This window comes from Nicotiana tabacum, chromosome 6, assembly GCF_000715075.1.
Source record: "Nicotiana tabacum cultivar K326 chromosome 6, ASM71507v2, whole genome shotgun sequence".
NCBI lineage: Eukaryota > Viridiplantae > Streptophyta > Magnoliopsida > Solanales > Solanaceae > Nicotiana > Nicotiana tabacum.
The window spans coordinates 110,091,790-110,163,878 of NC_134085.1; the positions used below are offsets into that span (position 1 = coordinate 110,091,790).

At 40.3% G+C, this 72,089-nt stretch overlaps 3 protein-coding genes and 1 long non-coding RNA gene across 6 annotated transcripts in view; 3 read left to right on the top strand and 1 right to left on the bottom strand.

Annotated features, from left to right (window-relative positions):
* LOC107781340 (cell division cycle 20.5, cofactor of APC complex-like) overlaps positions 1-1,264 on the top strand; it is a 2,577-nt gene extending 1,313 nt beyond the window's left edge. Inside the window, exons 5-8 of the mRNA XM_016602029.2 lie at positions 28-130; positions 233-549; positions 808-975; positions 1,063-1,264. Coding sequence (XP_016457515.1) covers positions 28-130; positions 233-549; positions 808-975; positions 1,063-1,206 — 732 coding nt within the window. The 3' untranslated portion in view covers positions 1,207-1,264. The remainder of the gene's footprint in view (positions 1-27; positions 131-232; positions 550-807; positions 976-1,062) is intronic.
* A 115-nt stretch (positions 1,265-1,379) lies between these two features.
* On the bottom strand, positions 1,380-4,410 carry LOC107781339 (pentatricopeptide repeat-containing protein At1g02060, chloroplastic-like). The gene has a single exon (XM_016602028.2). The coding sequence runs from the start codon at positions 4,367-4,369 to the stop codon at positions 2,075-2,077; it is 2,295 nt and encodes a 764-aa protein (XP_016457514.1). The 5' UTR covers positions 4,370-4,410; the 3' UTR covers positions 1,380-2,074.
* Positions 4,411-12,474: 8,064 nt separating this feature from the next.
* Positions 12,475-15,935, top strand: LOC142181985 (uncharacterized). The gene is made up of 2 exons (XM_075255735.1): positions 12,475-13,582; positions 15,364-15,935. The coding sequence occupies exons 1-2, from the start codon at positions 12,475-12,477 to the stop codon at positions 15,933-15,935; spliced, it is 1,680 nt and encodes a 559-aa protein (XP_075111836.1).
* A 17,895-nt stretch (positions 15,936-33,830) lies between these two features.
* Positions 33,831-48,993, top strand: LOC107786406 (uncharacterized). Of its 3 annotated transcripts, XR_012710625.1 has the most exons (8): positions 33,831-34,012; positions 35,689-35,936; positions 36,023-36,114; positions 38,541-38,606; positions 39,132-40,611; positions 46,451-46,516; positions 47,327-47,411; positions 48,836-48,993. It is a non-coding gene; the product is annotated as an uncharacterized LOC107786406 (long non-coding RNA). The 3 variants fall into 3 exon arrangements; XR_012710623.1 differs by lacking the exon at positions 35,689-35,936; XR_012710624.1 differs by lacking the exons at positions 35,689-35,936; positions 39,132-40,611 and having other exon boundaries at positions 33,835-34,012.
* Positions 48,994-72,089: the final 23,096 nt, after the last annotated feature.

Here is a 72,089-nt window from a genome sequence, read left to right on the forward strand (position 1 = left end):
AATCGACTCCTTTGATCGCATTATAAGGTGAGAGATCTGCAAGGCCATAAGAGTAGAGTGGGTTGTGTTGCATGGAATGGTCATATTTTAACCTCAGGGAGTAAAGACAAAGCTATTGTTAATCATGATGGTAACTAAGTATATAGCTGCAGAATTTTCTTTTATACTGATTTAGTTAATAAATCTCTCTTATAAAATAGGAGCTAATCTTACTTGCGCGTCTAATTGGCAGTGAGAGCGAGAAATAGTGTGGTCTCTCTAACGAGAGTACATAGAGGGGAAGTGTGTGGCGTGAAATGGTCTAGCACGGGGAATGTACTAGCTAGTGGTGGCAATGACAATCTTGTGTACATATGGGATTTTCGCAAGATGAGCTCAAGACACCATATGCACAAGTTCAATGAACATAATGCTGCAGTAAAGGCCATAGCTTGGTGTCCATATAAGAGCGATGTATTAGCCTCTGGAGGGGGGATAAATGATGGATGTCTTAAGATCTGGAACACTAAGAAAGGGACATGCATCAGTACCACTGAAACTGGATCTCAGGCAAGTTTGAACATCAAATTTGCCATCTTATAGCATTATATGCATATACTCTGAGACTGCATGGATATAGACAATATCTTTTCTGATATTTTGCCAAAAAATATATTGTGCTGTAGTTTCATCTTCTAAACATGTCCAGCCACAGTGGCAATGATATTTCAGTTGATTCAGTATAGATGTGTCACAAATTTCCATCATTAGTTTGATTAATACAAAGTTTCCTCATATACATGGTGTTACTGTGAATGAAATTGGCAGATTTGTGGGATTCAATGGAACAGGCATCACAAAGAGATATTAAGTGGCCATGGATTTGGAACGACTGAACGTGGTTGTAAGTTGTGCTTATGGAGTTATCCTTCCATGGCTAGAATAGGAGAGCCATTGCATCATGCTAATTCATCAAGAGTTCTGCATCTCACCCAGGTGAGACTTTACACATCAAACAAAATAGGAACAATAGTTTTTTTTCTCCAAAATTTGAGACAGTAACATTCCTTCCCTTTCATGCAGAGCCCTGATGGTTTGACTGTGGTATCGGGTGGAGCAGATGAGACTATTAGGTTCTGGGAGATATTTGCCCCCCCGCAGAATGACAGTGGAAACAATACAGATTTGGATAATCTCTTGTCTCTAAAGGCATCTGCAGTGAGATAATTAGTTGCTTAAACTTTGAGATGATAATGTAGCGAGAAATAGAGCTTTAGTGGTGAATATTGTCTGTATGCCTGGATAGAATTTTATCCTATCGTAGAAAAGAGCTATAGTACATTTTCTTCAATTCCAGAAATGACAACCACTCGCCATAAGAAGCATACTTGGAGAATATTATGGTCAAACAAATATTGAAACTTCATATTTGGGAGACTGTTTTACAAAGGACATAAATAAATGCATAAATTATAAGGTAAAAATCTATCAGGCCCTTCGTTGAAATCATGTCCTTGTACAAAAGCCAGGGTATCAGGCAAAATCTTTTCACATTTTTTTTTCTTCCCGTTTTTTGAATTGTATCCAAATCAACGATATTGCTTGGTTGGAAGAAGATCAGATGACTCAATGACAACGAAAGATTGAAGAAACAAACCAAAAGAAAGTTGTCAAGGTGGCGTCAAATTGTTCATCCGAGGAATCTGGAGATTTTGATTGCTTAAGATGTACAATGCTTGTTATGGTGCTTAAGTTGGCTAAATTTCAAAGAACAGTACTCCACTTGAGCAGCATTGAACCTATCCCCTCCGCTTGGGCTTGTGTCATTTCTCTTAGTAACCGCCTGAAAGGCCAAATTTATCAAGCAACAACTTTCCTCCAAATTCCTCGAGTCTTTCATGTTTTCCAAGGCTGTACAGATCAGATTTCTCCATTGCCAAGAGAAACAGAAAGCATGAACCTCATGGCACTCTTAATCAGATTCCAGAGGCATCTAGCGCCAGCTAGCGTTGTCATGTACCATATGCAAACCATTATTCTTCACAACAGAATGTGGTTAAGATAATAATTGAAGAATTGGTAGAACTCTTATGTACTACAGATTACTAGGATCTCTTTCAGATGCACAAGTTTGAACCAATCCATCTGACTGTGATTGGCCTAAGATTCTCTTCTTAACAAATTCAGCTTCCTTAGTCCTTCCTTCAGTTTCAAGAACAAGTCCTAACTCTTCTAAGCATTTTAAAGGTTGTTGGACTCCTTTCTCGAGCAACTCATAGTACATCTCAAATGCTTCTGAAGCTCTACACGCTTTGCAGAGAGCAGACAAAACAGTACTGCATGTATCTACGTTCAGAATATGATCCTTGCTTAAGCTGAATAACAATAGGTCACGTGCCTCCAATAACTTTCTACACTGGCAAAGGGAAACAACCAAGCCTTCCATATTTACCATGTATCCATTTTCGTAAAGACACCTAACAATCTCAAAACCTCTCTCCCTTAATCCTGTTTGGAAGAGTATCCTCACAGTATCAGTTGAAAGGCTAATGCTTTGTCTAACTTTGTTATCTAACATTAGTTTCACCAAGGAAGCACATTCAATTGCACAATTCTTCTTGATGAGTTCCGTAAGAATTTGATGGAAAGTTGAAGCTCTCGGAAGATGGGAGCTCTTCAACATCCTCTCCAGCGTATCATAAGCAACCTTGGGATCATTCTTTTGCAGCAGACCTTCAATTAGGGACTCATAAATTTCAATATCAGGTACATAATCTCTCCTCAACATCAAAACTAAGAGTTCATGTGCATCATTAAATGTGCTTTCTCTACAGTGCCCCATAATCAAGATTCGATAAGCCAAAGGATCCTGAGTTCCTCTTCTCATTAGCTGCCTGAACACTTTCTCGGCCTTCTTTGTCTTGCCAATCTTACACAAATGCTCAAACAAGGGGTTGTATGCTGCAACAAGTGGTTTACAGCCGTCATCACAAAGCAGAACCTCCGTTTTCATTAGTTTATCAAATAATTTCTCTGCCCTATCAAAGTACCCCTTTTGACAAAAGCTCCGTATTAAGATGCTATAGGTTGCTGAATCAGGTTTAACCTTTAAGTCCGACATACTCTCAAAAACTTTCATTGATTCATCCAAATTTCCCACGTTGCAATGATAGGTAATCAATGTGTTAAAAGTACATGTATCTGGAATAAATCTTCCACCCCCTAGAGTCCTCTCCAAGATCTCTTTTATTCTGTCAAACTTTTGAGCCTCACAAAGACCTTGTACAAGAGTATTATAAGTAATACTTGTCGGTTTTAGACCAAGATCAATCATTTCCTTAAAAACATCAAGAGCATGTTCAACCTCTTGCTTCTCACAATACCCTCTAACCAAAGTGGTGTAGCTTACAACATTAGGACTCAATTGATGACCCCTCTTGACCATACCCTTTAACACATTATGTGCAATCTTCACTTTCCCCGCCCTACACAAACCGTCAATAATCGTGTTGTATGTAATCACATCCGGTTCACATTCATGCCTCTCCATTTCCTTAAAAAACCTAAACCCTTGATCAACCATGGAATTCATACAAAACCCTCTGATCAAAATGTTAAATGTATATGAATCAGGCTTTGCGCCATACGTCTTAAGCATTTCATCGAACAAGTCGTAGACCATTCCAGTTCGACCCCTCTTCAGCAAAATCGTAAACAAACTGTTAAACGTGACCACAGAGGGTGAAATTCCAAGTGATTTCATCGTTTTAAACACCTTCAATGATTCTTGAAAAAGCCCAGCTTTACCATAACTTCGAATCAAGGTGTTAAAGTACTTATCTTGAAGCGGTACAGTACCATTAGACCTTGTGGGTATAGAGAAAAGGAAGTTTCTTGCTGAATTTAGGTTACGGGCATTGCCAAGGAGTTGCAACATGAGGAAATAGGATTGATGGGTGTGTGAAAAACCCAATTTTTGGGTCCAGTTGAAAAAGTTAAGGGCTTTAGAAGGTTTCTTGATGAAGCGGAGTGTGTGGAGGACAGTGGTGTGTGAGAGAGAAGGTTGAGTGAGGGAGGAAAGTGAAGATTCAAGATTAGATGACCATATGTTTGTGTTGATGAGATTGGCCATGTTTGCAGCTGTTTTGGATTTGGAAGAAGATGATGACGGTTTGGGCTTGGGAGGATTATTGAGTTGTTTACCATTTTTGGGTTTGTTGGTCTTTGTGGGATTGGCGGTTTGTTTGGAGAAAAGCTGCGAAAGAGTTGAAAGAGGGTGAGATGAAAGGTAGGGTAGTAATGTGGAAGAAGTACAAATGTGTTGGAAATGAGGAGCTGTGGAGATGGCGGACTTTGCTGGTGGTAGTGACGAAAAAGGAGCAATCGCCATGAAATGAAATCCCGCTCAGGCCATTTGACACTTGGAGTTTGCAGGTTAATTGAACAAAGTGAGTTCATGGGTTTTCAAACAAATAATTACAAGAAAATACATATGACTCCACATCGTAACAAAAAATTATTCATATTTTTTTAAGTTTTACCCAATTTAACTTATATTATATATATTTTGAAAGTATTGGCAAATTAAAAACTAGTGTTGTTACAATCATTGCTTCTAAAAACTATGGACTTAAATATGTATTCTCACAACCATTCTTTTTACATCTTCTACATATACTTCAAAGGGTTGTCCGCCATTGCTGCTTCTTACCCTGTATCACCTAGTTGCAATGTAAGAAAGTTGAAGAGTAGAAGTCCACCAATGAAGGCCATTCAAAGCTTTGCTTTCGAAAATAGAATTTTTTGAATTTGTTAGTTGTTTGGATTGAGTGTTGTTCCAATTTATTGAAAATATCAAAAGGAGTTCAAAATTTAAATTTGAAGTGATTTGGAGTAGATTTGAGTTAAATTTTAGAAAAGACGCAAGGAAAAAGACGAAGTCAGTTTTTGTATAATTATGTATAATCTTGTATAATAGTATATAAACACATCTTATACACAATTATACACTTTTATACACCTTTATACGCGTTTGTAGATGAACTTCTTCCACAGTTTTCAGTTGCAATTCTTGTTCAAAACCAGTCCAAATCTCCATTTAAATGACTTCAAATTTTATATACAACCTCGTTATACTATTTCTAACTAGTCTAAATAACACATACTCCAAATTTCTCCCAAAATCAAATTAGAAATTTAAACCCACATGTTTAAGCTTGTTAAAAATTTAATTTTCACCATCCAAATGGATTTGGTTTGTTGAACTAATATTTGAGTCATAGTTACTGATTCGAAAATTAACTTAAAATCTTGAGCAATCTTTTTTAAAAATTAAATAGTAATTTTTAGAACCTATTGGAGCCATGTTGAATCTTAGCCTATTATTTTTGGGCTAGTTGATTGTAAATTGAAATATGGGCTATAAAATTGAGGGATTTTTTCATTCCTACACATTATTGGAAACTTTATTATCCTAAATGTTCTATTTAGTAAATTACCATACCTACACAAGTTTTGTTTACAAAATATATACATTCCACCTTAAAAGGCTCCCAATCCATTATTAGTGCCTTCAATTAAGGGATTTAGTTCCACCTTAAATTACTTCCAGAATTATTCCGCATGTCCACTGTTATCCACGAAAAGTTTCTTGAGTTTTGATTAGTATGTTTTTTGGAATTAATTTTTTTTGATCAGTGTGAGTTCTGGTTGAGTTCAGTTGCATTTCTGGGTCATGTTGTATCAGCAAAGGGTATTCAGGTTGATCCGAAGAAGATTAAGGCAGTCAAGAACTGGCCTAGACCAGTATCATCTATAGAGATTCGGAGTTTCTTGGGATTGGCAGGCTACTCCGTCGGTTCGTGGAGGGGTTCTCATCTATCGCAGCCCCGATGATCAGGTTGACCCAGAAGGGTGCCCAGTTCAGATGGTCGGATGAGTGTGAGGTGAGCTTTCAGAAGCTCAAGACAGCTCTGACTACGGCACCGGTGTTGGTTTTGCCCATAGGTCCAGGGCCTTATATAGTCTATTGTTATGCATCTCGTATTGGGCTTGGTGCAGTGTTGATGCAGGATGACAAGGTCATTGCCTATGCTTCACGACAGTTGAAGATTCATGAGAAGAACTATCCGATTCATGACTTGGAGTTGGCAGCCATTGTTCACGCATGAAAATTTGGAGGCATTATCTGTATGGCGTGGCATGTGAGGTGTTCACGGATCACAAGAGTCTTCAGTATTTGTTCAAGCAAAAGGAGTTGAATTTGCGACAGAGGAGGTGGTTGGAGTTGTTGAAAGATTATGATATCACTATCTTGTATCATCCGGGCAAGGCCAATATGGTGGCCGATGCGTTGAGTAGGAAGTCAGCCAGTATGGGCAGTCTTGCTTATATTTCGGTCGGTGAGAGACCGCTTGCTTTGGACGTTCAGGATTTGGCCAATCAGTTTGTGAGGTTAGATATTTCTGAGCCTAGTCGTGTATTGGCCTGCACAGTTGCTCGTTCTTCTTTATTGGAGCGTATCCGTGGTCGACAGTATGATGATCCCCATTTGTGTGTCCTTAGAGACACGGTGCAGCGTGGAGGTGACAAGCAGGTTACCTTAGATGATGATGGAGTTTTGAGATTGCAGGGTCGAGTTTGTGTGCCTAATGTGGATGGGCTCCGAGAGTTGATTTTAGAGGAGGCCCATAGCTCCCGGTACTCTATTCATCCGGTGCCGTGAAGATGTATCAGGATTTGCGGCAGCATTATTGGTGGGCGAGAATGAAGAAGGATATCATTGCATATGTAGCTCGGTGTTTGAATTGTCAGCAAGTTAAGTACGAGCATTAGAGGCCTGGTGGTTTATTTTAGAGGATTGAGCTTCCCGAGTGGAAGTGGTAGCAGATCACTATGGATTTCGTTGTTGGACTCCCACAGACTCGGAGGAAGTTCGACGTAGTATGGGTCATTGTTGATAGGCTGACCAAGTTAGCGCATTTCATTCCTGTGGCAGTCTCCTATTCATCCGAGAGGTTAGCTGAGATCTATATCCGGGAGATTGTTCGTCTTTATGGTGTGCCTATATCTATCATTTTGGACCGAGGTACGCAGTTTACCTCGCATTTCTGGAGAGCAGTTCAACGAGAGTTGGGCACCCAGGTTGAGTTGAGTACAACATTTCATCCTCAGACGGACGGGCAGTCCGAGCGGACTATTCAGATTTCGGAGGATATGCTCCGAGCTTGTGTCATTGACTTTGGAGGCTCATGGGATCAGTTTTTACCTTTAGCAGAGTTTGCCTACAACAACAGTTACCAGTCGAGTATCCAGATGGCTCCTTATGAGGCTTTATATGGTAGGCGGTGTCGATCTTCGGTTGGATGGTTTGAGTTGGGAAAGGTTCGATTGTTGGGTACGGATCTAGTTCAGGAGGCTTTGGACAAGGTCAAGATTATTCAGGATAGGCTTCGTACAACTCAGTCCAGGCAAAAGAGTTATGCAGACCGCAAGGTTCGAGATGTGGCTTTTATGGTTAGAGATCGGGTATTGCTCCGAGTGTCGCCTATAAAGGGCGTGATGAGATTTGGGAAGAAGGGCAAGCTTAGCCCTAGGTTCATTGGTCCGTTTGAGATTCTTGATCGAGTGGGAGAGGTGTCTTATAGACTTGCATTGCCACCGAGCTTATCAGCCGTGCATCCAGTGTTTCATGTGTCCATGCTTCGGAAATATCACGGTGATCCATCCCATGTGTTAGATTTCAGCACTGTCCAGTTGGACAAGGACTTGTCTTATAAGGAGGAACCTGTATCTATTCTAGACTAGCAGGTTCGTCAGTTGAGGTCAAAGAGTTTTTCTCTTGTTTGTGTTCAGTGGAGAGGTCAGCCTCCTAAGGCATCGACCTGGTAGTCTGAGTCCGATATGCAGAACCGTTATACCCATCTTTTCCCCGACTCAGGTACTTCCTTCTTCTGTCCGTTCGAGGACGAACGATTGTTTTAGAGGTGGAGAATGTGATGACCCTACTTGTTTTAAAATGAAATTTCCGTGTTCTGAGGCCTTGAAAACCTCATTTAGAATCACCTCGATTTGCATGCGCAGTCCAGGCGCGTAGCCGGAAAGCTTAAATATGCTATTCTGTGAAAACAATAAGTTTTGATTATAAAATGAGCTAATTTGACTTTGGTCAACATTTTGGGTAAACGGACCCGAACCCGTGATTTGATGGTCCTGAAAGGTCCGTAGGAAAATATGGGACTTGGGCATATGCCCGGTCTCGAATTCCGAGGTCCCAAGCCCGAGGAATGAATTTTCAAAGGAAATTGTTTAAAGTAATTTGAAATGAAATTTGATTAGAACATGATGGTATAGGGCCCGTATTTTGGTTCCGGTACCCGGTCCAGGTCTTATATATGATTTAAGATATTTATGTGGAATTTGGTAAAAAACGGATGTCATATGACGTGATTCAGACTTAAATTGCAAAATTTATGTTTAAAGAAGTTTTGAGAAAATTTCATTGATCTCGAGACTTAATTTGATGTTCATGATGTCATTTTGATGATTTGATTACACGAGTAGGTCTATATGATATTTTTGATTTAGTATGTACACTTGGTTTGGAGTTCCGAGGGCTCGGGTGAGTTTCGAGTAGGTTCGGGATGTTTTAGACTTAAAACCAGAAGTTACAGGTCTCTGAACCCGCCAGTGCGGTCCGCACAAAAACGTGTGCGATCGTGGAAGGGGGCCAGTGTGGTCCGCGGTCGGTTTCGTGCAGTGTGCAGTGGAGGCCTGTGCGGCCGCAGTCCATTTTGTGCGGTCCGCACAGGGGGTCTGAGAGGGGTATAAATAGACGAGATTTTCAGTTATTTTGCATTTTTCAAAAACCACAAGAATATAAGAGGCGATTTTTCAAACAACCTTTCTTCTCCAAATCAATTGTAAGTCGTTTGTAACTAGTTTTCTTCAATCATTAACACCTTTCAACATGGATTCAACTTAAAATCAAAGATTTTCATGGGGGAAATTGGGAGTTTTGGGTAGAACCTAGGTTTTTCAAAAATTAGGGATTTGGATCTTGATTTGAGGTCCGATTTCAAAATAAATTACATATTTGAGCTCGTGGGGGAGTGGGTAATCGGGTTTTGGTTCAAACCTCGGGTTTTGACCACGTGGGACCGGGGGCGATTTTGACTTTTTGGATAAAACTTTGAAAAACTCATTTTCATGCATTCAAATTGATTCATTTAGCATTTATTGATGTAATTAAGTAAATTGTGACTAGATACGAGCGAATTGGCGTTGGAATCAAGGGGTAAAGCTATAATTGAACCTTGAGTTGTGTTCGTGGCATCGAAGTAAGTGTTTGGTCTAACCTTAGCTTGAGGGATTAGGAGTTGAGTCTTATTTGCTACGTGATAATTGTTGAGTACGACGTATAGGCATGGTGACGAATATCTATATGTTGGAGTCTAGCATGACCATGAGTCTTTAAATTTTGAAGATCTTGATTTCGTTGTATCTTTCATGCCTTGGTGATGATTTCTAATTGTTGTGGAAAGTTTGTGGAAGGAATTGTAACCTTTGAACATCGAGGAGCATTGACTCAAGTTGTATTATGAATTGTGAAAGTATATGAGATGATTGAACCCTTTGGAGCATTGACTCAAGTTATATTATGGATTGTGAAAGTATATGAGATGATTGAACCCCTTGGGGCATTGGCTCAAGTGGTAAAGTGAGTTATGAAATAAAAGTGAAAGAAAGAGAAAGAGTTATTAAATTTTTCCCTTGCCGGGATATTGTTGCTTTGTTGATTATCTCCCTTGTCGGGATGTTGAAATATTGATGTTGTTCCCTTGCCGGAATTTAGTTGTTTAACTGTTGTTCCCTTGCCGGAATTTAATTTTTTAACTGTTGTTCCCTTGCTGGGATCTCTATTACTATTTGTTTATTCCCTTGCCCCTTTGCTTGTGATTGTTTTTTGGGTGAGGAAGAGTGTTAAAGCACGAAGGGTGATGTCGTGCATTGTTTGCTATTGTGAGGAAAAAGTGTAAAGCACGAAGGGTGATGCTGTACCATACGATGTACCATTCCGTACCGATTTTCATTGATTATATGGTGAGGAAAGAGAGTAAAAGCACGAAGGGTGGTGCCATGCACATCTTTATTATATGATTGATTTGGTGAGGACGAAAGTAAAAGCACGAAGGGTGATTCCGTGCACACTTTTATTATAAAATTGCTTGGAGAGGACGAGAGTAAAAGCACGAAGGGTGATGCCGTGCAAATTGTTGATTTCTGATTCTTTGCTGATATTCGAGTTATGTGGTTTCTTTCCTTACTTGATGCTTTTTATTTGGAACTGCTATATCCCCACAACATGTTTTCCCCTCCCACATTGACTGGTTATTTTCTGTATTTCTTTTCCGCTGTATATACATTTGAACTGCACAGGTTTATTTGGTAGTCTGGTCCTAGTCTCATCACTACTTCCCCGAGGTTAGGCTAGACACTTACCAGCACATGGGGTCGGTTGTGTTGATACTACACTCTATACTGTGTGCAGATCTAGGAGCAACTTTTGGACAGTAGTTGGAGTGCTTCCTTCAGTCCACCCGGAGACCCAAGGTAGACTGCAGGTGTCCGCAGGCCCTGGCGTCTCCCTCTATCTCTACTTCCTGTTTCATTCTCTCTTATTCAGAAACAACGTACTATTATTTCTTCAGACCTTGTATGTAGAAATCTTAGATAGTCTGTGACACTGTGACACCAGGTTTTGGGTATTTGAGGTTTTAAAAGTTTTAATAGACGTAGACTTAAGATATTTAATTGTTGACTTCCGTTAAATTATTTAAAGTTCCGCTGTTATCATTTTATCGCCTTGTGTTTGTTAAAACGAAGCAATATGGAAGCGTAGCAAGTAGTTAAGGTTTGACTTGCCTACTCCCATTAGTAGGCACCATCACGACCCTCAAGGTTGGGAAATCCGGGTCATGACAATTAGTGGATACTTGTAGACATGTAAAAAAATTATTTAGTCCGTACAAAATCTGGATTAAATTCTAAATTACTTTGGGTCGAATAATTAATTTGGACTTTACAAATTAAATAAGTCCATTTTAATATTTTTAAGCCCAAGGTCCATTTCATCTTAAGGTCCAGACTATACCATGTGTCAAGTGACATGGCATATCCTGTCAAACTCCAGGACAATAGGGTGACACCATGTGTTAAATGATATGGCAATCCAAGTCAAAAATCAAGAACCAACCACAAGTCGCCAAGTGGCTAAAATGACATGGGCCAATCAGAATCAAGCAAGAGAGTTCTTATGTAGCTTGACTGTCCATCCTATACAACTATAAATAGAGGGGCTACATAACTCTCAAGGGACATTCAGAGTTGGAGAAGAACACTCCGCAATTGGTGAAGGCATCCACAAATAGAAAGATCAATCATCAAGTGCTTAATTCTTCGACAAAGGAGTGATCAACAGAGTTCTTCCCGGAGATTAACCCGTAACAACAAAGTGTTGCTCGATGTTCTTGGCAATTAAATACATCACAAGGAGGTCCGTATCATCCTACAATTGAGAAAGACACTTCTCAAGCCCTCGAATACGGAGAATTTTAGAGATGAGAATCAAGAGATACATAGAATTGTACTCACAAATATTTATCAATAAAATCTCTTTTTCTTTATATTATTTTTGTTGCAGTTTATTTTTTGTCTTACGAAAATTTGTTGCAAACAAATTTTGGCATGCCCAGTGGGACCAATTCTGCCTTCATCTCTCCTTCTTGCAAGTTGAAAACTACAAACTTCAGATCTACTACTACAATGGCTTTCCGTAAGTGTGATGTTTCATGCAAAAATGCTACTGTTGCCGCATCCGCTGAGCTCAGTCATGTTGGCCCAATCACTCGAAGCAAGTTCAAGGCTAGTGGCTTGGATGGATCTGAATACTTCGCCTCCTTGAAGATGGCAAAGAAAAGCAGATCTCATATGATGTTCGCAATCGCAATCTCTGGGGGCAACACCCCATTCTCGATGTTTGACGAACTTTCTCAAACAGCCTCAAACCTTGGCGGATTTGAGGATTTGGTGGATTCTTCAGTTTCAACGAAAGTCAATGCCTTGATGACTGACGCAACTAACGTGGATGAAAAGTTTGCCATGATGGAACAGATTATAGAGGTCGTGAAGAAATCTGTTGAAGACAAAGACCTTCAAATCGCTCAACTCATGAACAAATTGGAGGCCTATGCACCTGGAGAGTCGAGCCATGTCCCTCCTCGTTCACCTGTCTTCACCTCTTAGAAAACAGCTGTTGAGGAATCATTTGCAAAGTTAATCATTCAAAAGGAAAAGCAATCTACTTCAGTTGTGCCGTTATCTGTTCAACAATTGCAAGGCATAATAACAAACACCATCAAAGCTCAATATGGTGGACCATCACAAAGTTCGTTGTACTGCTCTAAGCCTTATACTAAGAGGATTGATTTTTTAACCATGCCAACCAATTATCAACCACCAAAGCTCCATCAATTTGATGGCAAAGGGAACCCAAGGCAACATATTGCCCACTTTGTCGAGACTTGTAGCAATGCTGGAAGGCATGGTGAACTTTGGGTAAAACAATTTGCTCGTTCTCTGAGAGGGAACGCATTTGACTGGTATATTGACTTGGAGCCCGAGTCCATTGATAGCTGGGAGAAACTTGAGAAGGAATTCCTCAATCGTTTTTACAGTACCCGAAGAACTGTAAGCATGATAGAGTTGACAGGCACCAAGCAAAGGAAGGACGAGCATGTGGTGGATTACATTAATCGTTGGAGGGAGTTAAGTTTGGACTACAAATATCGCCTTTCAGAAATATCTGCTATGGAGATATGCATTCAATTAATGCACTGGGGCCTTTCGTACATCCTACGAGGGATCAAACCGCGAACTTTTGAAGAACTTGCAACACGAGCGCACGACATGGAGTTAAGCATCGCAAGTCATGGAAAGGCATCTCCATTTGATGATCAAAAGGAGTTCAAGAAAAATGTTCCATTAAAGAACCAAACCAAAGAATCAATGGAGGTGAAAGTAACTTCTGTGAAGGTCACTACTAAGCAAAAAGTGAAGGAGGATAAGACCCCGAGTCAATATCCCAAAGAGGAGAAGCGTCGTCCCACCTTGAAGGAATTAGAGGCGAAGATTTATCCATTTCCAAATTCAGACGTACCCACAATTCTTGATGAACTGCTTGACAAGAAAGTCATCGATCTCCTTGAATCAAAAAGGCCAGAGGAAATTGGCAAAGTTGGCGATCCGAAATACTGCAAGTTTCATCGCGTCATTAGCCACCCTACAGAGAAATGCTTCGTCTTGAAGGAGAAAATTATGGTTCTTGTAAGTGAAGGAAAAATCATCATAGACATGGATAAAATAGCAAAAGCAAATCATGCAACTATCGCGCTCAATGAAAAGAAGTGTTCAAAGTTGCATAACGTGTCAAGCACTACCTTCTTACAATTTGGAAGTTTCGATCCCATTGAAGTTGATCTTCCAAGGAAAACTCTTGAGGGTTCACTAGAGCTAGACAATCACTCCAAAGACAAAGACGATGAGGGTTGGATTCTAGTCACTCACAAGAAGCGAAAACATCAGACAGTTTTGATACTACGAATTCCTAATTCAAGAGCGATGATGAGCAATGTGATCACGCCCAACTCTAGTCCTAAAAAGGATAAGCAGTCGCTACAAATATAATCCGGTCTAAAAGTCCGAAGTTGAATCCCACAGAGACCTAAGGCTTAGCTATATCTATTTAATATCACTAAAAAGACAAGTTTGAACAATTTTCTAAATTATAAAGATTGAGATTTATAGTTCTAACTAATTAACTAGCAAATACTAGAAAGCGGTAAAATTATCAACTAACGAGACAAAGGTTTGGTGACTAAATTAAGGAGGTCTAGAGTTATGATTTCCCCAATTGTCGAAATCTTTCTAGCTATGTTCGCTACAATTTTGCCTATATATTATCTACTGATCGTGAGCACTTTAGGTGCCGTAATTCTCTCTCGAGCAACTATAACAATTTACTAGACATATTCTCTCGAACTACGCTAGTTGGCTTTATCTAACCGCTCACTATGACCACGTCAAGGCTTTGTTATTTCTAAACCTGCCTTTAAACCCGCTGTATTGATTTCTCACATACGTTAGGAGTGACATTATTTAACAACTACCTAAATATGTATCCTTTCTTAAGCAACACATAATAAATAGGCATAGTCAATCGATGGCCATTCAATCAACAACAATAAATACGTAGTTGAACAAGTAAAGAAATCCAACGGCTCAATTATATAAAACATAACAAGAATTTATCCTACAAAAAGTTCCATCAAAACCCTAGATAACAAATTAGCTATTCATAATAATATGTAAAACTAAAAGTCATAACCAACAATGAAAAAATAGGAAGAGGAAGGAAAAACTCGTAGAAGAATTCTCCGCCTTGCTCCTATTGTGTCTCTGCCTCCTTAGGTCGAATCTGTGTTAAAAATCTGTCCAACCTTCTCAAAATACCGTTTTTCCATGTATATATACCAAGTAGGGTCGGGCCCAAACAATTATACCTTCTCCTATGAAAAAAAGGACAAATTTTCAGGTTTGGACGCTCGCGGTCGCGGTCCAGGCGCGGTATTTTACCAGTGCACTGCCTCGGTCCGCGTCCAGGTCCACGGTTGCAGTTTTGACCGTGTTTTTCACCTTGTTCCGTTTGGAATGTGGAAAAACGTAAAACATGAACGTTGTATCTCCTTGAGTTAGCTTTCCAACCATATATTATATAGACCAAATTGAGTTCAGAGCAAAGAGTTATGTCTATTTTACTAGACAGTGTGCAATATACCTACTCGAGTCTTCGTTTGTTCTTAACTATCAAATTTGACCCCCGAACACGATACCGGCTTAATTCCTTAGGATTTTACTCATACGGCAAAGCTACAAATCACTTGTTCATTCTATAACATCTATATAGCTCGAAATCACCCCTACAAGGCATAAAAACACACAGTTAGTGCAAAACATTAGCGATTAAAGCTCAAACTCAATTAAAGTGCAGTAAATTAGAATGTAATAAGCGACTAAAATATGCAATTATAGCCTATCATCACAATGCATATAGGCTGCAATCACCAAGAAATATCAAATCTTCTACTAGAAAGAAGATTAACAGTGCCTTATCGCCGAAGTTCTGCAACAATTTCATTCACAGATGATGACTTGCTGCTGGGGTCTAAGCCACATAACATACCTTTGTTTGTTGTAGGGTCCATTCAGGAACAACATCTCAATCGCATACTTGTTGATGATGGTTTGGCTGTCAACATCATGCCAAAGATGGTGCTAAAAAGCTTGGGATCTATATCGATGAGCTATCCAAAAGTAACCTAACAATCCAAGGTTTCAACCAAGGAGGACAACGAACCATAGGTATGATCCGCATAGGATTATCCATTGGTGAGATGAATTCAAACACCCTGATTCACGTCATAGATGCTAAAACATCATACAACTTGTTGCTTGGATGTCCTTGGATTCATGAGAATGGGGTGGTATCATCTACTTTGCATCAATGTTTGAAGTACAGAAGAGATGGTGAGATAGTCAAAATTGATGCAGACATCAAGCCTTTTACTGAGACGGAGTCATACTTTGCAGACGCAAAATTCTACCTAGATTCTTGTGAACCGAAAGTGGAGAAACCATCATCAGATGACGAAGCTAATGTTAAGTCAGAAGAGGAAAATGAGGCTCAATGGACTTCCACCAAGCTACCTAAGAAGGGAGCGGAAGAAGTCTCCATTAAGATATCATCATCCGAAGGTGACATACAGACAAAGACTGAGGAGTATCTGGTTTTTCGCTATGTTCCACGTGAGTGTCGAAAGAAAGGGCAACCTTTTCTATAGGAATGTACTACAAAAAAGCAAATGAGTCACAAATATATCCAACATTTGAAGGAGCATATGACTGTCCCAGTTGCATAAATCCCATCCGTGACTGGTGAGTCTGCTAAAGGAAATCTCCAAGATGATAAAATAAAAGGGCACTATGATCCTAAGGCCTTCATACTGCTTGAAAAATCTAGTTATGACTTCTCCAATCCATCACAACTAGGAGAACTCAAAGACGAAGTCACTGGTGAAAAGATACATGGGCTCAATGAGTCCAAAATGAAGTTGAGAAAGCAAGGGCACTACGTCACCATTCCAAAGTTTGGGTTGGGGTTCAGTTTAGCAGAGCCTCTTCAAATTTCATCAAAGAGAAGCAAAGAGATAGCTTCATCACAATACACCTCAGTAGAGGAGATGAAGGAAGTTAAGGGCAAGAAAATAAAATAATGGGCTTCAGTATTTGATCGCATTGGAGGCTCAACCCATCCGGTCTCGGTGTTTGAAAGGCTAAGTCACAAAGGTAAACGTGTATCTTCCAAACATCTAAAAGAAGTTTCCACTACCTCAAAGACCTCTGTCTTTTGTCGCCTAGGGACCACAAGGAAGTCTCTATCTATAAAGATTCTGTCAAAATACAAGGAGCAAGTCCATGAGGAGCGGGATCATTTTGAAGTTGTTGCTGACAAAGAAATCTGTAGTGCTTTCCCATCACGTATGAAGAGGAAGTCTATTTTGTCAATATCTGCAGATGGTCCGCTAAAGGTGAAAAGGAGAACCATTGTTTACACTTGCCAGCCTCATGAAAAAGCAAATAAAGAGAAAAAAGCCATGCCGACCATCCAAGGAAGTCAAAGAGAAAAGTCAGACTTTGTGGAAACATCCTATCACATAACTGTGGAAGATATCCCATGCCTTAACGTCGATGATGAAGTACATGAGGCTCCCCCTCAACTAGAAGATGACGGGCTATCAACTGTGGATTAGCTTAAGGAACTCAATTTAGGTACTCCGAAAGATCCACGCCTCACCTTCATTAGTGTGCTGCTTACGCCTCAAGAGGAGGAGGAATACTCCAAGTTGTTGACCGAGCAAAGATGTCTTCTCTTGGTCGTATAAAGAAATGCCTGGTCTTAGTCCTAAGGTAGCTGTTCATCATTTAGGGATCAAAAGTGGAGCACGCCCTGTGAAGCAGTCACAACGCATGTTTTGACTCGAGCTTGTATCCCAAATTAAAGTCGAAGTCAACAAGCTCATTGAGGCGGGATTTGTTCGAGAGGTGAAGTACCCATCATGGATACCGAATATTGTGCCTGTCAAGAAGAAGAATGGTCAAATACGTGTTTGTGTTGACTTTCAAGACCTAAACAAGGCATGTCCAAAAGATGACTTCCCGCTACCAATTATTGAACTTATGGTTGATGCTACAACAGGGCATGAAGCTATGTCATTCATGGATGGGTCCTCCGGATACAATCAAAATCAGAATGTCTCCGAAAGATGAAGGGTGTATTGCTTTTCGAACTCCAAAAGGGATATATTGCTACAAAGTGATGCTCTTCGGTCTGAAGAATGCTAGTGCCACCTACCAAAGCGCGATGCAAAACATCTTTGACGACATGCTTCATAAGAGGGTTGAATGCTACATCGATGACTTAGTGGTGAAGATGAAGAGTAGGCGTTACCACCTTGAAGACCTTCGAATTGTTTTTGAAAGGTTAAGAAAATTCGACCTGAAGATGAATCCACTCAAGTGTGCATTTGGAGTTACCTCAGGAAAGTTTCTTGGCTTCATTGTGTGTCATCGTGAAATTGAAGTTGATCCTGCAAAGATTGACGCCATTCAGAAAATGCCCATGCCAAAGTACTTGAGGGAGCTTCGAAGTCTCCAAGGAAACTTAGCATTCATCCGGAGGTTCATCTCTAATCTAGCCGGACGGTGTCAACCCTTCAATCATCTATTGAGAAAGGATATCCCTTTTCATTGGGATCAGTCATGTCAAAATGCTTTTGAAAGCATAAAAAAATACTTGTTGAATCCACCTGTGTTAGGGGCACCAATGCTTGGGAAGCCATTGATACTCTACATCGCGGCACAGAAATGTTCACTTGGAGCACTACTTGCTCAAGAGAACGAGGAAGGAAAGGAACAAGCCTTGTACTACCTTAGCCAAACTCTGATAAGAGCTGAGATGAACTATACGCCTGTTGAGAAAATATGCTTAGCGTTACTTTATGCGATAAAGAAGCTAAGGCATTATTTTGAAGCATACACCATCAAACTCATCTCTCGAGCAGATACCGTGAAGTTCATGATGACTCGACCTGTTCTTTCTAGACTCCTAGCAAGATGGTCCATATTGTTTAACCAATATGAGATCACATACACACCTCAAAAAGTTGTGAAAGGACAAGCACTAGCCAATTTTCTGGCCGATCACCCTCTTCCGGCGGAATGGGAGCTTTCGGATGAGTTTCCAAATGAAGATGTTTGGTTCATCGAAGAGTTTTCACCGTGGACAATGTTCTTTGATGGATCTGCACATCGTAACGGTATGAGGGTAGGTGTGGTATTGATCTCTCTAGAAAGATAAGTCTTTCCATTCTCATTTGTTTTAGGTGAAACATGCTCCAACAATGACACAGAGTACCAAGCTTTGATCGTCGGTCTCAAAATGGCATTAGAAATGAAGATTCTATAGTTGGAGATCTACAACAACTCTAAGCTGATCATCAACCAACTTTTGGGGAGTTACGAGGTAAAGAAGGAAGATCTATTGCCACACCATGTATACGCTTCTGGTTTACTTGAAAAATTTGACCAAGTGTTCTTAAACCATGTCCCAAGAGAAGAAAATCGCAAGGCTGATGCTTTGGCTAACTTGGCCATGACGATAGCACTTGGAGAGAATGAGTCAACAAAGGTATACGTATGTCATCAAAGGGTTATTCCTAGACTTCTAGATCTTCAAATCAATGAAAGCCATCACACGTCTGTTCGAGTGATTGAAGAAGAAGATTGGAGGCAACCACTGATAGAGTACCTTGAACATGGAAAGTTACCTGAAGATCCGCAACAAAGAACAGACATCAAATGAAGAGCACCATGATTCATCTTTTATAAGGGGACATTGTTTCGCCGCTCTTTTGAAGGACTATTCTTGCGATATCTTGATAAAGAAGAAGCCCGCCAAGCGATGGAGGAAGCACATTCTAGCTCATGTAGAGCACACCAATCTGGTCCCAAGCTCTATTTTCGCATCAAGAGAATGGGCTACTACTGGGCGACAATGGTGAAGAATTGCATGGATCATGCCAAAAGATATCAAACGTGTCAATTTCATGCCAACTACATCCACCAACCTCCAGAGCCTCTTCACCCAACTGTAGCTTCAAGGCCTTTTGATGCATGGGGACTTGATGTTGTTGGACCACTTCCAAAGTCATCAAAGGGACAGATGTACATATTGGCCGCTACGGACTACTTCTCTAAATGGGTTGAAGTTGTTCCACTCAAGGAGGTGAAAAAGGAAACTATTGTCGATTTTATCAAGTCATATATAATTTTTAGGTAAGGCATACCAAGATACATAATCACTAATAATGAAATGCCATTTGATAACAAGCTCATGAAGAGTCTATGCGAGAAGTTCAATTTCAAACAATTTATAATGCACTCGCCAACGGCCTTGCTGAAGCTTTTAACAAGACGCTTGGTAACCTTTAGATGAAAGTTGTTGCAAAGAACAAGAGAGATTGGCATGAGAAAATTGGTGAAGCTTTGTGGGCATACCGGACAACCTTCAGAACTGCTACACAAGCAACTCCTTACTCTTTGGTATATGGCGGGGAAGCAGTCCTTCTGTTGGAGTAACAAATTCCATCATTGCGGATTGAAATCCAAAGAGGACTCACATCTGAAGAGAATACTCAACTTCTCCTAGCAGAGTTAGAGGCATTGGATGAGAAAAGATTGGAAGCGCAACAAAAATTGGAGTGCTATCAAGCTCGACTACTTAGAGATTTCAACAAGAAAGTGCGGCCACGATCATTCCAAGTGGGAGACTTAGTCCTAGCTGTTCGACGACCCATAATCCTCAACAAACGCATAGGCGACAAGTTTACCTCAAAATGGGATGGGCCATATGTTGTGAAGGAAGCCTATTCAAGTGGCACATACAAAATTATCGGTAAGGATGGTCTTAGTGTTGGTCCGATCAACAAAAAATTTCTAAAGCAGTACTTGTCACGCCCCTTTTTTCCCTCCGTGGAGAGAAGTCCGTGTTCCGACGTTCAGGGGGGGGGGTAATAACTCATTTCAATTTTGGGAATTGGGCATTTGAAGAGTCGCCACCTAACGGATTATGGTACGTTAGGGCACCCAGAGTAGTTAACTCTTGGATTGGTTTGCATTACTAGAGATTTAGGGTAAGGGCTCGAAATAACCTTGAGGGGAAGGTGTTAGGCACCCCTCGCGGTCCACAACGGTGGGTCCTGGCCGAACTTAACTTATGTGAACTAGTCCATTAACAAATAAATAGTTTTAAACACATAATTACAAATAAGAGCAGGTTTTGGACATTACATGACTCAAATAATGAGACAAAGGAAAGGCTTAAACAAATTGTATACATATGGAAAGTAAAGGGAATTTGGGAAGGAGGGGTCCTAGGTTGGTTAGCCTACAGGATCACCCCATGCAACACGTGACATTAGCGCGTAGTCATCATCACGTAGTCATCATATCCATATCTACCCTTCCCACCCCTTAACGGTTATTAAAAAGAGTGTTGGTTAGCGATCTCTATTGCGTGCTGTTACTCGTCCCTTCTTAATGGCCCTGGAGGAGGTTAGGACCCCTACCTACGGGCAGTTCTAGACAGACCCCTAAGGTTTAAAGGAGAAAATACTAAGGCAACAAGCAAGAACATGTAGGACTTCAACAAATAAAAGAATGAAATAGCAGATAAGAGGCTCTGGCTCACCTCCACAGATAATGCATGTAAACAACACGATTCAAACACAAACAAGGGCAGTATTATTAAACAGGATCCTAAGACATGATGTCTAGGTGAGTATCAGAACATAATAGATATGCAGATTGGTTTATAACTCAGAAGCAAGGGCCCCATCAGTTTGCCTACTGAGTTTAAGCCTGTTAAACATTAAGCAGCAAACACAAAGAGGCAATTTTTAGACTTATAAGAATTGGTTACCAAGGCTTGCCTAGGCGTGGAATAGTGCACATTTGTTACCAAAATTGTTAAAGAAAACTGTTATAAATTGTTTTACCTAATCATGTCGCTCTAGGTGTCACAAAATACAGGATCATTACCAATTTGTTAAAAACAGGGTGAGACTGTTTATATCCCTTTTCATGCATTAGTAGTTTAATTAGGTATAGTCTGAGTGGGTGTGAACGATATCCTAAAACAGGGTATCTAATATGCACACAAAGTGATTTATATGTAGGGTTCCTAAAGCAGGATTTCTAAATGCATAGCATGGTTGCAGAGTTTCCTAAAGCAGGATTTGTAAATTCATAGAAGGTTACAGCATTGTAGAGCATGAATTCAAGTGTGCAGGAGCAACAATTTATTTAGTGTCATTTATCCAAGAAACAAGATTTCTAAGTGATAACAAGAATGTCAAAGTGAGATGCTGAAAATAGTATACATGAAACCTAGGAGCATGGTATCTAATGCATGATATGTTTTGCATGTATTGGTCCTAAACATGAATTCTAATGCACATATATAAAATATAAACATAAAGCATGTTTTCTACCCTTTGATAACATGTATAGCTACCCTCCCCTTTTCACTAGCCAGCCCCAATATTTGTTTACAATAATTATTACAAACCAGCTGAATAAATTACATAAATAGATAAAGGAAAATAAGAAGTTACACTATAGGGAGCCTGAAGTAGGCCCAGATTTCATAACCTCAAATGCCCAACTGTTTCATACCCTTTTCATGTCCGGGTGTGTCAGAGTTTCCTAAGGACCTCAAGGATCCCGAGCAGTGCTCACACCTAAATTTCATAACCAGAACTGAGTAAGTGCAGTGTGGAAGATCCAGCTCCAGTGCATCAGAGTTCAGAGGGATCTCACAAGAATCCCAAAGCAGTCACACACTGGAGGGGCATAACTTAAGGACCTTGCAGTAGAGTGAGTGTGCTTGACATAGTTTTGGAAAAGGTTTTAATTGGAAAGTAATATTTGAAAAAGACTCAGTTGAAATAATTTTATAAAATAGTTTTGACAAGAGTTGTGTAATCAAACAAACATCAAATCAAACATATAGCCAAAACAGATTCAGCAACACTCAAATAATAGTCCTTCACACAGGGGTGATGGGAATTGGGGACACATAGAGCACATGAGCATAACAGTTTTTGTGGGGGTTTATGGGATTAGGGGATAGCTAGTGGTACCAATATAGTATGAATTTTTGAACCAATCATAGAATCAGATATTTAAAGTGACAGATCAGTTTGCAAAGTAAATGCATATCAAAACTGGATAACAAGTAGACAAGCATTCAAAAAAGGGTAGAGTCATATTGAGACAGACTACCAGGGGAGTAGAACATGTTCTGAAATGCCCTAAGAGGGTTAGACTAGCACGCTAGATGAAGCAGTAATGTAAACATGTCAATTACATGTTGAACAACAGAACCATAGATAGAAACAAATTAGAAACATGATAAACTGAAGCAGTAAAAGAAACATATTGATTTTGGGACTTGAATTGAAATCAGAACATATCGGTAAAGAGATAGTAAACACAAAGTGAAGAGTAGGAGAGCACAATAATTAGCCTTGACTTGCTGTCGGCTAACTCAGAATAATAGCAAGTAACCAAAGAAAGAGAGCAGAAAAGTTTTGAGTGTGAGAAAGTTTGAACTAATGTGTTTGTCTCTGTTGGCTGTTAATGTGAGAGCATATATATAGTAGTTTGAAACTAGGTAAAATAAGGTAAGAATCACAATTGTATAGTAATTATAGTACTCAGAACCAATTAGAGCAAAATTAGTAAAGTACTCCCTTAATTAAGGGAATCAATTCAAACGGTAAGAACATGTAGCAAATAAGGAAAGAAATCAATGTGTAACTGGAGCATAACAGACAAGGAAATAATTCAAACATAGTAGGCACATAGTAAACAATTAGGGCTAGGTTCAGAAAATTCTAATTAAGGAGATAGTCGGTAAGAATCAAGTAACAGTATAGTCAGCCATGTAATAAGGCAAGAAGTAAACTAAAGGTCGAAAATCAGTAAAGAATATTACCATAGGTAATTAGTAAAGGGTATCAACCACAGAAAATTAGGGATTCAACTAGAAATAGTACTGATTAGAGGAAATTACCACAAATTTCCGTCAATAAACAAAGTAAACATAATATAGGCAGGAGAATCAAAATCAGAAACCCTAATGAGCATAAAGGGGGTAGAAAATCACGTAGAATCGGATCATATGCATGAGAATCAGACATACGCACAAATCAGACGAGTAAATAAGCAAAGACAGTCTCAGAACCCAGGATTAAAACCAAAAAATTAGGGTTCTTAACATAGTTAGTCATGTAAAAGGGAAAACCTAAATAAATCATTTAAACACAGTAAAAATTGTAGAATAATACTTAAAATCAGAGAAAAAGTCATTTTGAATAGGGTTAAGAAACCCTAGTTATGAAGATGTAGAGACGTTTTGACAAAAATCTAAAAGATTCTCATGGAAAATAGTAAAATAACTCAAAATACTCTACGATCTGTTCTAGATCTAAAGAGTCAAGATATGAAATTAGGGTTTCAGAGAGAGATAACCTAGAGATAGAGATATTCCGACTTAGAAGCCATAGATCCAGCCGGACAATAGAAAGATCTTACTCAGACGGGCCAAGGTGGCCTGAGAACGGTGAGCACATGCCCAGGCGGGAAGAGAACAACCACTGGTCCCTTCAGGACCTCAGAGATGGCAAGAATCCGAGTATGAGGGAGCCATAGAGGCTAGGGGATGGTAGAGAACCACCATTAATACCGGCGAGCCAACGACTGACGAGTAGGAGCCATGGTTTAGCAGAGAGAGCTTGAGAGAGAATGAGAGGGTGTGACGGCGGAGAGTGATGAGAGAATGAGGGTTTGGAGGGGGGTTATGGTCTTAGGTTAATTTAGGAAAGAGTGAATCTGGGCCGTTGATCAAAATTGATCGACGGCCAAGATTAAATCAGGTCTGGGCCGGGTAGATTTAGGAATTGGGCTTTGGGGTATTGGACTGATTTAATTGAGATTTGGGGGCTGGTTTAATTAGGCTAAAATTGAAATATGATGGGCTATTTGTTAAATACCCAATTTAAAATAATTAAAATAATTTGTAAAATAGCTAATAATTATAAAAATGAATTTCGTGCATAGAAAATAGTTTAAAATAATTATTTAGTATTTTAAAGTACAAACAACTAATTTTTGGTAAAAAGTAGTACAAAATTATATGTTTGGGCTATAATTGCAAAGTTATTGCAATTATAGCCAAAGGATGCTAATTTGGCTAATTATGTAATGAATTGGTCTTAATAGGACCATAAGTAATACATTAAATCAAGAAATGCTTTTGAAATCATTTGTGATGCAATTTTGTAATTATTTATTGGGAAATAAAATGCTGGATAAATTAATAAAAATATAGGAAAATTATGGAAAAAATACCAATTGCATGATTTTGAAGGTATATATGCAATTTAAAATATTTTTGAAAAAAATTGGGTATCAACAGCTGCCCCTCTTTACCTGGGAAGGATGAAAGAGTTGTCGGATAAAGATATGATGGCCAATTTTGACCGAATGAAATGGCTCGAGGAGACTTAGGCTGTACTCTGGCTTTTGAGCTGCCTACATATCCCTGGCTTTACAGGAATCAGGCAGTATGTAATTTCGGATTCATCGGCGAAGCATACCGGTGAAATCATCACAATAATGGACACGACATCTAGGGATAGGTGAATGAACGGTTTTTGGGGAGATCGGGTTTGATTATGGTTGGGAGAACTGGAGCGGAATCGCTCCTGCTGGGATAGTCGTTGCTCACCGGGTTATCTGCAAATAAGAGTACTACAAGCGTATATTATGCATAAATTTAAACATGATACAGGTTCCCGTTGGACTATGAATATTGTCTTTGGACGGCTAAGGATGACGTCCTTAGCCCATGACGTCCTGGGCCATGAATTGCTTGATAAGAGATTTGCAGGCCATGAAATGATGTTCTCGGGCCATGAAGATGGTGCCTCCGAACTATGATGCCTTTGAATAATGATATGCAGTATTGAGGGATCCTCAGGCCATGACATGGTGTCTTCCGGCTATGAGGATGATGCCTTTAAGACTATGACGCCTTCAGATAAATTGGCGATATTTCAGCACATAATATGCAGTAATGATATTAACAAGACAAAGCTTAGTATTGTGAAATGAAGGGCAGAGGTTAGCCTAATTGAAAATCGAGTAGATAGTACTAGAAATAGAGCAATATTTGTACGAAGAAGGACATCGCTTAGTCCCATGCAGATGGGGAGGCAAGGATTAGCCTCATGTGTGAGCACGTGATTTTTTCCCTATGTGAATTACTCCCATAAAATACAAAAAAAATAATTTTTTCCACATTTTACAATTTTATAGGATTTTGCGGAAAATTGTGTTAATTGTTTGCATTTCTGTGCGTGTTTATTTTGTTAAAAATCATGAAAATGTCAAAAAATACCATGCATTTGCATTTAGGATTTATTTTTATATTTTAAGATTAATTAGTAAATTAGTTGCTTTATTAAAAAATGAAAATAACAAAAAATTGGCTTACTTTTTCATTTTTAGCCTTTTAATTTTAAATTTGTAATTTCCTTTTGATTTAGGAGTGATTAAATTTTGGAAACATATAGTAGATAGACAGCTTAATTTTGCCAAGACAATTATTTTTAGGGGTTCTAATTTAGGTGTTTAATTAATTAAACGAAAAAGAGAACAAATAAAGGGAAAAGGAAAAAAGAAAATAGGGTCGTTAATTTTGGGCCCAAAGGCTAAGGCCCAAACTTTGCCATCAATCCGCCTCTTTTCACCCTAGCCCATGCTCCAACCTGCCTGGCCGACCCGACCCGTCCCTAAATATACACACAACACACAAAGCCCTAATCTCCCAAGAGCTCAAACGATGCCTCACTGTTCAATCGTCTCTCTCGCCCAAACCAAGCCCCAATTCAGTCCAGATTCAGGCGAGTCAATCCAAAATCGCCCCACGCGTCTCCCCCTTCTATCCTCCTGCCATTTTGTAATGGTTTCTGACACCAAAGATTCCTTTCCCCCTCACTCTCCCGAATTCGAGATATAGCACACGATTGGAAGGTTCTGAGAACGATCGTTGGATGAGTGTGAGGCGTTGGATCGATTTCATTCAATCCGAGCCCCACATTCATCAAAGGTTTGTTTTCAAAAGGACTATATCCGATTTTGTAAAAGAGATTTTTGGGGGGTAAAAAAAATCGGAGAGGAAAAAGAGTTGGGAGGATTATTCAGCTTCTGATTTCTCTTCTCTAAACATTTTCTTTTAAGAGTTTCTTTCAAAGGTTCAAAAAAGCATATGCATTTTTCATTTTTGGAATCTGGCTTTGAGTTCCAAAGAGATAAAAAAATGAATTAAGGTCATTCGATTGGTGGTGAGATCCAAATTCGTCGATTTTGATTTTCTACTGTTGTCCTACTGATTTGCTGCTGAACCTCGCTAAGATTTTGGAATCCAAAGGTGTATTTGCTAATTCTTCTGTAATTATTATAAAGGAAATTTGCAATTTCAGGTTCGATTTCTTCTCCTATGTGACTCTGTTCTTTAAGTGTTCTTGAGCTATGAGATTCTGTCTAGAGTGGTTTGTTTCGTTCTATGATCAAATTTCATGAAGGAGTCAAGTTGGGTTTATCATTTAGTCCCGATTCGTAGTCAAAAATGATTTTTGATATGTTATTTTGCCAATGAATCCTTTCTCACTGGGTTTGACGCGTTGAGCATTTTCAGTCAATAAGAGCTAATTTGAGTAGTCGTCTTCTATTCCTTGTGTGTTGTGACTATTATTCGGGCTCGAAATATATTTTGAGTCAAGATTTTATCGCTTTCAAATGAACGATGTGTTCAGTTTCTTTTTGTGATTTTCAAGCGAGCATGAATCTATGATGCTTATTCGCGAGATGTTTGTTTTTTTTGGACTCTAAATGATTTGTTCTTGTGAAATCTTCCTCATCTACTAGAAGCTTTAAACTAGAATCACTCTATTGCTTGAACAGTTGGTTTGTTAAGTGTTGTTGGTCAGAATTTTTGGTCATTTTGTTAAGGAATGATCGCTTCATAAGATGAGTTTTCCCTGTGCATCTTTGTCGCATGTGGAGCTGCACTGTGACCTTTATGTTTAGGAATGGTAAATTTGCTGCTTTTGTCACTAAATCTTTGGCATTCTGTTTTCTTTCTCCTTTGATATTGTAAAGGTTTGGGATGCATATCTTAAGCTTAGAAATCATAGTTAATTGGCAACATGAACGTAAGTCCTATTCTGCTTGGTTAGTTGGTCGACAACAACATTTAGCTTGCTTCATCCTTTTAAAAATCACGCTCAGTTCCTTGTGTTACAAACTGCTTGATAACTTTCACATGTTTCTTTGGGATGTGGTGGACAAGGAATACCCAGATTTGAACTACCTCATTTCTTTGAACTTTGAGAAGAGCTTTCCATTCTGATTGTTTGCCTTGGATGTGCAAGCTGTTAATGTGTTCATTCATGGTTGCGATAGATGTTCTGTGATCTCCCTTTGAGTTCTGTTTCATTTGGTCGTCGATAAGTTAGACAGAGGCTCGTTTAAACTTGCTACTGTTAGTTGGAATTCCATAACTGGTGCATTCAAGTGTAATTTTCAGAAAGTGTCGTTTGTTTTCCTCTCTTTGAAATGAGTTTATGATGGACGATTTGATATCTTTTTTGTTAGGGGTTTGGTTATCGTCACCTTGTTTTGGATTAATCAATGTTAATTATGTCGACACCCTAGCAGCTTCTTTCTCTATTTAAAGTTAGTTGATTCGTACTTAGCTTTATTTGAATACACCTCCTCATGTGCTGTGTCAAGTGAACGCGGTTCCTTGATCTCTGCCTCCATCAGTTCAGAAGCCATAGGAACAGGGATCAAAGCATTTTCTTCTTCTTCACCCTTTGTTACTTTGATATTATTCTCTGTTGTTTCACTATCTGCCATAGAAGGTTTCATGCGCTTATTCATGAGATGAGCCACTTCTGTTTCCATTCTTGATCTGTAATTGCAGAAAGTCGATTAGTATTAAAATACTGCCAAGCATGAAACAATGTTTTATTTTAGTTTCCCCAATGTCTACTTTAGTTTAATTCAATTTGTCTTCTTTCTCACTATTTGATTGTATAGACTTTACAATGTTAATTAGTTTTAGTTTTCTATATTAGGGACAGGTAAAACCGTTAGGACCCTTCTACTATATGAACATTACTGTCCGTATTACAACTTTTTGTTACTTTTGAACATGAATTTCGTAGTTTGCTTTAGGCCCGTAATTAAAACATCGCGACTACGGGTACGGTTCCCAAGACGTAGTTGCGATAGTTAACTTCGGATTAGCTTTAAATATGAATATCCATAGTTCATTTAATTGAATAGTTTTGAGACGTGCCATTCATATATTTGAATCATATCATCTATGGCCCTCATATTTTATAACTTAGTTATCTGAAATGAATTTCGTAGTTTGCTTTAGGCGCGCAATAGAATTATTACAACTACGAGTACGGTTCCCGTGACATGGTTGTGATAAAATATACAAATCTTTTCTTTTAAAATAATTTGAGGTGTGCCATATGCAAATAAAATCCATAATGTATGGCCCTCACATAAATATAAAAATTGGTATAAAAAATGACTTGAACTCTCGTAGTTTGCTTTAGGCGCGTTTAATTAAATAAATTGTCATAGCCACGGGTACAGTTCCCGTGACGTAATTGTGATGCCTAATTTCTAAATCTGAGGGTACATTTATGTGACCTGACCACAATTTTAATCTTGTTAATAAAATAAGCATGTTATAGATCGTGGGTATGACTCCCGTGACATGATTCGCAATATGTAACACTAATTTATTACGAGCGGTTTAAAAGGAATAAAATGTACAAAGGTTTAAAATATTTTAAAATTAGATAAATAGGCCAATAATAATAGTTGAGCAACCATGCTAAAATCACGGAACCCGGGAATGCCTAACACCTTCTCCCGGGTTAACAGAATTCCTTACCCGGGTTTCTGTGATTCGCGGACTGTAAAACAGAGTCAATCTTTCCTTGATTCAGTATTTAACCGGTGACTTGGGACACCAATAAACTATCCCAAGTGGCAACTCTGAATTGAATATAAATAATCCGTTTCGATTGTCACTTAAATTGAAAAAAACTCCCTTATACCCTTCCGGGGTAGTAAAAAGGAGGTGTGACAGCTCTGGCAACTCTGCTGGGGACAAGAACCCAGAACTTCTGGTCTAGGGTTCAAGAATTCGAGCTTAGAATAATTTTCATATTTGGCTTTTATTTATTATCTAATTTTAATTACATGTTTGGTCCTAATGTGCTAAATGTTGCATTTACAGCTTTGATGTTATCTAAACTGTATATAAACTGCTACGAAGCCCTTCTTTTCTCATCTTCGGGGATGTGCACGCTGGCGTGACTCCTCTTCTGTTAGTGTCATACTTTAAATTAGGAAGAGGCTCGGACAAGTTACAAAGCCGGATGGCCTTTTGATTCTCACCGGATGTGGGATACGTAGACAACCCTCATCGGGTCCAGCCCCGCTTTTTGAAAATTTTGGAAAAAATATGTGAGGCGTCGTCATTTTGTCGTAAATAAAATGGGTCATGTCGTTCTTGTCTAAATAGCCGAATGTCCCGACGGGGCGCCGGAAAGCTATTTTTGCAAGAATAGCCGCTGACTGTGTTTTGCCAAATTTTGGCCACTTAGCGAGCACAACCCTAAAAACTTCCATTTCAAAGTGTTGAAGGGCCGTATTCGCAAAAGTAGTCCTGATTTCTTAATTTTTTGTAAAAATAACCCCTTTGTCAGTTTTTCAAATGAGATTAACTTTGTGTGTAAACTAATCACCCAAACTTAAATGTGCAGAATGAGCACGAATCAAAACTTGCCAATGAAAGTCATGACCAATATTCCTTTGGAACTGTACATGTGTTGGGAAGATCTAAGAAAGTCAGGACGAGATGTGGTTAACCAGTACTTGGGGGGTCTCACCGGGTTATTAAAGATCAGGCCTAGAGGAGACATAATAAAAGCATTGGTTACATTTTGGGATCCAGCACACAACGTGTTTCATTTCTCGGACTTTGAACTCACACCCACTTTAGAAGAGATAGCCGGTTATGTTGGGAGTACCGAAGCTTTGAGACATAAATATCTGGTTGCCCCGAGAGCCGTCACTTCTCACAAGTTTCTTGATTTGATAAAAATAAGCAGGGGGGTCGAATATGCAGATTTGGCGGTTGGGTTTTCTACTTCACAGTTCATATATCAGCGGTACGGACACATAGGGGGATTCGAAAACCCGGAGAGCAAAATTTGCAGCAAAGGGAATCGACTAAAACGGGAAGAGCATAGATTCGCCTTCATGGTAGTATTTTTGGGTCTTTTAGTGTTTCCCAAGAAGGACAGAATATCGATGTACATGTAGCCGGGGTTGTCAACACTTTGCTTACCCAGGCCAAAAGCACCCTCGTACCCATGATAGTGTCTGAAATATTTCGAGCTCTCACAGCCTGCAAATCCGGGGCAGACTTTTTCAAAGGGTGTAACTTGTTGCTACAAATGTGGATGTTCATGGTCCAATGGGAGAAAGATGCATAGAGAAGTTTTATACAAGGGTCGATGGGTTCAACATGCCAGAAGGGATCGCAGAATGGATATCTTGCCTCCGTTCTGTCACTACCAATCAAATAGAATGGAAGTTGGGTTGGCTTCCTGCTGATGAAATCATATATATGCCTGCTATCAGTCCTCACTTCCTCTTGATGGGTCTCAGAAGCATATAGCCTTATGTCCCGTACTGGGTTTTGAGACAGCTGGGGAGGTGTCAAATAGTTCCAAAGGATGAAGACCTTAGTACTCAGGTAGTCGAGATCGGTTCCAATGGTCAGTTTCATGAAACGACAGTTCGCCAAATCTGGAGTGAGTGTCAGTACTTGACAGCAAGCACCCAAGTGTGTGATCTATCCAAGGGTGAAGTCTCGCCCGATTACCTCGCATGGTACAAAAGAAGTGTTGAGTTTGAAAGACCAGCCAAAAGACTCCATCTTCAAGAATTTGTCAAGGCGTCACAGGAACAATGAGATTGGTTGGCCAAAGAAAATGAGTATAGGGCCACCATAAGCAAGCTGGAAAAGCAAGTTAGAGATCTTCAATTTGAGAATAGTTTGCAAGCCGTTGTGGATGAGGGTGAAAAGAAAAAGCTAGCCAAAGAATATGACACCCCACAAGCCCAAATTCTGGAAATGAAAATAGCAGCCGAAAACCACGCTAGAAGTGCAAAAGATGAAAAGCTTATAAGTAAACTTAGGCAGAAAGTGGGTGAATATGGTTTTGATCTGAACAAGGCCGAAGGCAAATTGGCAAGAGCTCGAACAAAATTGGCTAAAAATGCGGAGGAACGAGCATGCTTGGTCAAACAGTTAAAAGAGAAATATGATAATGGAATCGTGGAGTTGAAGAAAAAGATCACCATCCTTGAGAACGAAATGACTAAGCAGGCAAGGGATTTTAAAGTAGAAAGGGAACATTGCTATGCACTAATGGCCCAGTTAGAGGAAGATATGCAACAGTTGCAGGGTCAAAACCACCATGATGCCTAGGTACTAGAAGCTAGGTCTTAGCAAATAGGGTGTTTGCTCCAAGAAAAAGGTATCATCAGGGAGAGGGTTAGAGCAATTGCTGGCTACATCGTCATGAAGTGCCATGAATGTGAAGACATGACTAGAACCACCTTCTTTGTTGTGGTAATGACCTTTGTTCATCAAATAATGAGTGACCTGGAGAGTCTTCAAGGGGATCTTGTGCATAGGCCTGTGGCGAGACCGACTGATGTCCCGCGGTCCCCTGGAGCAGTTGAGGCATTGATGTATTCATGATTTTCATTCGAGTCTGTATTTTTATTTTCTTTGTTGGAGTCTGTTCGTCAGTTTTTGAGTCTGTATTTTCATCTTTCTGTTGGAGTATGTTGGTCCCCCTTTCGAGTATGTTAGTTTTTATGATAGGATGAGTCGTTGTAATCAAGACGTTTTTATTTTATGACAAATTTGAAAACCCCAAATTTTTTTTTATTTATTTCTACTTATCCCCCAAAACTATGTTTGGTCTGATTCATGCGGCGTCATGATACGTAGGCAATCCTCATAGGATTCGATCATAACCGTGAAATGAAAAAAAGAAAAAAAAGAGAGAAAACAAGAGAATTGTGGGAGAGAAATAATAGCAAAACAAGAGAGAAAAATGAGGGAATAAAAGAAAAATAAGAATCAAGAAAAGAAAGGCAGGAATGAAAAAGAGAGAAGTGGCAAAATGAAAATTAGGGAAATCTGGGATGACGCATGCAACCGATCAAATGCATAATAGAAATGATTAGCTGCTTAGGTACATTGCATCCCCAACGTGCGGTTGCCTATCTGTTAAGCCCTAATTGCTAACAAATTTGTTGTTGTCATCAAGTCCAGATAGGTGGTTCGTTTGTTTGGCATTCTGGCAACTCATCCGTACAACACCAGGTCCAAAGACAAGTTGATCATGGCTAACCAAGAACTGGATGCAAGTGTTATTGACCCGTCAAGAGAGGGGGAAGAGTCTGATGTTAACCTGAAAGAGGAGTTGTATAAGTTGAAACACCAGATGGCAGAGATGTACCAGACATGGGTAAAAGGGCATCCACCACCATCCTACCCCTCTAACCCTGCTTTCGTCCCGCCGCTGGCTTAATCCCAGGAACCTTCCACTGTTGATTCGACTCTAGGCTTCCCTATTTACCACCACTACCAGGGCACCACTTTCCAAACACCACAAGCTCTGCCACCCAAACTAGTTTCATACCCTCCCCCCACCAGCCACCCCTGTTTTCGTGGAACCCCTACCCGCTACACTCCATCGATCCTCTAGTGAGCTCTTATTCCAAACCCAAGATAACCAATACTATCCCCGGAGCCTACTTTCAAGGCCCCAGAGCACTACTCCTATACTCCTCGTTTTGACCTCCCTGTTGAGACTGAGAAACCACCTAAAAACCTAGAACAAGAAGAGATGTTCAGGAAGGTTAGAAGCCTGGAATAGTCATTCAGAAACATGCAGGGATTGGGAGGCCAGGTGAGCGTAGCCTACAAGGATTTGTGTCTATTTCCCGATGTTCAACTGCTGGTGGGATTTAAGATGCCGAAGTTTGATTTGTATGACGGGCACGGAGACCCGGTGGCCCACTTGAGGGGATTCTGCAGTAAAATGAGAGGAGCCAGTGGGAAAGATGAGCTAATGATGGCATACTTTATCCAGAGTCTGAGCGGCTCGGCATTGGAGCGGTACACTCGTCAGGATCACAACAGATGGTATACCTAGGATGATTTGGCCCAAGCATTCGCTCGTCATTTCCAGTACACATTACAACAAAAAGGGGATTTAGCGACAATTATTTAGCAGCAATAAACTAATTGCCACTAATTTATTCATGGAAGGCAAATATTAGCGGTCAATAAATATTAACCGGTAATTAGTATATTTTTAGTGACCATTCCAGAGTATAGACTGTAAAACTATTGTTTTTACTTTTAATATTACCTCTAATTATTTTTTCTCTAAATCTTTCCCGCCTAAATATATATTCTCTCAATTTAGCCTAAACACTATTAAAAAAATCAGGAATTACCTTAATTGAAAACCCCCAAACTATACAAATCTCATCCGTTACCGCTGCAACACAAATTCATCGGCCACCCTAACCACCAAAAGTGTCGGTAAGTTTCTATCTCTATCTTTTGTGTTTGATTTTGTGGGTGTTGGGTTGATTAAAACTTTCTAATTGGTTAGGTCTATGGCTTTGATTGCCGAATATCAAATCATTGAATGATTATCTTTCTAGTTTGGAATTGACGAATCTATGGCATGATTTTGAATTTAAAAAACTATTAATTTTTATAGTAAATATTTTATCTGGCATTAGTATTTAACTTCATTATTCCAATACTCTAGATCTAATATGTTTTTTTTTTGTTTTTTTTATAATATATATTTTAGAATTGTACTTATCTGCCAAAGCTTGGGTTGTTAGAGTAAGGAGAAATACGTTGAACATGAATAAATATTAGTTTATTTTTCAGAAAATGTAAAATTGAGAAAGCAAAGCAAGTGTGTTGTGATAAAAAAGTATATCGACTGAGCTTTGACATGCTTTTCTTTTAGTACTATTTTTTATACTAGTACAATATCCTAGTTGTTGAGATTTTATAAACCTGCAATTGATCCATGTATTCTAAGTTAGTAGGGAAGACAATTGATTGGAAAATTCATTAAAGTTAATAATTTTGTTATAATCAGTATTATTTACCCATCTTCTTTGGTATTCATTTTTTTCAAGTTCAAATAATAAAGTTGATGTAACTCCAATTTTGAGAAGTGCTCGAGATAATATTTGATTGATATATCTTAAATTTTTGTGCTATGGATTTATGCATTAAGAAGATGATTTAGTTAGTATTTAAAGGCAATCTCTTAATGCATTGAGAAGATAATTTGGCCAAATCCTTTTTCAAATGGTATTTGATTAGGCTTGATTTCAAGATATACTGGACTGAATTTCTAGTTGGCCCTTCCTTCGCAAAGTAGAACATGGTGATACTGCATGCAAAGGATTAAGGAAAATAAATAAATGGTATTCTTAATTATTTGGTCAAAGTAATAGTAAATGCTATTTTATGAAACATCAAATAAGTAAGAAGCACAGATTGGAACCAAGATACCTACAAAGACTATTCCAAAAATATTCAGTAAATTTTTTTCCGAATATAAGTCTAATGTGAATGTATGTCCTCGTCTTTATAAAAATAAATTATTTGTCTAAATGGTGAGATGAACTACAACTTATTACTATTGGAATAATAAGTTTTTTACTTCCCATTTGTTGTGAATCTGTTGTTCCATTGATTAAGCAACCTCAACCATATTCTAATTGTGTTTTCTATGATGCTCATTCGTGTTAATTCCACTAGAATTAGCAGAAAAGCTAGAAAGTTCTTTCCTTAAAGCTGTGCCTCTTATTGAGATTTATATATTTTTAATAAGTTTGTGTAGTAAGTTTAAGTAGGTTGGTTCTTATAATATCGTCTGATCCATTTTTAGATGCATTAACAATGAAGTTGTCACTTTTCTTCTTCACACTTTTAACAATGAAGTTGTCACTTTTTGCTTTAATAAATCATGAAGCTAACCTAGTTTGTAAGAAAATAATATTGGCAGGTGCATGGTTCTTACTTATTAGTCTATGTATATGGAACATTGCTGATCTTTTTCCTGGTTATTGAGACATTTATAGTAATGTTACTGCTTTGCTAGTCTCTTTCAGTAATGTAATGTCAAAGTATCTTGAGTTAGAATTCTTGAAGTCATCAGATAATTCTGATTTTTTTCGTTCTAGGTAATTTAGAAGCAAGAAAGGTTTGTGGGCCTACATTACTAAAAGATATTTAGAAACTTCTACCGGGAAGACAATTGAGGTGCCGTTTAATAATCGTAACCAAGCTATTGGGAAAGAGGGTCGAAAGTTTGCTAGCTTTCTAGGAATTATTGTCAGAGCTCCAGAACTAATACCTACACATATAGATGATTGGAGAAATTTTGACAACGAGAAAAAGAAGAAATTTGTGGATTTTGTGAGGGTATGAAGTAGGTATTATGATTATTATTATGTGAACAAGCTCAATCTTTTATACATGATATTATCTTCTAAATGTTGATTTTTATTTTTTCAGAAGTTCTCTATTACAAAACGTGGAGAAATGTGGATCTTAAAGTCACTAGGAAAGATGGTAAACCATTGGATGATGATTCTGCCAAGACAATTGTAATATTTCTTCTTTCTTTTATTTTCTAAATTAGAAAACAATTAGAACATGAAAGATATTGTGGCTTTTTGTGACGACCCGGCCAGTTGTCTCATGAGTTATCACTCTGTTTTCCCCATTTATGCTTCTTTTTGCTTCGTTATCCGAGTTTTATATGGTCGAGTTGATTGGTTTGCGTTTGGTGTGATTTTGGTAAGAAATGAGACACTTAGTCTCTTTTAAGAAGGCTTAAGTTGGAAATGTCAACTGTATATTGACTTATGAGTTAGAAGACTCGGATGTGAGTTCCGATGGTTCGGTTAGCTTCGGAAGGTGATTTATGACTTAGAAGTATGATCGAAATTAGTTTTGGAGGCCCGATGTAGAATTAGGATTGAATTGGCGAAGTTAGTATTTTGGCGATTTTCGGTTGGTAGGTGAGATTTTGATCCGAGGGTCGGAATGGAATTCCGAGAGTTGTAATAGCTTCGTTATGTGATTTGGGATATATGTGCAAAATTTCAGGTTATTTGGATGTGGTTTGGTTGGGTTTTTGATCAAAAGCGTATTTCGGAAGTTTTTAGAAACTTAGGCTTGAATTCAATGTGAATTGATGGTTTTGGTGTTTTTCGAGGCATTTTGATGATTGGAACAAGTTTGAATAAGATTTTAAGATGTGTTGGTGCTTTTGGTTGAGGTCCCAGGGGCCTCGGGGTGATTTCGGATGGCTAACGGGAATTTTTGGAAGTTAGAAGATAGTTGATGTCTGCTACTTCTGGTATTTCCGCACCTGCGGAATTGGGACCGAAGGTGCGGTGTCGCATATGCGGAAGGAAAGATGCAGGTGCGGTTTCGAGGGCGCAAGGCAGGAACCGCAAGTGCGGTATAGGAACCGCATCTACGGAGTCGCATATGCGACCATTTGACCGCAGATGCGGATTTCGAATCTTAGGTGAAGTTTCACAGATGCAGAGGAGTGCCCGCAAAAGCGGTGCCGCAGGAGCGGGATTTTTGTCCACAGATGCGAAAAGAACCCCTGGGCAGAATGTTTTAAGTTGTTTCATCCGCGATTTTGAGCCATTTTTCCACCATAGCTGAGTATTTTGGGAGCTCTTTGAGGGGAATTGAAGAGGGATTCAAGGAGAATTGATTGGAGGTAAGTTTTATGAACCTAAAACGTGATTTTTTTTGTGAGATTAACCAAGAAATTCATGGAAATTTGGCTAAAAATGGAAGAACTAGGGCTTGGGATTTTGAGATTTTAAATTGGGATTTGAAGGACCATTTGAGGTCGGATTTGAGAACTTTTGATATGTATGAACTCGTGGGATGATAAGGAATCTAATGATGTAAAAATTTCTGAGTTTCGAGAAGTGGGCCCGGGGCTCGGGTTTTGCCAATTTCGAGATTTTTGACATTTTTCGATTGTTTTTGCTTGGGCTTTATTCCCTTAGCATATTGTGACGTATTCGTTCTGGTTTTGGTCAGATTCGACACACGACGAGGCCGATTTGAGAGGCAAGGGCAGATTGAGCTGGAGCTTTAGCCGGTTCGAGGTGAGTAATGAATGTAAATGATGTCTTGAGGGTCTGAAACCCTGGATTTGCACATCGTAGTGCTATATTGAGGTGAGACACGTGCTTAATGATGAGCGTGGGGTCGTTTACTATTGGAGATTGTGACTTGGTCCGTCCTGAGTGATGCTTTTACCGCGTATTTGATTGAAGCTTATTTGTTATCATCATTATTTGGACTGATTGCCGTATTTGGGCTTCGTGTCAACTATTTGAACCCTCCGGGAAGTTTTATCATTATTTCCTCACTGTTTTGACTTACTGCTTGAACTCAGTCGTATCGTTTTTCCACTATTTTACAACTTAGCCAATTTTTTCCCGGTTTTGAAACTAAAATGATATATTAAATGATGTTTTGGGCTGAGAACTACTGTTTTACTAATGCCCGAGGGGCTTATATGATTTCTAGACTGAGTACGACCAAGGGCCAGATGTGGGGATACCATGGGATCGGGCTATGCGCCGTAGTAGTGTTATACTGATATTGATATGAGGTCGAGGGCCTAGATTTGATGCCATGAGATGGCTTGATATTGCGCTTGGTCCGTAAGGGGCCCCTCTCGGAGTCTGCACACCCCTAGTGAGCGCCGTCGACGATAAATAAATGGATCAGGCTGCGCGCCGCAGCGGGTATTGTAGGGTACTGTACAATGTGTTGCATTTCTTTATTTGACTGTCACTTATCTGCTTATTTGTTGTAGTATCTTTCATATTTCGATTACATTGGTCTATCGCTTCCATATTACTTGTTTTAAACTGCTGGATTATAGATTACTCTATGTTCTTCCATGATTTCTTATTCTCAGCCATTATTTATGTTTATTACTCACTGGGTCGGAGTACTCACATTACTCCCTGCACCTTGAGTGCAGATCCAGGTGCATCTGAGGCTGAGTGAGGATTCTTCAGTTGGGCAACGTATATCCAGGAGCATCGAGGTAGCTGCATGGCGTCCACAGCCTTGATCTCTCCCTTCTATCCTTTTGTTTTATCCGCATTCACTAGACTGCTATGTATTAGATTGGTAAACCTGTATTAGAGGCTCAGACTTGTGACATCGGATCTATATGGGCTATGTAGTAGGATTATTAGTTAAAATTCCGCATGTTTAACTCTTACTTCAGACTTCTAATATGATGATTTGGTAAACTAACTGTGATGGCTAGTAATGAACTGCATGAGAAATGGGTTAAGGTTGTTTATTGGTCAGGCTTGCCTAGCAGTGTGTTGGGCGCTATCACGACCGGGGGTTGGGGTCGTGACAAGTTGGTATCCGAGCCTTGGTTACATAAGTCTCGCAAGTCATGAGCCGGTTTAGTAGAGTCTCGCATATCGGTACGGATACGTCTGTATTTATCCTCGAGAGGCTGCAGGACCTTTAGGAAAAACTTCACATCTTTAAATTCTGTCGTGCGACTTTGTTGATTCGAGAACTAAACTTCTGTCATTCTATTCTCTCACAGATGGTGAGGATGCGAGCTACCGGACGAGGTGGATGACCACCAGTGCCACCCACTGGGGCCACTAGAGGCTGTGGACGCGGTCATGGACATGGCAGAGGCAGAGCAGCGAGGGAAGCACTTGTTGATCCACCAGCTGCCCCAGCTTCGGATCAGGCTCCAGCAGCACTAGTTCAGACACCAGTTGTGCCCATCGTAATTCTGGGTCTTCAGGAGGCCTTGGCACAGATCCTATGGGTTTGCACTGGCCTGGCTCAGGCAGTTTCAGCCACTACTGCAGCAGCTATTTCACAGGCCGAGGGAGGCAATCAGACCCCCGCTGCTCGCACACTTGAGCAGGTAGTGTAGGGACTACAGACACCGGGGGAACCTCCAGCTCAGCCAGTTGCGCTAGTTCAGGAGTTCGTAGTACCAGCCATGCCGGATGATGAGCAGCGTCGTCTTGAGAGGTTTGGTAGGCTCCAGCCTCCGTCATTCAGTGGCGCTGAGGACGAGGATGCCTAGGGTTTTCTTGACAAGTGTCAGCGGAAGCTCCATATAGCAGGGATTCTTGAGTTTAGTGGTGTGGCATTTACCACCTTTTAGTTCTCGGGAGCTGCCTTTACTTCGTGGGAAGAATTTGAGAGGCATAGGCCTATCGGTGCAGCACTTCTTTCTTGGCAGCAGTTCTCTACTCTCTTCTTGGAGAAGTATGTACCGTAGTCCCGCAGAGAGGAGCTGCGTAGGCAGTTTGAGTGGTTGACACTGGGGAATATGACCGTGAACCAGTATGAGATGAGGTTTTCTGGGTTGGCTCGTTATGCCATTTGGATAATTCCATTATATCGTGAGAGGATCAGGAGATTTGTGGATGGCCTTAACTACCATCTCCGTATTCTGATGACTAAAGAGAGTGTATTGGGTGCTACGTTCGAGGAGGTGGTTGATATCACTCGTGAGATTGAGACGGTTCGCCGTTGGGATCAAGAGGAGAGGGAGGCCAAGAGGCCTCGAGGATCGGGCAATTACAGTGGTGTTTCTTCGAGGGGCCAGTTCCAGCATGGTAGAGGTCGTTCTTTCAGGCCTACTCAGTCAGCCCGTCCAGAGTATCGTGGGGCATCTTCAGATCGTGGTCATCATGGGTCTCAGCAGGGCCAACCTTCATTCAGTGCCCTCCCAGCTCAGAGTTCATCTCGTGCCCCATCATCTCAGGGTTCTTCTGCGCCGAGTGTATCTGCTAGTCACTCCGGTGCGAGGGGTTCCCTTTAGTCCCCATCTCCAACATCGGGTAGTTGTTATGAGTGCGGAGAGTTTGTACATATGAGAAGGCAGTGCCCTCGACTTCATAATGGTCAGTCTCAGCAGAGGGGTCAGCCCTCAACTTCTGCTCCAGTTACTTCACCACCCACCCAGCCAGCTAGGGGTGGAGGTCAGGCAGCCAGGGGTCGCCCCAGAGGGGGAGGTCGATCAGGTGGTGGCCAGGCTCATTTCTATGCTATTCTAGGTAGGACAGATGTTATTGCTTTAGATACTGTCATTACAGGTATTGTTTCAGTCTGCCACAGAGATGCCTCTGTATTATTTGATCTCGGTTCCACCTATTCTTATGTGTCCTCATATTTTGCTCATTATTTGGGTACGCCCCAGGAGTTTCTTGCTTTACTTGTTCATGTGTCTACTCTGGTGGGCGATACTATTGTTGTGGACCGTGTGTACCGGTCATGTGTTGTGACTATTGGGGGTTTGGAGACCCGAGTTGATCTATTGCTATTGATCATGGTGGACTTTGATATTATTTTGGTCATGGATTGGTTATCTCCATGTCATGCTATTCTAGACTGTCATGCTAAGACAGTCACTTTGGCTATGCCAGGTGTACCGCAGATCGAGTGGCGTGGCGTGACTGATTATTCTCCTAGTAGAGTGATCTCTTTTTTGAAGGCCCATCGTATGGTTGGGAAGGGTTGCCTTTCATATCTAGCATTTGTGAGGGATGTTGGAGCTGAGACTCCTAATATTGATTCTGTTCCCGTTGTGAGGGATTTTCCCGATGTGTTTCTTGTAGACCTGTCGGGTATGCCACCGGATAGGGATATTGATTTTGGTATTGACCTGGTGCTGGGCACTCAGCCCATTTCTATTATGTCGTATTGTATGGCACCAGCATTGTTGAAAGAATTGAAGGAACAACTTCAGGAACTCCTAGATAAGAGGTTCATTCGGCCTAGTGTGTCACCGTGGGGTGCGCCGGTTCTGTTTGTGAAGAAGAAGGATGGCACAATGAGAATGTGCATTGATTACAGGCAATTGAACAAGGTAACAATTAAGAACAAGTATCCTTTGCCTCGTATTGACAATTTATTCGACCAACTTCAGGGAGCGAGGGTGTTCTCTAATATTGATCTCCATTCGTCTATCACCAGTTGAAGATTAGGGATTTAGATATTCTTAAGACTACTTTCAGGACTAGATATGATCACTATGAGTTTCTTGTCATGTCTTTGGGGCTGACCAATGCCCCAACAACGTTCATGCATTTGATGAACAATGTATTTAGACCTTATCTGGATTCGTTCGTTATTTTATTCATTGATGATATTCTGGTGTACTCGCGTAGTCAGGAGAAGCACGTGGAGCATTTGTGAGTTGTATTGTAGAGATTGAGGGAGAAGAAGCTTTATGCAAAATTCTCCAAGTGTGAGTTTTGGCTCAGTTCAGTGGCTTTCTTGGGACACGTGGTGTCCAACGAGGGTATTCAGGTTGATTCGAAGAAGATAGAGGCGGTTTAGAGTTGGCCTAGACCGTCCTCAGCCACAGAGATTCATAGCTTTCTTGGGTTGGCAGGCTATTATCGCCAGTTTGTTCAGGGATTCTCATCCATTGCATCGCCCTTGACCAAGTTGACTTAGAAGGGTGCTCCATTTATATGGTCGGACGAGTGTGAGGAGAGCTTTCAGAAGCTTAAGACAGCTTTGACCACAGCTCCAGTATTGGTTTTGCCATTAGCTTCAGGTTTATATACCGTATATTGTGATGCTTCTAGAGTTAGGATTGGTTGTGTATTGATGTAGGAGGGTAGAGTTATCGCTTATGCTTCTCATCAGTTGAAGCCCTATAAGAAGAACTACCCTGTTCATGATTTGGAATTGGCTGCCATAGTTCATGCATATAAGATTTGGAGGCATTACTTGTATGGCATATCTTGTGAGGTATTCATTGATCATCGCAGTCTTCAGCATTTGTTCAAGCAGAAGGATCTTAATTTGAGGCAGCAGAGATGGCTAGAGTTGCTTAAGGATTATAATATTACTATTATGTATCATTCGGGAAAGGCTAATGTAGTGGCCGATGTTTTGAGCCGAAAGACAGTGAGTATGGGGAGTTTGGCGTATATTCCAGTTAGGGAGAAACCCCTTGTAGTTGATGTTCAGGCCTTGGCCAATCGGTTCATGAGGTTGGATATTTCGGAGCCCAGTCGGGTGTTGGCTTGTGTGGTTTCTCGGTCTTCCTTATATGATCGCATCAGAGAGCGCCAGTATGATGATCCGCATTTGCTTGTCCTTATGGACAGAGTTCAACATGATGATGCCGGAGATATGACCATCGGTGATGATGGTGTGTTAAGGATGCAGGGCCGGATTTGTGTGCCTAATGTGGATTGGCTTAGAGAGTTGATTCTGGGGGAGGCCCATAGCTCGCGGTATTCCATTCATCCGGGTGCCGCGAAGATGTATCAGGATTTGAAACAACACTATTGGTGGAGAAGAATGAAAAAAGATATTGTGGGATTAGTAGCTTGGTGTCTCAATTGTCAGCAGGTGAAATATGAGCATCAGAGACTGGGGGGTTTGCTTCAGCAGATGGTTATTCCAGAGTGGAAGTGGGAGAGGATCGCTATGGACTTTGTGGTTGGACTTCCTCGGACTTTGAAGAAGTTTGATGCTATTTGGGTGATTGTGGATCCGCTGACCAAGTCCGCGCACTTCATTCCTGTGTGTACTACTTATTCTTCAGAGCGGTTAGCAGATATATATATCTGGGAGATTGTTCGGTTGCATGGTGTTCTGGTTTCCATCATCTCAGATAGGGGTACTCAGTTTACTTCCCAGTTTTGGAAGTCTGTTCAGCGAGAGTTGGGTACTCAGGTGGAGTTGAGCACAACTTTTCATCCTCAGACCGACGGACAGTCGAGCATACTATTCAGATATTGGAGGACATGTTGTGTGCTGGTGTTATTGATTTCGGAGTTCATGGGATAAGTTTCTACCGCTTGTAGAGTTTGCCTACAACAACAGCTACCAGTCGAGTATTCAGATGGCTCCGTATGAGGCTTTGTATGGGAGGTAGTGTAGATCTCCAGTTGGTTGGTTCGAGCCCGGCGAGGCTAGGCTATTTGGGGATAGATTTGGTTAAGGATGCCTTAGAGAAGGTGAAGGTGATTTAGGAGAGGCTTCGTACAGCGCAGTCGCGTTAGAAGAGTTATGCGGACCGAAAGGTTCGAGATGTATCCTACATGGTTGGTGAGAAGGTCTTGCTGAAGGTTTCGCCCATGAAGGGTTTTATGAGATTTGGAAAGAAAGGGAAGTTGAGTCCGCGGTTCATTGGGCCTTTTTAGGTACTTAGGGGGATTGGGGAGGTGGTTTATATGCTTTCTTTTCCACCCAGCTTGTCGAGTGTGCATCTGGCATTTCATGTTTCTATGCTCCAGAAGTATGTTGGGGACTCGTCTCATGTTTTGGACTTCAGTACGGTTCAGTTGGATGATAATTTGACCTTTGATGTGGAGCCAGTAGCTATTTTGGGTCGTCAGGTTCGAAAGTTGAGATCAAAGGATATAGCTTCAGTGAAGGTACAGTGGAGAGGTTGGCCCGTGGAGGAGGCTACCTGGGAGACCGAGCGGGAGATGTGGAGCAGATATCCTCACCTGTTTGAGGCTTAAGGTATGTTTCTTAACTTGTTCGAGGACAAACGTTTGTTTAAGTTGGGGAGGATATGACGACCCAGCCAGTCAACTCATGAGTTACCGCTCCGTTTTCCCTATTTCTGCTTCTTTATGCTTCGTTTCGTGTTTTATGTGGTCGGGTTGATTGGTTTGCGTTTGGTGTGATTTTGGTAAGAAATGAGACACTTAGTCTCTTTTAAGAAGGCTTAAGTTGGAAAAGTCAACCGGATGTTGACTTATGAGTTAGAGGGCTCGGATGTGAGTTCCGATGGTTCGGTTAGCTTCTGGAGGTGATTTATGACTTAGAAGTGTGATCGGAATTGGTTTTGGAGGCCCGGTGTAGAATTAGGCTTGAATTGGCGAAGTTAGTATTTTGGCGATTTCTAGTTGGTAGGTGAGATTTTGATCCAAGGGTCGGAATGGAATTCCGAGAGTTGCAGTAGCTTTGTTATGTGATTTGGGATGTGTGTGCAAAATTTCAGGTCATTTGGATGTGGTTTGGTTGGGTTTTTGATCAAAAGCGTATTTCGGAAGTTTTTAGAAACTTAGGCTTGAATTCGATGTGAATTGATGGTTTTGATGTTGTTCGAGGTGTTTTGATGATTGGAACAAGTTTGAATGAGATTTTAAGATGTGTTGGTGCTTTTGGTTGAGGTCCCGGGGGGCCTTGGGGTGATTTCGGATGGCTAACGACAATTTTTGGAACTTAGAAGATAACTGATGTCTGTTGCTTCTGGTATTTCCGCACCTGCGGAATTGGGACCGCAGGTGCGGTGTCCCAGATGCGGAAGGAAAGACGCAGATGCAATTTCGAGGGGGCAAGGCAGGAACCGCAGATGCGGTATAGGAACCGCATCTGCGGAGTCGCAGATGCGACCATTTGACCGCAGATGCGGATTTCGAACCTTAGGTGAAGTTCCGCAGATGCGGAGGAGTGCCCGCAGAAGCGGTGCCGCAGGAGCGGGATTTTTGTCCGCAGATGCGAAAAGAACCCTTGGGCAGAATGTTTTAAGTTGTTTCATCCGCAATTTTGAGCCATTTTTCCACCATAGCTGAGTATTTTGGGAGCTCTTTGAGGGGAATTGAAGAGGGATTCAAGGAGAATTGATTGGAGGTAAGTTTTATGAACCTAAAACGTGATTTTTTGTAAGATTAACCTAGAAATTCATGGAAATTTGGCTAAAAATGGAAGAACTAGGGCTTGGAATTTTAGATTTTAAATTGGGATTTGAAGAACCATTTGAGGTCGGATTTGAGGACTTTTGGTATGTATGAACTCGTGAGATGATAAAGAATCTAATGATGTGAAAATTTCTGAGTTTCGAGAAGTGGGCCCGGGGCTCTGGTTTTGCCAATTTTGAGATTTTTGACATTTCTCGATTGTTTTCGCTTGGGCTTTGTTCTCTTAGCATATTGTGACGTATTCGTTCTGGTTTTGGTCAGATTCGACGCGCGAGGAGGCCGATTTGAGAGGCAAGGGCATAGTGAGCTAGAGCTTTAGCCGGTTCGAGGTGAGTAATGAATGTAAATGATGTCTTGAGGGTTTGAAACCCTAGATTTGCACATCGTAGTGCTATATTGAGGTGAGACACGTGCTTAATGATGAGCGTGGGGTCGTTTACTATTGGAGATTGTGACTTGGTCCATCCTGAGTGATGATTTTACCGCGTATTTGATTGAAGCTTATTTGTTGTCATCATTATTTGGACTGATTGCCGTATTTGGGCTTCGTGTCAACTATTTGAACCCTCCGGGGAGTTTTATCATTATTTCCTCACTGTTTTGACTTACTGCTTGAACTCAGTCGTATCGTTTTTCCACTATTTTACAACTTAGCCAATTTTTTCCCGGTTTTGAAACTAAAATGATATATTAAATGATGTTTTGGGCTGAGAACTACTGTTTTACTAATGCCCCAGGGGCTTATATGATTTCTAGACTGAGTACGACCAAGGGCCAGATGTGGGGATACCATGGGATCGGGCTATGCGCCGTAGTAGTGTTATACTGATATTGATATGAGGTCGAGGGCCTAGATTTGATGCCATGAGATGGCTTGATATTGCGCTTGGTCCGTAAGGGGCCCCTCTCGGAGTCTGCACACCCCTAGTGAGCGCCGTCGACGATAAATAAATGGATCGGGCTGCGCACCGCAGCGGGTACAGTAGGGTACCATACTATGTGTTGCATTTCTTTATTTGACTGTCACTTATCTGCTTATCTGTTGTAGTATCTTTCATATTTCGATTACATTGGTCTATCGCTTCCATATTACTTGTTTTAAACTGCCGGATTATAGATTACTTTGTGTTCTTCTATGATTTCTTATTCTCAGCTATTATTTATGTTTATTACTCACTGGGTCGGAGTACTCACATTACTCCCTGCACCTTGCGTGCAGATCCAGGTGCATCTGAGGCTGAGTGAGGATTCTTTAGTTGAGCAGCATATATCCGGGAGCATCGAGGTAACTGCATGGCGTCCGCAGCCCTGATCTCTCCCTTCTATTCTTTTGTTTTATCTGCATTCCCTACACTGATATGTATTATATTGGTAAACCTGTATTAGAGGCTCAGACTTGTGACACCGGATCTATATGGGCTATGTAGTAGGATTATTATTTGAAATTCCGCATGTTTAACTCTTACTTCAGACTTCTAATATGATGATTTGGTAAACTAACTGTGATGGCTAGTAATGAACTGCATGAGAAATGAGTTAAGGTTGTTTATTGGTCAGGCTTACCTAGCAGTGTGTTGGGCGCCATCACGACCGGGGGTTGGGGTCGTGACACTTTTATTCATGTTTCTTTATTTATTTCTATTCTTTGTAGATTAATTGACACTGAAAGACATATGTCTTTTTAAAACATATCACTTTTTTTGGTAACTTGAATGGATCTTCTTTTGGTTCATATATAAATTCTGTTGAATTTTTGGAGCAATTGAAAGTTTACATAAATTGGTCTTCTATAATTCATTTCTAGATTACCTGAAAGTTTGACTCAACAATATTAGGCATATTACTCTAAATGGAGAAACATTTGGAGAAACAAAATGAAGAAATGAATCTGATGAAATAAAATCAGGAGAAGATGCAATCAAAATTACTTCAAATGAGACAATTTATGCGCAAATATGCTCCTATTGAATCTATGCCTCAAAATAGCAATAGAACCTCAGGTGAATAGGTGACTCGAGTTGATAAGCTTTACATATTTTTAATAATATTTTAATCATATAAACATATTGTTATCTAACGTGTTAATATTTATTAGATCCCTGACGCGAACTGTGGATATGAAGGAGTATCACAAACATCAAGGATACTTAGCGTTGCTGAAAATACTCAACCTTCACACGGTACTATTCATCTTTATCCCTCGGCGCTACTGTTTGATTTTTCTACTATTTGAGTTTTTAACCTTCGATTTTAATTAGTTTTTTATTGTATTTGGGCTTACCTTGGATGCTTCTCGCTTTTATATATATTTTTCCATGATTGTTGATGTAGTAAGGTTGTGATAGTAGTGAATAATTTTAAAGATAATATTTTTCATGATTGTGATTATATATGTAATATAATTGTATCCTTCTTATGTACCCACATAATATAAAGATTATTTATTTATTCAGTCAAATGCACACCATTTTCTATCTTTAAATCAATTTATATTTGCATGCTTGAATTCTTGCGATGTTTAACTAACCTATAGCCTTAAACCCGAAAGTCAATCACAACAAGTGTGTTGAGTCTTTGTTTGGTATGTTTGAACCTCCAACAATTTCATAAATTATTTGCATTTCTTGAGACCAGATGCTCGTAAATATCCTTTTTTGATAAGGTAATGTAAATTGAAACTTGTTAAAACCTTTGTTACATTGTAGTAGAATCGCCTTTAGAGACATTTAGTGCTGTTGTTTTGCCATAGAATTTGAATAACACAATATATTCGTTGAAAAAGAAGAGTTTTTATCCCCTTTTTATACTACTACCTATTGTTATGTTTGTGGAAATGTTGAACTTCAGTGTTATAGGAGAAAGTTCATTTCTGAATAACATTACATTTTATACACTTGTTTCAGTTGATACAAAAATAATTTTTTCAATCTCTAATACTAATTATCACATGTCACCTATACCCAACTATACTCTTATGTTTAGAAATGCTTTTTCAAATTAAACGTTTCTAATAGAAAACTTTTGTTGGCATGCCTAGTGCACCAGAGCTGAAGTTCTTATCAGAAAACAGTTATTGTTGATTTATTAATTTTAGACATTTGCTTTTCTTGGAATTATAGTTATTTTTAAGTTTTTTATCATAAAATAATTATTTTTAAATTAGCTATAGTTTCTAGAGAAATTTAATTTTAACTATTTGTGATACATACAATATGATTATGCCTAAGGTTTTGTCAAGGCCTAATGTCCATAATTTTGTGTCACCTATTTGGGAGCTTCATTAATAGCATGTAAGCATAATGTAGTATCCATATTTAAGGAAAAGAACTTGGCGACTACAACATTTGATAATTAACTTGGGCGTAGCTTCTTTTTACTTCTCCAAGCTAATACTCTGCTTTTAATTTTTTTTCGGTTTCTTCTCTATCGTAACAAAGAAAGAAACTCTCTTGTTTGCACATCCATTATCAATCCATCTAGTTGTTACTGTTTATAAATGTTAGGTGAGGACTTGATTGAAAAAAATTCTGATAGTGGTGGAGTCTTCAAGATATTTTTTTCACATTATATTTCATTTTTTGACACAGTTATTTTATAATTTCAGGTCATACAATTTGATGTTCGATAATTTAGCGGGTGGAAGATTTCTTTATGATGAAAAAGTTGCAGAAATTATTTGAAGACTATCATTTGTCAGGATTAGTTATATAGTGACATTAGCTATTTGGTTCAAACAATATAAGTTTATTTTTAAAGTTATTGTAGCATTAATATTTTTGCTTAGTACTTACTTTTACTTTAAGAGTTATTGAGATATATCATATTTTTGAATTAATATTAATATATTTCGTTGTTTGGATCATATTCTGGACGAAAGTAGTAAATATTATTAGTGGTGGCTCAACTATTGCTATTACAGGTTGTGACTTTTAGCGCTAATTTAAATGGACGATAAAAGGAAAAGTTAACACATTTCCACCAGGGATATTGTAGTCATTATAATTGCTAAAAAGTAATTGTTGCTAAAGATATTAACTTTTAGTGGTAATTTAGTTGAATATATTAGCCACTAAAATAGACGCAAAAAGGGAATATATAGCCATTCTAATTGCCACAACACGATTGCCATTAAATATACGAACTATTAACGGCAATTATTTTACAATTTAGAGGCTATACAAATGGACGCCAAAGGAGAATAATTAGCTGTTTTAGATTTGATTTAGCAGCCTTCATAATTGCCGCAAACAATTGCCGTTAAAGTTTATGGTTTTTAGCGGCAATTATGCATACCGTTTACCAGCATTTGTGACAATGGCCGCTAAAGGCTTTGCTGACCCCGGCTTCAGCGACTAAAGAACAATAGCCGGTAAAAGATATAGCGGCAATTTTTATTGCCGATAAATCCCCTTTTTGTTGTAGTGACAACATTGAGATTGTTCCAGATCGTTTGTCTTTAACTAAGATTGAGAAGAAGCCTAGTGAAAGTTTCAAAGAATATGGTTTTCGCTGGAGAGAAGAAGCGGCAAGAGTTAACTCCCCGATGGAGGAGAGCGAAATGGTGGAATACTTTGTGCAGGCTCTGGAGCCCACTTACTTTGGCCATCTGATATCGGCCATAGGCAAGTCTTTTAACGAGGTAGTGAAGATGGGTGGCATGGTGGAAGAAGGACTTAAGTCAAGCAAAATCATGAGTTACTCGGCTATCAAGGCAGCTACCCAAGCCATTCAGAACGGTACTGGGGGAGCGATTGGAAAGAAGAAGAAAGAAGATGTGGCAACAATTGATGCAGGATCATGGTTTGGACCCAGGGGCCCGTCACACCAATATACCCAGCCTCGACCTCATCACCGAACCTACACCCAACCCCCATATAATCTACCCCAATATTACTTCCCATCACCAGGCCCTTATATTTCTGTCCACCACGCCCAGACATATACCCAACCTCCTGCCTACGCGCAGTGGCATGCCCCAGCTCCACAAAATGCTTACCCACTCCCACGAGCCTACCAAAACCCAGCCGGCCTAGGTTTCTGACCCAATCCAGCATTCAAAAATGAGAGGTTGCAGCGGAAGAAAACCTTCACCCCTTTGGGGGAGTCTTATACCAATTTATTCCATAGATTGAGGCGGTTGGATATGCTGAGGCCTATTGAGTCAAAATTTCCAAACCCTCCTCCAAAGAATCTTGATTACTCCGTAAGCTATGAATATTGTTCTGGTACTCCGGGGCATGATACGGAGAAGTGCTTGCACTTGAAAATGCCATCCAGGAGCTCATTGACACAAACCGGATTGAAGTCCAAACTCCAAAGGAACCCAGAACCCATTACCAACCCATCGGGAAATAAAAATGATCGAGATAGTACATAAGGGAGGGGAGCCCAAGAAGCCTTCACAGACCGTCATGATGACTCGGTCCAGTGAGGTCAAGTCAGTCAAAAAACCAACGGTTGAAAGATCAGTGAACAAGTTGAGCATGATGAGCGGTGAACCCTCTGTAGCAGTCAAGAAAAGATCCCCAAGTGATGTTGCGGCGAAGCAAGAAAAATCAAAAGTGATTGTGCTAGGAGTGGCAAACAAGCCTACCATAACTGTAGAGGGTGCCCGTACGGATCCTGTCATCATCAAGCCTGTAACCCAGTTGCCGGTAATCAGCACCAAGGCCATCTCATGGAACTATGAACGGGTGATAATGACCTATAAGGGAAAGGAAATGAAAGAAAAAGTCAATGAGTCCCAGAGACTAACTCGTTCGGGGAGATGCTTTGCCCCGGAGGAGTTAAGGAAAGCTAAAACATCCAAAGATAACCAAGTGCTAGTGAAGAAAGCAGTGAGTGAAGAAGAGGCGGAGGAGTTTTTGAGAAAAATGAAGGTACAAGATTATTCCATCGTGGAGTAGTTGAGAAAGACGCCTGCTCAGATTTCATTTTTGTCATTGTTAATCCACTCAAACGAGCATCGTCGGGCCTTGATGAAAATTCTGAACGAGGCTCATGTTCCCGACAAAATTTCAGTAAACCATCTGGAAAAGATTGCCAACAAAATATTTGAGGTAAACAGGGTCGCCTTCTCTGATGATGAGTTGCCTGTGAAAGGTACTGAACACAACAGAGCTCTCTATCTTACGGTAAAATATGAAGATTCTATGGTTACCAAGGTATTAGTTGACAATGGTTCCAGTGCAAACATCTGCCCTCTCTCTACTCTGAACAAGTTGAAAGTGGATGATGAGAGGATTCACAAGAACAACATCTGCGTTCGAGGATTTAACGGTGGAGGGAAAGATTCAGATGGTGATATAGTGCTTGAGTTGATGATAGGGCCGGTGGAATTCACCATGGAGTTCCAGGTGCTGGACGTAGACGTCTCTTACAATTTGCTGTTGGGTCGACCTTGAATTCATGCCGCCAAAGCAGTCCCATCCACTCTGCATCAGATGGTCAAGTTCGAATGGGATAGACAGGAGATCATCGTGCATGGCGAGGATAATTTATGTGCTCACAGTGATGCCTCTGTCCCATTCATTGAGGCTGAAGATGACAAAAGGGCCTTGGGTCTATCAAGTGTTTGAAACAGTGCCGGTCGAGAAGGTTCCAGAAGGGAAATGTATTCCAACTCCAAAGGCAGCCTCCGCATCAGTCATGGTGGCTTTTGAAATGCTGAAAAATGCTTTGTGCCCTATAAAGGTCTGGGTGCATCTCTGCAAGGTATCATACAACCACTGTCCCTTCCCGAAAATTTGGGCACGTTCAGCCTTGGATTCAAACCTACAGCGGCAGATGTGAAAAGGGATAAAAGGTTGAAGCAGAAGGTGTGGCCACTTCCAAAGCATGTTCCGCGTCTCTCCAGGTCTTTTATCAAGCCCGGTGCCAGGAAATGCCTAGTGACGACAGTTCCAAGTTCTGTGGTTGACATTGATGAGGAGTTAATTGAAAGGTTCCAGAGGTTGTTTGATGATGTGAACATGGTGGAAGTTGGAGAAGGTTCTAGCAAAGTGGACGTGCAGTTCGTCGGGCCGAATGCAAAGCTTAACAATTGGAAGGCTACTCCTTTCCCTACCTAGAAGGAGTCTTCGTAGTTTGTTTTGTTTTCCTTTCTATATAGGTCATTCCAGGGTTGTGACCCAGACTTTTATTTTCCGTTTGTTGATGTATAAACCTTATTATCCTTTATTTTAATGAAATGCAGTTTCCCTTTCCATCACTCCTGATAGTTTTATTTTTGTTTTTCTTTTCTTCTTTGTACAGTTCTTTTTATGCTGGTTTCAATGGCATGACATGCATGAGGAATCTTTGGCCCAGTCTTAAAATTCAATCAAATTCTGAAATAATAATCCAAGAAATAGAGTGTGACGATGAATCAGAATATGATAAAGATGAGGGCTTTGAAAAGATTAGTAAGGAACTAAGTCATTTTAAAGAAAAACCCAAGCCTAACCTGAATGATACAGAAGCAATCAATTTAGGTGACCCAGATAATGTCAGAGAAACTAAGATAAGTGTCCATCTTGAACCACAAATCAGGGAAGAAATAATTAAAGCATTGTTTGAGTATGAGGATATTTTTGCATGGTCATATGATGACATGCCAGACTTGATTACTGATTTGGTGGTCCATAAATTGCCAATTGATCCAGCATTCCCTCCTATCAAGCAAAAGTTGAGAAAGTTCAAAACTGACATGAGTGTGAAGATTAAAGAAGAAGTCACAAAGCAACATGATGCAAAGGTCATTCGAGTCACGCAGTATCCCACTTGGTTAGCCAATGTTGTGCTTGTGCCAAAGAAGGATGGTAAGACCAAAGTGTGTGTTGATTACCGTGATCTCAATAAGGCAAGTCCAAAGGACAACTTCCCACTGCCAAATATTCATTTTTTGATTGATAATTGTGCCAAGCATGAAATTGGGTCTTTTATAGATTGTTATGCGGGGTATCATCAGATTTTAATGGATGAGGAAGATGTGTAAAAAACGGCATTCATCACGCCATGGGGAACATATTGCTACTGGGTCATGCCTTTTGGTATGAAAAACGCTGGGGCAACTTACATGAGTGCAATGACGACCATATTCCATGACATGATACACAAGGATATTGAGGTTTACGTGGATGATATGATCATAAAGTCCAGGAAGCAATCTGACTACGTCAAAGATTTGAGAAAGTTCTTCCAAAGGCTCCGCAGGTACAATCTTAAGCTCAACCCTGCAAAGTGCGCATTTGGTGTTCCATCGAGGAAGCTGTTGGGTTCATAGTCAATCGGGGGGCATTGAGTTAGATCTGTCAAAGATCAAATCTATCCAAGAATTGCCACCACCAAAGAACAAGACCAAGGTGATGAGTCTGTTAGGGAGGTTGAACTACATCAGCAGGTTTATTGCTCAACTCACGACAACTTGTGAGCCCATCTTTAAGCTTCTAAAGAAGGATGCTGCGGTCAAATGGACTGATGAGTGCCAGAAAACGTTCGATAGGATCAAAGAGTACTTATCGAACCCACCTGTGTTGGTTCCGCCAGAACCCGGGAGACCTTTGATTCTGTATTTGACAGTCTTGGATAATTCATTTGGTTGTGTGTTGGGTCAACATGACATCACTGGACGGAAAGAGCAAGCCATCTACTATCTCAGCAAGAAGTTCACATCTTATGAGGTTAAGTATACTCCCCTAGAAAGGACATGTTGCGCCCTGACTTGGGTAGCACAGAAGTTGAAATATTATTTGTTGTCCTATACTACTTACCTCATTTCTCACCTGGATCCTCTAAAGTATATATTTTATAAGCCCATGCCCACAAGAAGGCTCGCAAAGTGGCAAATCTTGCTCACAGAGTTTGACATCGCATATGTGACTCGGACGACGATGAAAGCCCAAGCTTTGGCCGATCACTTGGTCGAAAACCTAGTGGACGAAGAATATTAACCTTTGAAGACTTATTTTCCTGATGAAGAGGTAATGCACATTGACAAGGTCGAGAAGGATGAAAAGCCCGGGTGGAAACTTTTTTTTGATGGGGCTGCTAACATGAAATACGTTGGGATAGGAGCTGTACTCATTTCTGAAACAGGGCATCACTACCCTGTTACGACTCCGCTCCATTTCTATTGTACCAACAACATGATTGAGTACAAGGCATGCATTTTGGGTTTAAGGCTAGCTGTAGATATGGGAATCCAGGAAGTCTTGGTCTTGGGGGACTCGGACCTCCTAGTGCACTAGATTCAAGGAGAATGGGAGACACGGGATTTAAAGCTTATACCGTATCAACAATGTCTGCATGATCTTTGTCAACAGTTTCGATCTATAGAATTCAGGCACATTCCAAGGATCCATAATGAGGTTGCTGATGCCTTGGCTGCCTTGGCGTCAATGTTGCACCATCTGGATAAATCTTATGTTGACCCTTTGCATATGCAGGTCCGCGATCAGCATGCTTACTGTAATGTGATTGAAGAAGAACATGATGTTGAACCACGGTTTCATGACATCATGGAGTATATAAGGATAGGGGTGTATCCAGTACAGGCCACGGGTGATCAAAAGAGAATAATTCGACGTTTGGCAAGTGGATTTTTCTACAGTGGAGGAGTTTTGTACAAGAGAACTCCAGATCTCGAATTGTTGAGGTACATCGATGCAAAACAAGCCACAACTATCATGACCGAAGTGCATTCCGGAGTCTGCGGACCGCATATGAGTGGGTATGTTCTGGCAAAGAAGATTCTTCGAGCAGGTTATTATTGGATCACCATGGAGCGAGATTGTATCAGTTTTGTGTGCAAATGTCATCAATGCCAAGTACACGGAGATTTGATTCATTCTTCGCCATCTGAATTGCACACAATGTCCGCACCATGGCCCTTTGTTGCTTGGGGTATGGACGTCATCGGACCAATTGAGCCAGCAGCATCTAATGGACACAGGTTCATTCTGGTGGCCATTGATTATTTCACTAAGTGGGTTGAAGCTAAAACTTTCAAATTTGTGACCAAGAAGGCAGTGGTCGATTTTGTGCATGCAAATATCATTTGTCGATTCGGAATCCCAAAGGTGATCATCATAGATAACGGTGTTAATCTTAACAGTCAACTGATGAAAGAGGTATGTCAATAGTTCAAGATTACGCATCGCAATTCCACCCCATACCGCCCCAAAGGCGAATGGAGCAGTCGAGGCAGCCAACAAAAACATAAAGAAGATACTTCGGAAAATGGTGCAAGGTTCCAGGCAATGGCATGAAAAGTTGCCCTTTGCATTGGTGGGTTATTGCACTACTGTTCGAACTTCAGTAGGTGCAAATCCTTATTTGTTGTTATATGGCACAGAAATAGTGATACCCGTAGAGGTTGAAATCACATCCCTTAGAATTGTTGCTGAAGCCGAAATTGATGATGATAAGTGGGTCAAAACCCGTCTGGAGCAATTGAGCTTGATTCATGAAAAAAGGTTGGCAGCAGTGTATCATGGTCAGTTGTATCAAAAGAGAATGGCAAGAGCATACAACAAGAAGGTGCGTCCGCGGAAATTCAAAGTCGGTCAGCAAGTATTGAAACGTATCCTTCCATATCAGGCTGAAGCGAAAAGCAAGTTTGCCCCAAATTGGCAAGGGTCGTTCATCGTAACGAGAGTGTTGTCCAATGGTGCTTTGTATTTGACAGATATAGAAGGCAAATGTGTAGATATGGCTATTAATTCTGATGGAGTCAAAAGATATTATGTATGATTTCTTTGGTTTATCTAAATTGTTTGTACTTGGCATGATTTGAAGATTGGAATGACGAAGGCATTTTATTCTGCTATCTAAACACTTTACCCTTTGTTACCCCTTCAAGCCTTATGTATTTCCTTTCATACCCCTCTTTTGGAATCAGTAGCAAAATTCAAAAATACAAACGCACAAGGTAATTTTAAAAAAAAAAGAGAGAGGAGAAGATAAGAGAAAAGAAAAGAATGAAAAGAAAAAAAGAAAAAAAAAAGAAAAAGAATAAAAAAGAAAAGTAAAAGAAAAAAAAGAAAAGGAAAGGAAAAGAGAGAAAGAAAAGAAAAGAGAAAAGTAACAACAACAAAGCAATTCCTATGTCATGAACTACGTTCGACCTGATTCCTTTTAAGGATACGTAGGCAGCCTCACGGTTCGGTCCCATCAAAATAAAAATTCAAAAGTCCCCAAACAAAGAAACTGGGGCAGAAAGTTGAGGTTGTTGTAAGAAATCTGATTCAAAAAGTTGTAATTTTGAACCCTTTCAAATTGTTTTGAGCCTTTTGATATCCTTTCTTTTTAACCCTATCCAAAAGCCCACATTACAGTCCAAAGAAAGACCTTCCGATCAGTCTTCAAGAGATGCCAAGTCGAGCAAGTAGAGGCGATTCGTGTCAGGGGCAACACTCCATTCTGAGTAAGGAAATGAAAAATGAGAGAGTCTTATTGGTGAAAACCCTTACGGGCACCATAAGGCGATGGAAAGCTGAGAGAAATCAAATATGAGAGAGTCTTATTGGTGAAAACCCTCACGGGCACCGTAAGGCGACAATGAGTTGAGAGATAAATAAATTAGAGAGGTTTGTTGGTGAAAACCCTTCAGGGCACCATAAGCCAAATAAGGTTGTTGACTTGGCAAGGGAGTTAGATTATGGGAACCCCGGGCATAAAGGTTTGAAAATTGAAAGAAGATTGTTTGAATAGGCTGAGCTGATTAATCCGAAATGCATGTCATGATCATTGGTACCGGCCACTCCACTTAGATAAGTCTCTTTTCGTTTTCCCCTCTCAAACAGTCATCCAGTTTTGGATTTTCTTTTATTCCGAACTCTCAAAGTCATTCCATTTCATTTCTTTTGGGTTTATTTCTCTAAGGTTTTTCCAATGTCAGCCTTGTTTAAGCAAGTAAGAAAGAATTTCAAAGCTTACTACCAACTTTCAAATTGCACAAAGCAAAGTGCGGCCAAAGCATACCAGAAATAGCATGATGCAAAAGTGAAAATAAGGTGTTAATGAAAGTTCAAGCGAGCAAGGGGTTTATGATTTTTGTGAAAGATATAGAGGTTCAAATTGGAGGGACAAAAATATAAAAAGACTGGTTGAGTGTAGAACACTCAAGTCATTTAGGGTCCTGCGTTTGAGATTCAGTCAGAAAGGCAAATAATTTTTGGCTAGTTCAAGGCAGACAGTCAAAGCAAAGCACGTTAGCGAGAGGGCCACCTTCAGCAAGAATGCCGCAAACTAACCACCATATTTTTAAACTGACAAGATTTTTCTTTAATTGAAACAAGGGCAGGAAATTTCGTTTGTTTCGGAGAACCCTCCGTAAGGAAAGCAAGTACCAGACAGGTTTGATCGTAAATTCTCAGGACCCTCCTGGATAATGGGACTTAGTTAAAATTCGAAACATTTATGAGTAACAAGATCTAGCATAAGCTCTACTTTGAGAAAATATAAGTTGGTTTTGAAGTTTTCATTCTTAGGACGAGACTCAATTGGAAATTTTCAGGACCCTCCTGATAATGGGATTTAGTTTTAAGACCTTCATAGATAACAAGATTTAACGGAAGTCATACCTTTAGAAATATAATTTAGCTTTAAAACTGTCATTTAATTAGGAGTTTCAGGACCTTCCTGGATAATGGGATCTAGCTTTTAAAATTCTTTGAGATTTTCTGGTAACATGATTCAATTAACACTCGCAGATGTGCCTAGCTACCAAACTGGGGCAGAAAAATTTCGTTTGTTTTGTCTATTTTATTGAAATCAGGCACCCACCTGGAGAACAAGGGAAGACAACACAAGTTTCAAGAATGGAGGACAACTCAGGTTCAAGCAATCAGGCACCTACCTAGAGAAACAAGGGAAGACAGTTCAAAGGAAAAGCAGTCGCAAGAGGGAGTAGTTCAAGTTCGACAATCAGGAGCCCACTTGGAGAACAAAGGGAAAACAAATCAAGTTCCTAGGAAAAGTAATTAAAGTTTTGGCAATCAAACACCCACCTGGAGAGCAAGGGAATACGGTTATAGTTTTAGGTAATCAGGAGCCCACCTGGAGAACAAAGGGAAAACAATTCAAGTGTTGGTAATTAGGAGCCCATCTGAAGAACAAAGGGAAAAACAATTCAAGTGTCGGTAATCAGGAGCCCACCTGGAGAACAAAGGGAAAGCAATTCAAGTGTTGGTAATCAGGAGCCCACCTAAAGAACAAAGGGAAAAGCAATTCAAGTGTCAGTAATCAGGAGCCCGCCTGGAGAACAAAGGGAAAAGCAATTCAAGTGTCGGTAATCAGGAGCTCACCTAGAGAACAAAGGGAAAACAATTCAAGTGTCGGTAATCAGGAGCCCACCCGAAGAACAAAGGGAAAACAATTCAAGTGTCGGTAATCAGGAGCCCACCTGGAGAACAAAGGGAAAGCAATTCAAGTGTTGGTAATCAAGATCCCACCTTGAAAATAAGGGGAAAAGCAATTCAAACATTGGTAATCAGGAACCCACCTGGAGAACAAAGGGAAAGCAATTCAAGTGTTGGTAATCAGGAGCCCACCTGGAGAACAAAGGAAAAGCAATTCAAGTGTTGGTAATTAGGAGACCACCTGGAGAACAAAGGGAAAGCAATTTAAGTGTTGGTAATCAGGAGCCCACCTGAAGAATAAAGGGAAAAGCAATTCAAGTGTTGGTAATCAGGAGCCCACCTGGAGAACAAAGGAAAGCAGTTCAAGTTTCGAGGAAAAACCATGTAAATGTTGGTAATCAGGAGCCCACCTGGAGAACAAAGGGAAAGCAGCAATGTTTAAAGCAAGACGGTGCAAGTTCGGCAATCAGGCGTCCACCTGGAAAACAAAGGGAAAACAAGTCAAGTGTCGGAGGAAAGGAAGATAATTCAAATGTTCGTAATCAGGCACCCACCTGGAAGAACAAAGGGAAAGCAGCAATTTTCAAAGGAAGACGGTTCAAGTTCAGTAATCAGGTGCCCGCCTAGAGAACAAAGGAAAAGCACCTCAGAATATAATTCAAGTCAGCGACAAAGGAATTTCACCTGGAGAGTACAAGTCAACAGAGCAGCAGAAATAGCAAGATCAAGTTTGAAGATATAGATAAGATTCTTGTAATTCATAGATTATAGTTTAGTCTAGCTTCTTTTATTTTGGCTTGGTGTAATAAGGGGTTCAGCAAGCAGTAGCAGCGACAGTGAAATCACAGCTTCCTGGTAGTCCCAGCTACCGAAACTTCCCGAACTACACTGACCTGATTCCTTTATAGCCAAGGATATGTAGGCAACCTCGGAAGCAAGGTGCGGTCAAATTTTTTCAAAATACTTCCCACTGAGTATTCAAACGGGCAAAAATCACTCGTATCCGCTCACATTATCTTTGCACGAAAACTCTTCGTGTTTCCGAGCAAAGAGGGGCAACTGTGAGCACGTTATTTTTGCCCTATGTGAATTACTCCCATAAAATACACGAAAAACATTTTTTCCACTTTTTACAATTTTATAGGATTTTGCGGAAAATTGTGTTAATTGTTTGCATTTCTGTGCGTGTTTATTTTGTTAAAAATCATGAAAATGTCAAAAAATACCATGCATTTGCATTTAGGATTTATTTTTATATTTTAATATTCATTATTAAATTAGTTGCTTTATTAAAAAATAAAAATCACAAAAAAAATTGGCTTACTTTTGCATTTTTAGCCTTTTAATTTTAAATTTGTAATTTTCTTTTGATTTAGAAGTAATTAAATTTTGTAAACATTAGAGTAGATAGTCAGCTTAATTTTGCCAAGACAATTATTTTTAGGGGTTCTAATTTAGGTTTTTAATTAAATAAAAGAAAAAGAGAACAAATAAAGGGAAAAGGAAAAAAGAAAATAGGGCCGTTAATTTTGGGCCCAAAGGCTAAGGCCCAAACTTTGCCATCAATCCGCCTCTTTTCACCCTAGCCCACGCCCTAACCCACCTGGCCGACCCGACCCGTCCCTAAATATACACACAACACACAAAGCCCTAATATCCCAAGAGCTCAAATGATGCCTCACTGTTCAATCGTCTCTCTCGCCCAAACCAAGCCCTAATTCAGTCCAGATTCAGGCGAGTCAATCCAAACTTGCCCCACGCGTCTCCCCCTTCTATTCTCCTGCCATTTTGTAACGGTTTCTGACACCAAAGATTCCCCTCCCCCTCACTCGCCTGAATTCGAGATATAGCACGCGATTGGAAGGTTCTGAGAATGATCGTTGGATGAGTGTGAGGCGTTGGATCGATTTCATTCAATTTGAGCCCCACATTCATCAGAGGTTCGTTTTCAAAAGGACCGGATCCGATTTTGTAAAAGAGATTTTTGGGGGGCAAAAAAAATCGGAGAGGAAAAAAAGTTGGGAGGATTTTTCAGCTTCTGATTTCTCTTCTCTGAACATTTTCTTTTAAGAGTTTCTTTCAAAGGTTCAAAGAAGCATATACATTTTTCATTTTTGGAATCTGGCTTTGAGTTCCAAAGAGATAAAAAAATGAATTGAGGTCATTCGATTGGTGGTGAGATCCAAATTCATCGATTTTGATTTTCTACTGATTTGCTGCTGAACCTCGCTAAGATTTTGGAATCCAAAGGTGTATTTGCTGATTCTTCTGTACTTATTATAAAGGAAATTTGCAATTTCAGGTTTGATTTCTTCTCCTATGTGACTCTATTTTTTAAGTGTTCTTGACCTATGAGATTCTGTCTAGAGTGGTTTGTTTCGTTCTGTGATCAAATTTCATGAAGGAGTCGAGCTGGGTTTATCATTTAGTCCCGATTCGTAGTCGAAAATGATTTTTAATATGTTATTTTGCCAATGAATCCTTTCTCACTGGTTTTGACGCATTGAGCATTTTCAGTCAATAAGAGCTGGTTTGAGTAGTCGTCTTCCATTCCCTGTATGTTGTGACTGTTATTCGGGCTCGAAATATATTTTGAGTCAAGATTTCATCGCTTTCAAATGAACGATGTTTTCAGTTTTTTTTTGTGATTTTCAAGCGAGCACGAATCTATGACGCTTATTCGCGAGATGTTTGTTTTTTTTGGACTGTAAATGATTTATTCTTGTGAAATCTTTCTCATCTACTAGAAGCTTTAAACTAGAATCACTCTATTGCTTGAACAGTTGGTTTGGTAAGTATAGTTGGTCAGAATTTTTGGTCATTTTGTTAAGGAATGATCGCTTCATAAGATGAGTTTTCCCTGTGCATCTTTGTCGCATATGGAGCTGCACTACAACCTTTATGTTTAGGAATGCTAAATTTGCTGCTTTTGTCACTAATTCTTTGGCATTCTGTTTTCTTTCTCCTTTGAGATTGTAAAGGTTTGGGCTGCATATCTTAAGCTTAGAAATCATAGTTAATTGGCAACATGAACGTGTGTCCTATTCTGCTTTGTTAGTTGGTCGACAATAACATTTAGCTAGCTTTATCCTTTAAAGTTCACGCTCAGTTCCTTGTGTTACAAACTGCTTGATAACTTTCACATGTTTCTTTGGGATGTGGTGGACAAGGAATGCCCAGATTTGAACTACCTCATTTCTATGAACTTTGAGAAGAGCTTTCCATTCTGATTGTTTGCCTTGGATGTGCAAGCTGTTAATGTGTTCATTCATGGCTGCGATAGATTGTTTGTGATCTCCCTTTGAGTTCTGTTTCATTTGGTCGTCGATAAGTTAGACAGAGGCTCGTTTAAACTAGCTACTGTTAGTTGGAATTCCATAAATGGTGCATTCAAGTGCAATTTTCAGAAAGTGTCGTTTGTTTTCCTCTCTTTGAAATGAGTTTATGATGGACGATTTGATATCTTTTCTGTTAAGGGTTTGGTTATCGTCTCCTTGATTTGGATTAATCAATGTTAATTATGTCGACACCCTAGCAGCTTTTTTCTCTATTTAAAGCCAGCTGATTCGTACTTAGCTTTATTTGAATACACCTCTTCATGTGCTGTGTCAAGTGAACGCAGTTCCTTGATCTCTACCTCCATCTGTTCAGAAGCCATAGGAACAGGGATCAAAGCATTTTCTTCTTCTGCACCCTTTGTTACTTCGATATCATTCTCTGTTGTTTCACTATCTGCCATAGAAGGTTTCATGCGCTTATTTGTGAGATGAGCTACTTCTGTTTCCATTCTTGATCTGTAATTGCATAAAGTCGATTAGTATTAAAATACTGCCAAGCATGAAACAATGTTTTAGTTTAGTTTCCCCAATGTCTACTTTAGTTTAATTCAATTTGTCTTCTTTCTCACTATTTGATTGTATAGACTTTACAATGTTAATTAGGTTTAGTTTTATATATTAGGGACATGTAAAACCGTTAGGACCCTTCTACTATATGAACGTTACTGTCCATATTACAACTTTTTGTTACTTTTGAACTTGAATTTCGTAGTTTGCTTTAGGTTCGTAATTAAAACATCACGACTACGGGTACCATTCTCGTGACGTAGTTGCGATAGTTAACTTCGGATTAGCTTTAAATATGAATATACATAGTTCATTTAATTGAATAGTTTTGAGGCGTGCCATTCATAAATTTGAATCATATCATTTATGGCCCTCATATTTTATAACTTAGTTACTGAAATGAATCTCGTAGTTTGCTTTAGGCGCGCAATAGAATTATTACAACTACAGGTACGGTTCCCGTGACGTGGTTGTGATAAAATATATAAATCTTTTGTTTTAAAATAATTTGAGGTGCGCCATACGCAAATAAAATTCATAATGTATGGGCCTCACATAAATATAAAAATTAGTATAAAAAATGACTTGAACTCTCATAGTTTGCTTTAGGTGCGTTTAATTAAATACATTATCATAACTACGGGTACGGTTCCCGTGACGTAGCTGTGATGCCTAATTTCTAAATTTGGGGGTACATTTATATGACCCGACCATAATTTTAATCTTGTTAATAAAATAAACATGTTGTAGATCGTGGGTACGACTCCTGTGATATGATTCGCAATATGTAACCCTAATTTATTATGAGTGATTTAAAATGAATAAAATGCACATAGGTTTAAAATATTTTAAAATTAGATAAATAAGCCAATAATAATAGTTGAGCGACCATGCTAAAACCACGGTACCTGGGAATGCCTAACACCTTCTCCCGGGTTAATAGAATTCCTTACCCGGATTTCTGTGATTCGCAGACTGTAAAACAAAGTTAATCTTTCCTCGATTCGGGATTTAACCGGTGACTTGGGACACCAATAAACTATCCCAAGTGGCAACTCTGAATTGAATATAAATAATCACGTTTCGATTGTCACTTAAATTGGAAAAAACTCCCTTATACCCTTCTGGGGTAGTAAAAAGGCGGTGTGACATCATGTAAGTATGGAGGCAAGGATTAGCCTCATGCAAGTAGGGAGGCAGGGATTAGCCTCATGCAAGTACGGAGGCAAGGATTAGCCTCATGCAAAATAGGGAGTTAGGGATTAGCCTCATGCAAATATGGAGGCAAGGATTAGCCTCATGCAGGTATGGAGGCAAGGATTAGCCTCATGCAGGTATGGAGGCAAGGATTAGCCTCATGCAAATATGGAGGCAGGGATTAGCCTCATGCAGATATGGAGGCAGGGATTAGCCTCATGCAAATAGGGAGGCAAGGATTAGCCTCATGCAAATATGGAGGCAAGGATTAGTCTCATGCAGGTATGGAGGCAAGGATTAGCCTCATGCAAGTATAGAGGCAAGGATTAGCCTCATACAGATATGAAGGCAGAGATTAGCCTCATGCAGATAGGGGAGGCAGGGATTAGCCTCATGCAAGTATGGAGGCAAGGATTAGCCTCATGCAAGTATGGAGGCAAGGATTAGCCTCATGTAGATATGGAGGCAGATATTAGCCTCGTGCAGATAGGGGAGGCAGGGATTAGCCTCATGTAAGTATGAAGGCAAGGATTAGCCTCATGTAGGTGTGGAGGCAAGGATTAGCCTCATGCAGGTGTGGAGTCCAGGATTAGCCTCATGCAAATATGGAGGCAAGGATTAACCTCATGCAAGTATGGAGGCAAGGATTAGCCTCATGCAAATAGGGAGGCAAGGATTAGCCTCATGCAGGTAGGGAGACAAGGATTGGCCTCATGCAAGTATGGGGGACAGGGATTAGTCCCATGCAAAGAGTGAGTAGCAAATAAGAGTAGTGTATGTCTTAGATGGAGATATATCCAGCGTGTGATGGCCGGATGGATAGTGAATTTGCTTTGTGTATATATGTTTGCGAGTGCTATCGTTACGTCAAATGTGCCTACGTTCAAAGAAAAATTGTAAGTTCCATGGGGGGAGGTTGGTTCGTGATATGACCGAACCCATAAGCCTGCCTACGTATCCCCTCTTAAACGGGAATCAGGTCAAGCGTAGTTCAATTACATCAGATGAGGAAATGTAAATAATCTAAGCATAGTATCTCTTGACTGCGTTTGAATTGATTCGTTTTGGCCAGATTTCTCCATATATTTCTGCAATTATGAGTGCTCCCCTTGTCAGTACCCTGTGAACCATGTACAGACCTTACTAGTTGGGAGAAAATTTCCATTTGGCTTTATCTTGATGTGGGAAGATCTTCTTCAGCACCAACTGACCCGGTGTAAATTGCCTTGATTTGACCCTTTTGTTGAAAACTCTGGATATTCTGTTTTGATAAAATTGGTCGTGACACACTGCGTTCATCCTCTTTCTATTTATAAGGTCCAATTATTCATAGCGGCTCCTTATCCACTCTGCATTGCTGCGTTCCACTTCCCGTATGACTCTTAAAGAAGGAATCTCTACCTTGGATGGGATGACAACCTTGGTACCATAAACCAGCATGTAGGGAGTTGCCCCAGTTGATGTGCGAGTTGTAGTGCAGTATCCCAATAAAGCAAAAGGTAGCTTCTCATGCCATTGTTTGTGGTTCTCTACCATTTTCCTTAGTATCTTCGTGATGTTTTTATTGGCGGCTTCTACGATTCTATTCATCTAAGGTCTATAGGCTATATAATTTTTGTGCTTTATTTTGAAAGTTTCACACATAGCTTTCATCAGATCACTGTTGATACTGGCGGCATTATTAGTAAAAATGGATTCGGGAACACCGAATTGGCAAACAATTCGATCATTGACGAAATCTGCGACGACTTTCTTGGTTACAGCTTTGTAGGACACAACCTCTACCTATTTTGTAAAGTAATCAATGGCTACCAGAATAAACCTGTGTCCGTTTGAAGCAGTGGGCTCAATCAGGCCAATAACATCCATTCCCCAAGCGGCGAATGGCCAAGGTGAGCTTGTTGAATTGAGCTCGTTTGGCGGCACCTTTATCATGTCGACATACACCTAGAATTGAAAGAATTTGTGGACATATTGGATGCAATCTGTCTCCATGGTCATCCAAAAGTAACCAGCCCTAAGTATCTTCTTAGCCAAGACAAAACCATTCATGTGCGGGCCACAGGTCCCAGCATGTACGTCCTCAAGCAATTTAGAAGCTTCTTTTGAGTCGACATATCTTAGCAAACCCAAATCAGGAGTTCTTCTATACAGATTTCCTCCACTGTGGAAGAAGTGATTGGATAATCTCCGGAGTGTGCATTTATGAGTGGGTTTACATGCTCCAAATAGTCTCCTTTCGCCAAATACTCCTTGATGTCATGGAACCAAGGTTTTTCATCTGTTTCTTCTTCAACATGGGCGCAATATGCCAGCTGATTATGAATTCTCACCGGAATGGGATCAATATAATTCTTATCTGGATGTTGTATCATAGATGACAAGGTGGCCAATGCATCGACAAACTCATTCTGAATTCTAGGCACATGTCGGAATTCTATCTTCATGAACCTCTTTATCAATTCCTGCACATGGTGCAAATATGACAATATCTTGGAATTCTTAGTGGCCCACTCTCCTTGTACCTCGTGCACGAGCAAATCTGAATCACCAATCACCAGTAGCTCCTGAATGTTCATGTTGATTGCCATATTGAGCCCTAGTATGCAAGTTTCATACTCTGCCATGTTGTTGGTACATGGAAATCTGAGTTTAGCAGATACCGGATAATGTTGACCCGTTTCTGGTACCAAAATTGCTTAATGCCCACTCCTCTAAAATTTGTAGCTTCATCAAAGAACATCCTCCAACCGTCGTATGCTTTGGTAATGTCTTCTCCTATAAATGATACTTCTTCATCAGGAAAATACGTCTTCAAAGGTTCGTATGCTCCTCCCACCGGATTTTTGGCGAGGTGATCTGCCAATGCTTGCCCTTTAACCACCTTTTGAGTTACGTAGACGATATCGAACTCACTTAACAGTATTTGCCACTTGGCCAACTTTCCAGTCGGCATGAGTTTCTGGAATATGTACTTCAGAGGGTCATCCTGGATATGAGGTATGTAGTGTAGGCACAGAAGTAGTGCCTCAATTTCTGAGCTGTCCAGGTCAAAGCATAACAAGTGCGTTCAAGCAGAGAGTACCGTGCTTCATAAGGTGTGAACTTCTTACTCAAGTAATCTATGGCTTGCTCCTTTCTTCCTGTCTCGTCATGTTGTCCTAGAACACATTCGAAGGCTCCATCTAATACAGATAGATAGAGTAGCAAAGGTCGTGTTATTTCTGGCGGGACCAGAACTGGTAGTGTGGACAGGTACTCCTTAATTTTATCAAAAGCTTTCTGACAATTCTATGTCTAGCTTGTTCGGCATCTTTCCTCAGCATCTTGAAGATGGGTTCACATATGACTGTAGACTGTGCTATGAAGCGACTGATATAGTTGAGACGTCCTAGGAAGCTCATCACGTCCTTTTTGCTCTTAGGTGATGGTAACTCCTGAATAGCCTTGACTTTAGACGGATCCAGCTTGATCACTCGACGACTGACGATGAATCCCAATAATTTTCCTGCGGGAACCCAGAATGCACACTTTGCGGGAGTCAGTTTCAAATTGTACCTCCTTAGCCTGCCAAAGAACTTCCTCAGGTCCTCTATGTGATCTACAACCCTTTTGGATTTGATAATGACATAATCCACATACACCTCTATTTCTTTGTGGATCATGTCATGGAAGATAGTTGTCATGGTTCTCATGTAAGTAGCCCCAGCGTTCTTCAGTCCGAATGGCATTATCTTGTAACAGTATACACCCCAAGGCATAATAAAAGTTGTCTTCTCTGCATCTTCTTCATCCATCCAGATCTGGTGATAGCCCGTGAAGCAATCCACAAAGGATTGGAGTTCATGCTTGGCGCAGTTGTCGATCAAAATGTGTATGTTCGATAATGGGAACTTGTCCTTGGGACTCGCTCTATTTAAATCCTGATAGTCAACACATACTCTGACATTCCCATCCTTCTTCGGAACTGGCACAATGTTAGCTAACCAGGTTGGGTACTCAACCGCCCTGAGAACTTTGGTCTTGATCTGCTTGGTGACTTCCTCCATGATTTTTAGGCTCATGGCTAGTTTGAACTTTCGGAGTTTCTACTTGACTGGCAGACACATGGGATTAGTAGGCAACTTGTGAGCCACTATAGACGTGCTCAAGCCGGTCATGTCATCATATGACCATGCGAAAATATCCTTATACTCTTTTAGGAAGCGAATGTACTCTTCCTTCTCTGTTGGTGACAAGTGAATGCTAATGCGAGTCTCCTTGACGGTCTAAACGTCTCCCAAATTTACTGCTTTGGTCTTGTCCAGGTTAGACTTAGGCTTATTCTCAATGTTTTCAATATCCTTGACAATTTTCTCGGGTATCTCATCTTCTTCGTCTGAATCACTATCCTTATGTTGCGTTGCCTCATTACATGTTATAGTCACGGGTTCATCAGGAAAAGTAATAATAACGCTATAGAAAGGAAAAGTGTAAAAATAGTAATGAATAATAAAGAGCAAATGCATTTGATTAAAATTGAAAAAAATGCATCCAGACAAATTACGGTTTGATGAATCGAGCATTTATTTTGAAACAAGTAAATCTTAAAACCAAATTACTAGAAATTTTAATGCTTGGAATGGCTATAGAAGTAAAATCTGCCGAGCTACCCAGGGACTCGGTGGGCTTAGGATGGTGTAGCAGTCCAGTTACTGAGAATGGCTCCCTTCTTTACGGTCTGAATGGTGAGGCCTTCTTCCTTCTCCTCCTCAATTATGGCACTGCAGTCCATGTCCTCATCCTCCAAGAACAAATTCTTCAACCCAACGAGTGTTTCCTCTTCTGCAGTCCCCCATATCATATCAGCTTGGTGAAAAACTTGTTCCAAATGTGGCACTGGATTCTCAAGAGGGTAGTATGGTCCACGCTATGGAGGCGACCAATTTCTATACTCTTGCCATGTGTACTGGTATCCGAGACCAAAGGTGGTACCATAATTTTTCAGCTGTATTGGTTTGGTGATACCTTGGAGGTTTTTTCCCAACCCTTTGCTGGGTTCATATCCAGACCAAGCTAGTATACTTTCTATTTTACTACTCCACCATTTATCTTTCTCGACGGCATTGACCCGTTCAATGTGATGATAGGTTTCCCCTCCTAGACTTCTTCTATGTCCAATAGTCGGGATGGTTTGACTAGTGTAAATGGGGTTACTCCCATCCCCGTAAATGATCACCTCCTAACGATTCCATTTGAACTTCACGGCTTGATGTAGTGTGGAAGGCACTGCTCCGGCGGCATGGATCCATGGCCGGCCCAATAGAAGATTATATGAGGCTGGTATGTTAAGCACCTGAAACTCGACGTCGAACCAAGCTGGCCCCATTTGTAAGCAAAGGTTAATTTCTTCAATTGTGGCCCTTTAGGACCCATCGAAAGCTTTCACGTTCATGCTTCCTACCCCTATTTCATGGAAACCTTTGTCCAACCTTTTCAGGGTGTCTAATGGACAAATATTTAGGCTTGAACCTCAGTCAACCAAGACCCTGGCAATGAATTTGTCTTCAAATTGCACTGTAATGTGCAATGCCCGATTGTGATTCAACCCCTCAGGTGGTAGCTCATCTTCGTGGAAGATAATCTTATGACTTTCCAATATTTGCCCCACCATGTTGGCCATTTCTCCGCCAGTGATGTTATTGGGTACATAAGCTTCGCTCAGTACTTTTATTAAAGCGTTCTTATGCACCTCTGAATTTTGCAACAATGACAGGATAGATATCTGAGCTAGGGTTTTGTTCAGATGGTCAACAACGTAATACTCATTTGCTTGTACTTTCCTCCACAGGTCATCCAGCCCTGTCTCAATGATAGGCTGCCTGGTAGTGGCATCTTTACTTGAACCTCCCAAATGTTCGGGTGTATAGACCCTTCCAGTCCTGGTCATTCCTTGTGCAGTATCAGATTCTTCTACCTTGGCCTTCCCTTTTCGCCGAGCCTCGGCAACATAATCCTAGGGTATTGCTATTGAGTTGAATGGATATGTGGTTGATACTGTCATAGTGAAAGGTGTGACCACTTCTACTTCGAATGGAGCGAGGATGGCCGTAGGCGGAGCCACCTCTACCTCGAATGGAACTGATGCAGTTACCTCAACCTCGATTGGCGGCTGAGTTTGTACCATAATAGGAGTGAGTGTGACTGCAACTTTAAAGTTATCACTTTCTCGAATAAGCCCAATCGACCCCTCAAGGTCCCATTCTTCATTAATCTCTATCACATGTACTCCACCACCTCTATGATCAGGGAGGGGGTTGTCACGGACATTAGGTGCGACTTCCTTTGCCTGTATGACCTTGTTGTCAATTAGCATCTGGATCTTATCCTTCAATGTTCTGCACTCAGCATTGGTGTGCCCCTTCATACCAGAATGGTACGCACAAATTTTGTTTGGATTGACCCATTGGGATGGGTTTCCTAATGCCACAGCAGGAACATGAGTAACATAACCCGCGACTTTTAACCTTTCATACAACTGGTCGATAGGCTCAGCAATGGCAGTGTATTATCTGGGTGGCTTGCGGTCGAAGTTGGGTCTTGGTCTTGGAAAGTTTTGGCGAGTTGGAGGCAATTGGAAATAGGATGGTTGGGAGTTATAGGTGTGATGGACAGTGGATGGTTAGGAATATCTGGGAGATGAAGGCTGATATGCAGGCGGTGATGCTTGGTATGTGGGCGGAGGTGTTTGATATGTGGGTGGAGGTGTTTGGTACGTGAGTGGAGGTGTTTGATATGTAAGTGGAGATTTCGGGCCTTAGGCCACCATTACTGCCCCAACATCTCTCTTCTTTGATATGCCACCTGATTGTAATGCCTTATTTGTGGCCTGTAGTGCCTCAAAATTCGTTACCATCCCGCTCTTGATCCCTTCTTCGACTCTTTCTCCAAGTTTGATGATATCAGAGAATTTATGATTTTCGATAACCATCAACCTTTCATAATATTGCGGATCCTATGCTCTGACGAAGAATTTTTTCATCTATTCCTCGTCCAAAGATGGCCTAACCTTGGCCGCTTCCGACCTCCAACAAGTAGCATACTCACGGAAAGTTTCAGTATGTTTCTTCTTAAGATTCTGAATGTAGAAAACATCTGATGTGTTCTCTGTATTGAACCTGAACCGGTCCATGAAATCTAACGCCATACTTACCCAATTGGACCATTTCTTGGGATCTTGGCTGATGTACCAGGACAAATCATTCCTAGTAAGACTCCTCATAAAGAGTTTCATTCGGATCTTTTCGTCTTTCCCGACCTTGACAAGTTTATCTCAATAAGTCCTCAGATGAACCTTGGGATCTCCCATGCCGTCAAACATCTCAAACTTGGGAGGTTTGTACCCCTCTGGCAGTTCTACATCTGGTTGTATGCATAGGTCTTCATAGTTCAAACCTTCTATTCCTTTGCCGCCTTTGACACCTTGAACTCGGCTTGTCAACTTCTTGAGTTCTTCAGCCATGTTTTTAATGAGCAGATCCTTTTTGGAGGATTCTGGTGTATAGGATATGGGTTGGATGGAGTGAGGTACAGTTTCTATGTATTTAGGGTTGCTTTGATAGGTGCCAGGGACTTGGGTGTAATTATGATCATTGGTGGAGTTTTGGGGATCGAGAATGGGTTGTGGTGTGTTTTGGGAAGTGTGGTAAGTGGTGGTTGGTAGGTACTGAGTTGGCTGGTGGTGATATTGTGACGGAGTCGGTATTGACAATGGATTGAGATTTTAGGGTGGAGTTGTGTATTGATTTGATACGGGAGGGTTTTGTGGATGTTGGTTTTGTGCATTCTGGGGGGTGCTGGATTCTTTGTATTTTGTTGGTGGATGTCGGAGACATTCAGGGTGAGTAACAAGTTTGCCAAGTTGCGAACCTGCTCAAGTTCTCCTTGCAATTCAAATATCTTTTGTTCCAATCTCAGGACTAGATCATTTGGGACCGGAGTACTATGGCCATTTGAGGTTTCTGCGTTCTCAACATTCTCCTTTCGGATGCTACTTAAGTCGTCCATTTTTGCTTTTCCTCTACCTTTTGTGTTGCTTGAAAGAGGAGGAGGTGGAGGGCCTCTAGATCTGGTGTGGTATGTTGACGAGGCCAGTATGAGTGAACCAACCTAAGGGGATGGGAATAATCAAAATAAAAAAAAGGTAACAAGTTAGTGAGAATTCTGAAATATTTGCAGTATTTAAACACATATTGCAGAAATGTAAATTTGTGTCCTACTTTGGGAACCTCGTTGTGCCCTAGGTAGGCCTTGCGACAAATAGATTTAGAGAACTTTAAATGCCAATAAATGCTTCATTTCATAATATAAAAAATAGACGAATCCCAAAATGACACTAAGACAATAGAAAAGTAAGTCACTACTGGCACTTGGCTTTATTACATTTGGAAAGCGTGTCAACCTAATCTATTTGGTCTCAAAAGGACCTTCCTCAGGT

Excerpts from the sequence above, each read along its gene's own strand:
- LOC142181985 (XM_075255735.1), top strand. The coding sequence starts at position 12,475 with ATGCCAACCAATTATCAACCACCAAAGCTCCATCAATTTGATGGCAAA. Across the intron at positions 13,583-15,363 it reads CAAAGACAAAGACGATGAGG|ATGGTGCTAAAAAGCTTGGG; the intron begins GTTGGATTCTAG and ends ATCATGCCAAAG.
- LOC107781339 (XM_016602028.2), bottom strand. The coding sequence starts at position 4,369 with ATGGCGATTGCTCCTTTTTCGTCACTACCACCAGCAAAGTCCGCCATC.